A 72,089-nucleotide genomic window follows, 5' to 3' on the forward strand; every position below is an offset into this window, starting at 1 on the left:
CAAACAGTCAGATAGTCCCATTGGTAAGGAACCTTGATGGGGTGGGCCTAAATGGGTCACTCTAAACAAACATGAATTTCTATAGTGCCACAGAGGCAAAGTGTTTACAGTTATCACCAAAATTAACCTATGAATGGCTTACTTACAACTGTCTCTTCATATTAAGCTAGAAGAATGTATTAAAAAAAAAAGTTCAAAAGTTGCATACTTCAGCTTTAAGATAATTAGGTAGGGACACCAGCATCCTAGTGTTACTACTACTAAAACTACATCAATTGTTGGAATGGTTAAAAGTGCTGTATAAGCATTGAGACATTATGCTTGCGTCAGAATTATGCTGCGTTCCATTCAAAGTTGGATGTGGAATATTCCGACTTGAGATTTCCGATCTCAAACCATACATGCATTCCAATGCCTGATGCTCAGAAGATGACGTATAGGGAAACAAACCTACAATGCTCCTGTTAGTTTAGCAGTTGTTAGATTGTCAACTGAGACGTTATTTTACATGTGTATGATTATCAAAAGAGAATATAATTTACCATATTTCACACATCCATCTTTGCAAATGTTTGCTAAACAATTTTTATAAACATGTAATATGGGAACTTTCTTTATTTGCTTAAAAGTTCATGTTTATCATTACTTTTTACATCGTCTAGAGTGCTGATATTTTTGTCACACACCTGCATCACAGGCGAAATCAGAGGGGGTATTTACACTTGGTCACTTCATGTGTTTTTACAGATCGGATTGCTATCCGATTGAATAAGCACATTCCATTTACACTTGGGCACATCCATGTGTCTCCGCCAAATGTATATAAATCCAATATTAAATTCCTGTGCTATATGCAAATAAAACAGATTTTCACTAGCGATTATGCTAATGCCAGGCAGTGAATAAAGATGTGATTTATTATTTGATTCCAAGTGACTCTGTCCAGTGCGTGTGTGTGTCTGTGTATGTGTGTGTAAGCGGTGTGTATTTTGCTCCTCTGGGATTCTCGTAGGTAAGATGTGTCATGCGGGCCAGCTGCGCTTATTGTAAGTGCTTTGTTTCAGTTTCACCAGTGATCTACATTAAGTAAATGAAGAATAAAGTTCTGTCTCAGTTTCATAATTTGTTATTTATCTCGTATCTGTCTAGTATCCATCTTGGAGGGCATTTACACTTGGTCTTTTCATGATAGAAATCTGATTACCAAAAATGCAGAAAGTGACCAAGTATAAATACCCCCAGATTTGAGGAATTCCAAATTTCAAGTTGGAATTCTGACTTCAAGTGGTGTTCTATTGTACTTTTCCAGGTAGGAAGTTGGAAATTGGATTGAATGGAATGCAGCATTAGCCACCAAATTAGACTGCACCAAATCCCTTCCACCACACACCCTCCCTACAAAACCCCACCCCAAAGCCAATCCAATATAAGGAAACCCAAATGTGTACAATGACTCGAGAGAAGAAGAAAAAAAAAAAAAAAAAAACATTCACTCCCCTGACTTTTTTGCTGTTTCATGAGCCCAGGGTTGTTACACAGTAATATCTGTCTGGTAGACAGAACATCAGCACCTTAAAAAACAAAACAACGGTCATTCTATTAACCCCCTAATTATTCTGATTATATTTTGTAGTCAGAAAGTATGAAACTATGGCATTAGTAACAAGTTCTCTTTGGTCTTGAACTTAACAGCTGCTTGGCAGAAGTGCTGTGGTTTCAGACCATGACGATATAGTCTTAAGGAAAGGCAAAGACCACAGGATTTGATAGCTTTTATGTTTCATACTGTGATTGTTATTTCATGAGCTCGTCTCTCCAGGCTGGTCTTTTGTGTCAACAAGTATGTACTGTATGCGTGGTGCTGTGGCCTCTTGCAGTACTGGGTCATGAGTCAGTGTTATGACACCCAGGACTCCTCTAGAAGCACTTGTAGACATGCCTGTTCCAAAACCCTGCTCCTTGGGGCCCTGACTAACATCCTGCAGAGATAAACAAGCATGCTCAGTCTAGCAGTCCAGAGTGCTGATTCAGCAGCTCAGCTATGCAGATAAGAGCCGGCTAATCTTTGAGTGCCTGTGTTTGACATCATGTCAGTCAGGTGAGTTTGTGATGTTGTGATTGCAAAGCATTTTAATGTGCATGAGTCTGCGTGACTGAGAAGCTGATTTTTTTTTTTTTTTTTAACATGTACTTAACTACAGTATGTGTATATGTATCAAATTGAGTGCGTTGTCCAGATGTTTAACTTAAAGGGCGAGAATGATCTTAGATGTCAGCACCTTTTCTTCTTTCTTCAAACTTATTTATATTTCAAAGAACTGTTGTATGCATACAATTGTTGGATCCAACAAACATTTAACCATTAGAGTGAAAAATTGTGCTGATTAGTTATCTTGTCAGAAGCTTAAACCAGCCTTAGACGGTTTGCTGGTCTGGTCTAAGCTGGTTTAGCTGGTCTCCTAACCTGGCCAAGCTGGTCTTCAGACCAGGGGCAACAGGTAAGGAGACCAGCTAAGATGGTCAAGCAGGGATTTGTGTCTTTTAAGCATGGATATTTGTCTACAAAATGAATTTCAAGCATTTAAGCTTATGCCTTTGGATTAAAAGGTCTGTAAGATCATGAGAAACATACATTCAGTCAGCTATTTCCAAACTTTTGTTTGTCTTCAGTCCTCTGACTATACACCCCCAAAAACAATGTCTTTCTTGGTTAGCTATAAACACATACACAGACACATCTGAGCAGATACAAATAACACAGATAACAGTGGTACATAATAAGAGTCTTGTCCAGTCATAGTTTAATCTCATAGTGTTTTATGGGAAAACATTGATGGACCTACTGCAGGTGGAGACAGTAAAATCCTGCAGCATTCTAATTTTAGCCTGTATCTTTAATCATTCAACACATGAAATATGCTGACCTCATAAATGACTCTTGAATAAAGGGCATTTGGACAGACAACAAAACCAGGGACTTATTGACATCTGGGAATAAATGTAATAATTCTTCATAAGAGACAAGTCATGCAATATCTTTTGAATTCACAACCTCGTACAAATTGTTATGAGTTGTCCTAAGACTATGTTGAACAAACATGAAAATATTTAAATGGTAAATAATTTCCATTGATAGTCCTTTGGCTCATGAGAGAAACTAAGCTTTTAAAATACCATGTAAGATCTTATATAAATTACCTAATGTTTCAAAATGAATCCACCATCTGTCACCTGGGATCAGGTGATTACAAATGTCAAAATTACTTCCTTAAAGTGACCATTAAACATACACTTAGCTAACGGCCCTGTGGAAGGGTCCTTTGTGAAAGGAATAAGATGTTCACTTTCTTTTGTAGTTATCCCTATGAGTAGCGTTTCTCTTCTGGGGTGTAAAAAATGCAGTTTAGAGTTCACCCATCAATGTCTATTTTTGCATAGGTTCTATAAGACAAGCACAGCTGCTTGGACTGCAGAAACCATCTTTGTCTAATCTCTCATGGTCTTCATTTCTTTTTGGGGTCAGATCATTAAGGGTCCTTATGAGACACGCACACTCATCTTCAGTACATCATCCATAGATTTAGTTTTCTGATAAAGCAGTTCCAGAATTCATGATGAGACAGACAGAGAAGGAAAAAATAAAACAGACAAAGAAAGAGAGAGAGTAATAAAAGGAAACTCACACAGTGTGTGGCCTCAGGTGAACCTGAATCATGGTGCTGCTTGAATGGTCTTATCTTCCTGTAGGGAGTGCGGAAAGAGGAGTCATCAATATGAGCTCTGTGTATATGTCAGTGGGGGGATTCAGTCCTCTGGTCAGGTCAGAAAAAGTCCATGAAACGACAACAAAGTTGCAACAACATTCAGCTCAGGACAAATTCTGGTAGAGGAGTTGTAGTGTGTAGTACAGTATGTTATAGGAATACTACCCTACAGAGCCAAAACTGCCAGAAACTGGTTCTTGTATATAGTTTCTCATTTCTCATATGTACTGACAAAATCAAAACCTTTTGCTTTTTAGACATTGCTGTACAGTATGTACTGTAACCAATAAATTACAGTGTCCCCAAGTAGCCTATACCTAGTGCTATACAGACAGTTAAACCACATTCTAGCTTTTGATGGAGTGTAGCTTGTTGATATAGTGGTCAGTCCAGTCTTGGAAAAGGAACAGCATCTTTAGTGGCCTTGTACATAAATCTCAAGAAAACTGATATAGGGCCACATCATATGGACCAACAGACCAAACACTGCTGACACAAGATGTTTTAGAGCCAACAAATAGATGCTTTCAGGGAGTCATGCAAGCAAAGTCTTCTGACAACTCTTATGAAATATTATGACTTCAAGTAAGCCGTGGTTGTGGAGGAGTACTTCAGTATGAAAAGATGAGAAGAAAAACTTTTTACGAACAGAGCAGCACAAAAGTCTCTGTAACCTAGATCTGACTCACCACTCTTGTGGCTAAATCATTAAAGAGCTAGCCAAACATGCTAACAAATCACTTCAGCGATGTCAGGTGTTTAAAAAATGTTTACTTTGGCAGATTCAGTAACTCTTAAACAAACCTGCAGCTAGGCTACAGTACCTCCACATATTCCACGTAAAGTTTTTAACTGAAATTAAATAAGGGATAATTTATGGTTAGCGCTTTAGCCTTTCTTGTAAGGGGTTAATTTAGCATTAATGACAAGCTAACTTCACATAATCCCATATTTTACATGGTGATTTGCCAAACGAATCTTGATTTGAGTTGAAATGAGTTATGTTAGAAAAAACGTGAAGTGATACAAAAAAGAATTTAGGCCAAAACACTTATTGCCTACTCTACAATGGACACTTTTTACAGACTGTAATGATGCATAGGCTATCTGCCTAAATTCAGCAGGGTAAATGTAGCAAATGTTTCTTGTATTTTACATTATAAAATGATTTAATGTAAATGTATATCACTATACTTTGAGTTTCAGGGCAGTGGTGGTTCAGCTGTTAAGGCTCTGGGTTACTGATCAGAAGGTTGGGGGTTCAAGCCCCAGCACTGCCAAGATGCCACTGTTGGGCCCTTGAGCAAGGCCCTTGACCCTATCTGCTCCAGGGGTGTCATATCATGGCTGACCCTGACCTCAGCTTAGGTGGGATATGTGAAAAAAAAAAAGAATTTCACTGTATATGTGCAAATGTGTGATAAATAAATACAATTATTATTATTATTATATTGCCCATTAATTAAAAAATAGGGCTAGTATAAAGATCAGTATAATAATAATCTGTTATGGCTCAGAGAAAGCTGCACTACAATTGTACGCTTCGGCGATTCTAGTCAATTGTGTTTGTCTATCACTTGTGCGTCAGTCTTTATCGGATGATTTGAAAATTGACAGTGTGTAGAGACAAAAACAAGTTAGAAAAGATGTCAGTTGTCAAAGGAACCGAGTCATGACTGAAAGACACTTTTCTGTTGAGACTGTCCTGTGAAATTAGCAAAACGTCACTCAGAGACTCATTAGCCTGAAGGCTATGAGATGTAGTTAGTGACTCAAGACTTTGTGTGAGAAGAAACATCTTGTCAATAGGTTGTTTCTTTCTTTTTTGTCTGTGCTTTTGGGACACCAATCAAACCAATTGAAATGCCAGGTGAGTTTCTCCTTGGAGAGAGACAAAACACAAAGACGAAAACAAGAATAGCCCTTTTACCTCCTAAGGTTATCAGAAGCCTGTGGATCAAGTGAACAAACACTTAAAAAGGGAATCAATAGAAGATGAGAAGAAAGTCAACAAGGTGGAAACTCAGAAGGGTTAAACATACTCTCACTTCTTTCTCTTTCTTGTTTGCTGTTTGTTCTTTATTTTGGTTTGTGAGCCAGTGTTTATACTACAGACTGAGCACAATACCCTAATGTCCCATCACAGGCATGGAATGCTTTTATGATTGCCAAACACTTTGACAAGTTGAGTGACTTCTAAACTCTCTCTCTCTCTCTTCTTTTATCATTATCAGATTAACATCTGGAGAGTCAGCAATCACCATTTATTATTTACAAAGAGCTATATTTGGTTATTCATGATGTGCGTTACTTTTTGTGTGTGCTACCTGTAACAGCTGCTTACTGGACTGTCTGAACAGTTTGTCTCCATAGTCAGGCTTGTAAAAGGCAGGTGAGTTGGCTGAAAACAGTGCAAAGTGAGCACAATGCCAGGGCCCACTCATGAACTCTAGTGTATAATATACCTACCTAGAGGACAATTGACACATTTGGTGAGTCAGAGGGTGTTAAAAGACACTCACTCTAGGATGGCAGCAATTGTAACAGAAAGGTAATGCCACAAATGAAACAATAACTATTAATGTCTTTCTATTCCCTCTTGAAAAGACCAGCATAGCTGGTCACCAACATATTTTGTGTATCTTGTGTTTTATGCTGCTTACCATTTAACTCAGAAAGTTAGAAATTCCAACTTCCTTCTTGGAAAAGCACAATGTGCAGATGTACACTGTTATTCATAACCACTTACTTTTAAGAAAACACAATTCATAAATGAGTCAAAGATTAAACATAACATATTAATAAAAACTTGTTTAGCAAACATTTGCAAGTGTGTAAACATAGCAAATTATCCTCTATGTTGATAACACTGTAGAACCAATGTTAGCATTGCATATCATCATTTGTTTATATTTATTTTGCTGCTAGGGGACTTTGTTGACAATTAAACACATGCTAAGCTAACGGTAGCATTGCTAGTTTGTTTCCTTATACGTTATATTCTGGCAATAGTATGCCTTTATGGTCGGAAGTCTGAGTTATCAACTGGAAATATCCTACATCTTACTTTGAAAGAAAAACAGTATTAGTCTCCAGCATTGGAGTCTGGTGTGTTGGTATCTTCACCAAGCTTCTTAACTATCTTAACAAGCAAGACCTCAGCTGGATCAAACAGCTTCATCAACTGTTTTGCTGGTAAGCAGCGAACTTGATCACACAGAAAGTCGTTATGTTGCTACCTAATGTTCCAGTAACCTCATATCGACCCTATTTTAAATTTACCTAATGTTCCAGTAACCTCACATCGACCCTATTGATTAAATTTTTACTCCACTGACAGTTAGGTTTAGGGTTTAGGTTTGGGTTAATAAAGAGAGTTAATAAAATATGCGTTCATGTTGACTGTATTATACAATTTACAGCTAAAAATGCAACTCGGGGGCAGTGGTAGCTCAGCAGTTAAGGCTCTGGGTTACTGACCAGAAGGTCAGGGGTTCAAGCCCCAACACTGCCAAGATGCCACTGTTGGGCCCTTGAGCAAGGCACTTGACCCTATCTGTTCCAGGGGATGCCATATCATGGCTGACCCTGCACTCTGACCCCAGCCTAGCTCGGTGATATGTGAAAAAGAAGAATTTCACTGTATATGTGTGATAAATAAAGAAAATTATAATTATTATTATTTGGCCAAATTGTAGACATCTTTGCATTAATTCAGATGTGTTAACCTTTTTCCTGTAGCACTACTGCAGAAAACAAGGAAGTAATCACATTCACATTATCAATGACGAGTGTGATTCGGAGGTTGCATTTTCCCTTTAAGATTAAACTTTTACTCCACTGACAGTTAGGTTTAGGGTTTAGGTTTGGGTTAATAAAGAGAGTTAATAAAATATGCATTCATGTTGACTGTATTATACAATTTACAGCTAAAAATGCAACTTGCTTTTAGTGCACTCTGTCAACATTTTATCCAGAAAACTGTGCCATTATGTTCAGTATGGCAGTGATTTGAATGTCAGTAAGCAAAGACCAATTTTAGCTGCAAAACTTTTTAGTAGCACAATTCCTAGTGTGAACAGTCTGGCACAAGCACTAGCACTCTATCAATGGAAAAGTGATATTGGTCTACCAGCTAGAACAGAACCAAACCTGAATTAACTAGCATAAACCAGTCTGCAACAACATGTAATTCATGCTCTCTAAGCTGTTCTTCTCAGGAGAATTAACGTCCTGGTTACTTTCGTAACCTCTGTTCCCTGATGGAGGGAACTAGACATTGTGTCGATGTAGTGACACCAGGGGTCACTCTTGGGAGAGCCCAGACACCTCTGCTTTTTAGAAAAAAGGCCAATGAGAATTGGCGAGTGGAATTTGCATGCCACTCCCCTGGACATACGGGTATAAAAGGAGCTGGTATGCAACCACTCATTCAGGTTTTGTGCTGAGGAGCCGAGACCTGGTCCCGGCCATTTCAGCAGGTAGTTCAGCGTTGTGGCAAGAGGGACACAACGTCTCGTTCCCTCCATCAGGGAACGGAGGTTACAAAAGTAACCAGGACGTTCCCTATCTGTCACTCACTTGACGTTGTGTCGATGTAGTGACACTAGGGGTCCCTATACAAAACGCCACAACTAGCTGAACTGTGTTACGTGAACTGGCAGTGTGTGACGGGCAGACTGCTGTGTGCCTCGCAGTCAGCGCACCAGGCCATCACGTAACCTCCCCCAACACTCTTATAAGCATCAAACGGTCCATCAGGAACAAGTCGACTGCCCAACTATAGGGACAGGCTAGCCCAGCTGAGGCCTCTTTTCCCTCTCTTTTCTCCCCAAAAAGAGTGGAATTTGTTAACTGACTGGGAGCCATAAATGTCTGTGTTGGGGGGTGTCCCTCCCAAGGGGAAGACACCACGGAGACCACACCCCACCCAAAAAGAGGGGGGGGGGGTATTTTGAGTGGAATATGTCGCATGGCCTAACCGAGTCTTGTCGGAAGTATGTCATGTGGAGAGGTCACATGGTAGGTCCTACCCGAAGGGGGAGGAGTTTCTACAGAGCATGACGACCGGGGCAGAGGGGCATCTGCCCAAGGAAGACACAGTTTACCGCCAGGGAAACGATTTTGCGGAAGATATCACATGAGGTCGCCTTCGGGGAACCAGCACATGTGGAGCACCTACCTTAGTACATAGCGCACGTACTGGGCCGTTCAGCGAGTTTCTCAAACTCAACTGCCAGAGGGCTAAGGAGAAAAGTAATCCAGGGATCACAGTCTGTGAACACGGTTGGGAGTCAAGAGCGCACGTCTTCACCTCAAGGAAGGGGAAAGGTGTTATGCGCAAGCCAGTTTGTCCCGGAACTTACCTGCTCGTGCCTGCCAATACACGGGATGAGACCAGCTTAACCCAGAGATTGTAGAACCTCGCAAAGGTGTTGGGTGTTGTCCAGCCCGCTGCTCTGCAGATGTCTGCCAAAGAGGCGCCACTGGCCAGGGCCCAGGAGGCCGCCACACTACTGGTGGAGTGGGCTTGTAACCCCGCAGGGGGTGGCACGTCCTGAGCCTGATATGCCATCGCGATGGTATCAGTGACCAGGACCGCGACCGCAACGTTGCCATGGTCATGTTCTCGCAATGAGGACAAGACCCATCCATGAACAATGTCTCTGTGTGGGCAGCACCCAGACACGTAAGACAGCAATCATGGCCGTCAGAAGCAGAGAGATAACAACTGCAACCAGGAACAACACACAAACGGAAAGTCATCTTTAAAAAGACGTTCTGTGTGTGCCGCTCTTTTTGAAAGAAAATATACTCTTTTTGTAGTTTCTGCCGAAGCGCCCAGGGGCGTTCTCTGCACTCCACGGGTGCAGAGGGGGAGAAGCTGCTGAAATGCGCCGTAGAATCCAGCAGATGAGGTGAATGAACTTCACGGATTAATTCAGCTTCAATGAATAGAACCGCTCGGCTCCGAATAGAAAATCTGAATGAGTGGTTGCATACCAGCTCCTTATATACCCGTATGTCCAGGGGAGTGGCATGCAAATTCCACTCTGCAATTCTCATTGACCTTTTTTTCAAAAAAGCAGAGGTGTTTGGGGCTCCCAAGAGTGACCCCTAGTGTCACTACATCGACACAACATCGAGTGAGTGACAGATAGGGAACAGGGGGTTAAATTGTGAAAGAGAGATGAGAGATAGATATAGAGGAGACAGATGTGGCCTCTGCTTCAAATTATCACCATCATATTGGTTCATGTTTAAGCTAGAGACCACCTGTCAGCTATCAAAACCACAAGTTGGTTTGAACCTTTCCACAAAAACACTGTAAGCAGACCAATAAAACAAACCAAAAAACAAAACATACAGTATCTGTCCTTGTTGAAAAAAGAAAGAAAAAAAAAAAAACAAGCTTTGATATTTATCTCTACTATAGTCACCACTCCAGAAAATAGACAGTAGAAGGTACACTACCGGTCAAAAGTTATGAAACACTTCTTTTTTTTTTTACATTTTAGAATAATTGTAAAGTCATCAAAACTATGGAATAACATAAACATAAAATAAATCAAAACTGTGTTATATTTTAGCATCTTCAAAGTATTCACCCTTTGCCTAGAATTTGCAGACATGTAACTTCTTGAGGTATCACCCTGGGATGCTTTTTAAATAGTATTGAAGGAGTTCCCGTCTATGTTGGGCACTTATTGGCTGCTTTTCTTTATTATTTGGTCCAAGTCATCAATTAAAAAAAAAAAAAAAAGCTTTTTTTTATAAAATTTTAGTTTTATAATGAAATAAATTAATATGGTGGCACAATTATATTTTTGTCTACAAAACTAATTCCAAACATTTAAGCATATGCCTTCAGTTCAAAAAAATTTTAAGATCATGAGAAACATTTCAGTCAAGTGTTTCAAAAATTTTGACCAGTAGTGTATGTGCTGAAAACTCAGTGTAAACCTGTCTAAGCTTGTTTGCTGGTCTTAGTTAGTTTAAGTCAGTCTTAGATGGTTTAAGTTGGTCTACCACCCTATCCAAACTGGTCTACTTGGTTTAGATCCTGACCAGTTGAAAAGTGGCTGGCCCTGGCCAGACTAGGAGAAAAGTGGCTGGCTTGGCCAGACTGGGAGACCAGCTAAGACCAACAAGCCATCTTAGACTGTTTTAATTTATTTTATTTTTTTCAGCGGGGTAGGTATACAGACACTTGAAGCTGCACTACTGACAATTTCTTCACTTAAAATTAAGAATAATCCATTATTGAGTGAGCACATAAAAATCTGTGTTCAAAGCCATGTATGTGTTATACCCCAATCCACTACTTTAAGCCTAAAATAATAATTTTTATTTTGAGCTGTTGGGTCAGATTTGGCACAAAATCACAAGCTTACATCATGTGTCCTTGTGTGTTTACGTCATGTCCGTAAGCTCAGAAAAGAAGGACCAGCTACCGTGTCGTGTCACGATAGTGTCAGCTGTGGAAGCTTCGGCTGTCTCCAGACATCAGTCTCCGGATGGATGTTTATCTGTTAATGGAATCATGACATACTCTTTTTTGCATAATTCTATTATTTTCTCTGAGGTCCTCATAATGTTTAAGTTTATTTGCACCAAAACAGTCATAATTTAGTAATATATGGTCATTTTCTACACTGTGTCTGGCCCACGTCTGAAATGCTCGATTTACTGTGGGCCTCAGCATCTCCTTTAAACTTCAGTGTAAATGATCACTGTTATGATTGGCTAACTTTGTGCAGCCCCTCCAATACAGCCATATTTATTTGAAACTCAATCTGAAGAGAATGAACCAGCTCCACAAAAAAAAAAAAAATAAATAAATAAATAAAAATAATTAAATAAATAAATAAATAAATTACTACATTTCAGGGTTTACACAATGAACACCAAAGAGCCAACACATTGGATTCGAATATATCAAACTGTTCACTCAAGCACAGTTTCACTAATAAACTATAAATATCAAACAGTTATGACATATGAAACATTCATGAATGGAACTGGTTACTTATGGATTTGCGGGCAGGTCCAATGGTGTTTTTAACTGCCCCATCTTTCAATAACAGTTCCTTTGCAAAGCTTGAATCATATTACTACTGGTTAAAAAGAAATCCATCCTGATAAGAGTTGAAAAATCTATAATACACACTGAAATGAGCCGAATGCACATACAATCCACACTGAAATATGCTGAACACACATAATCCAATGCATATTGAAACTTAAACAACTGCATTCTTGTTTACGAGACGTTTTAGAACAGCGCTTTTCTGCAAAATTACAGAATAAGCCGTTTTCCTCAATGCATGTCAGCATGGTCAAAGTGTTGACAGAAAGATAGACATACACTCACTGAGCACTTTAATAAGAACACTATGGTCCTAATAAAGTGCTAGACGTGGTCTTCTACTGTTGTAGCCCATCCGCCTCAAGGTTCAACATTCTGAGATGCTTGTCTCTTCGCTACAATTGTACAGAGTGGCTATTTGAGTTACCTTTAGCCTTTCTGTCAGCTCAAACCAGTCTGGCCATTCTCTGTTGACCTCTCTCATCAACAAGGCGTTTCCATCAGCAGAACTGCCGCTCACTATATGTTTCTTGTTTTTGGCACCATTCTGATTAATCTCTAGAGACTGTTGTACATGAAAATCCCAGGAGATCAGCAGTTACAGAAATACTCAAACCATCCCATCTGGCAACAACAATCATGCCACGGTCAAAATAACTGAGATCACATTATTTCCTCATTCTGATGGTTGATGTGAACATTAACTGAAGCTCCTGACCCGTATCTGCTTGATTTTATGCATTGCACTGCTGCCACATGATTGGCTGATTAGATAATCACATGAATAAGTAGGTGTACAGGTGTTCCCAAAAAATTCTCAGTGAGTATATATGGAATTAAAGATATAGAAGCCTCAGCGATGTGAAATGATGTCCACACAGCAAACTATCAAGGAACTATGTTCTAACCACACAACTTTGCGATGCTGTTTTCGAATGTCCATTGGAACTATGGTTATGGGAAACACCAAATCATTGAACTATGTTTGTAATGATAGAACTTGTGACAATAGTTGGCTAATGCAACCCAGGCTGGGAGAGAAACCAGCTGAAGCTGTTTTTTTTTTTTTTTTTTAGGGAGTTAGTCCAGCAGGGGTGGTAAACACACACCTGTCATGATTCACTGTTGTTTTGCCCTGTGTTTTGCCTCTGTCATCTGTCTCTAGTCTCCCTTGCACTACATTTCCCATAATTCACTGCCCTGATCACTACCAGCTGTTCCCTATTGTTCTCACCTGTGTTTCATTTACCTTGTTTATCCCTGTGTACTGGATATATTGCCCTGATGTCTGTTTTACCTTGGTCAGTTGTTGTGTTTTCTCCGTTTCATGTACCGGTTCCTGTCGTGGTTGTAACATTTGTTCCCTGTTTGTCACTCACTCGACATTGTGTCAATGTAGTGACACTAGGGGTTTGATCTTGAGAGCCCCAATCACCTTTGCTTAAAATAGAAAAGGCCAATGAGAATTGGCGAGTGGAATTTGCATGCCACTCTCCGCCCTGGACATACGGGTATAAAAGGAGATGGCGTGCACCACTCATTCAGATTTTTTCTTCGGAGCCGAATGCATGTATTGTGTTCGTCCCATCACCTACGCTTACGCTGCTGGATTTTACGCCGCATATCAGCGGTCACCCTCGCACAGTCGAGTGTTGTGCTTCCCCTGGGCGCTTCGGCGGCCGAGTCTACAGGTGCTAAAAGAGTATATTCTAAAGAGTATATTTTCTACTAAGAGAGCTTGCACAAATGATTGGCATCTTTTTAAAGATGGCCTTTCGCCTTTGTGCTACTGGATGTGGCCGTTATCTCTCCCCTCCGGATAGCCACGAAATCTGTCTCGAGTGCTTGGGGCACCAGCATGCTGAGGCAGCTTTCGTGGAGGGGTTATGGTCCCATTGCGAGAACATCCCTATAAGAACATTGTGGTCGTGGCTCACTTCCTTCATCGTGAAGCAAGGAGCCACCGCGGCTGCTTCCCAACCCGCTCCGTCCTGCACTGAAGCTCAGGCGGCCGGATCGGCGAACGCCGCGGGCGATCTGGATGAAGATATGGGAGCGTTTCCGCCAGCACGCGTTTCCCCCAGCACGCTCATTCTACCTGGAAGAGCTGTCGAGCGATGCAGGCGGTCCGCCTCGGGGCGGATTTAATGTCTTGATCGTGGCTCGTGATGAGGATGAGTTATTGGTCGCAGCATCAGAGGGTGGGATTCTCTGGCTGTCAGTCGGCCCCCAAGAACCCCAGACGGGCTTCGAGGCGGGTAACGCTCCATGGGGAGCGGAGACTCCAACCCCACATAGTCCAGCTGATTAGAGAGCGATTCGGGGAGGCGCAGGTTGACCTGTTTGCCTCCTGAGAGTCCTCTCACTGCCCCCTTTGGTACTCCTTGTCCGAAGCTCCTCTCGGCATGGATGCCTTGGCGCACAGCTGACCTTGGGGGCTACGCAAGTATGCATTTTCTCCAGTGAGCCTCATTGCACAGACTCTGTGCAAAGTCAGGGAGAATGGGCAGCAAGTCCTGTTTATTGCGCCGTAGTGGCCCAACTGGACTTGTTTCTCAGACCTGATGCTCCTGGCAGTAGCCCCTCCCTGGCACATTCCCCTGGGGCAGGACCTTCTCACTCAGGGGCAGGGCACGCTCCGGCACCCGTGGCCAGACCTCTAGAACCTCCACGTCTGGCTCCTGGACGGAACACGGAAGACCTAGAGGACCTTCCGCCAGCAGTGGTAAATACGATCACTCAGGCCCCCTCTATGAGGCGGCTGTATGCCTTGAAGTGGAATCTCTTTGCAAACTGGTGTTCTTCCCGTGGGGAAGACCCACAGATGTGCGCGGTTGGGTCTGTACTGTCTTTCCTACAGAAAGGGCTGGAGAGATGGCAGCCTCCCTCTACCCTGAAGGTATACGTGGCTGCTATAGCAGCGTATCACAATACACTGGATGGGAGACCCTCACGACAGCACAACCTAAACACCAGGTTCATCAAAGGCACAAGGAGGTTGAATCCTCCTAGACCGTGCTGGATTCCCTCTTGGGATCTCTCTGTGGTCCTACCTGCCCTACAGAGAGCCCCCTTTGAGCCCCTGGAGCAGGCAGAGCTCAGCACTTTGTCAATGAAGATGGCCCTCCTGGTGGCGCTCACTTCCATCAAGAGGATGGGGGACCTACAGGTGCTCTCTGTCACCAGCGAATGCCTGGAGTTCGGGCCGGGACACTCTCACGTGATTTTGAGACCCTGGCCCGTTTACGTGCCCAAAGTTCCCACCACTCCCTTTCGGGACACACACACAAAACAGATTAAACACAACAGCTTCAGGAACACCGTGGCCTTTCTTGTGCCAGACTCTCACTCTCCCCTCTGCTGGTGGAATGGCTGCTTATATGCCGCTCTCCCCATGCTCACTGGAATTAGAAACAGGTGTTAAACATAACCTAGCTCAAGTGAGACCTCCTGGCAACACTGGCTCTAGGACAGACGAGGCTGGCAATGCTGGCTCTGGGACGGACGAGGCTTCAAACTCGTTGGCTGTGTGCATGACCACAGAGGTCGTTCCCAAGTCTCTACCCATGTCCACGACCACGGAGGTCGTTTCCGAGACTCTGCCCATGCTCAAAACCACAGAGATCATCCCTGAGTCTCTGCCAGCGTTCACGACCATATAGGTTGTTCCCGAGTCTCTGCCAGTGTTCACGACCACAGAGGTCATTCCTGAGTCTCTTCCAGTGTTCACAACCACAGAGGTTGTTCCCGAGTCTCTTCCCATGTTCGCGACCACGGAGGTCATTTCCCAGTAATCCAGGACTCTTTGTCTTGAGCCTCCCACGGCTCCGCCTTCTACGGCTTTGCCCCTCGACCCTGCCATGGCTCTGCCTTCTACGGATTCGCCCCTCGAGCCTCTGGACTCTTTGTCCAGCTCCATCTTGGCCCTGCCTTCCTTGGGCATCAGAAGCCGCCCATTGGTGGGTGGGGGGATGGGGGGGGGACTCCTCCTGAATTATGTCATGATTCACTTTTGTTTTGCCCTGTGTTTTGCCTCTGTCATCTGTCTCTTGTCTACCTTGCACTACATTTCCCATAATTCACTGCCCTTATCACTACCAGCTGATACCTATTGTTCTCACCTGTGTTTCATTTACCTCATTTATCCCTGTGTATATATTGCTCTGATGTTCGTTTTACCTTGGTCACTTGTTGTGTTTTCTCCGTTTCATGTACCTGTTCCTGTCATGGATGTAACGTTTGTTTCATTTCCTAATTCCTAGTTTTGCCTTGTTCCAGTGTTTACCTTGTTTTTGTACTTTGAATTATTTCTTATTAAACATCATGCTGCACCTAGATCCTGCTTTCATACGTCCTTCAAACGTTACAACACCTAACTAATAATACTAATATTATGACTGTTATGAACGCATCACTAAGGTAAGTCTACCTTTTGTTTTTCACAGAAAATACGAGGGTGGGTCATCTCTGGTGTCAACTGTCCATTAGCAGGGAGGAAAACAGACAAAGAGAAGTACAGGTGCTTGTGTGTGTTTCTCATGCATGTGCTTCTAGGCTATAGCAGGGCTATAAAAAGATAGAAGAGACTCAGAAACTGATCCCGGCTGCAGAGAGCTGACTCACCCTCTCAAATGGCAGTGGGCTTGGTCTCTCTGATAATCGAGCTGTAGGAGCTTTGTAAGGCTGTGAGAGGAACAACACGTCATTTGCATGATAAGCATTGGGGAACTTTCTGCAGGACACAAACACCCAACAAAACACCTCCTGTATGTTCTGCAACCTGACACAAGTTTGACAGGGATAAGTACGGTATTTTAAATGTAAGTGATTGTTTGTAGATTGATGTTGCGTTAAACCCTAAAGAAAACCCCTTTTTTCTCCCTAAAGAGTTAAAATAGCTTAAAGTTAGTGTCTCATTGATTTCTCAAGTGCTTTAGCCCTGAGGAAATTAAAATTGCTTTTCCATAGTATCAACTTTTTTTCTGAGATGTTTCTCCTAAAATTTGTAGAAATACAAATATACTCGAGAGAGTTGTCGACACAGAAATAATATGGAGCTTGAATGAATTTGATGAGAAATGTTTGAGATTTGAAATCTTTTTATTGCAGACTTTGTAGCCTGGCAAATCTAATCAATTTTAACATATTGATGAAACTCTAGAGAAGACACATGAGAGATGTCTGTGGTCTTTTTATGTTTATGTAAAAAACTGAGAAGCTGGAGGCAAAAGTCTCCATTTGCTTTCAATTAAATGTAATTGCTGTGTAGGCAAAACAATTGAGATATTAAAGAGATTTGTTTGTGAATTGTCTTTCCTATGAGAGTTTCTGTGTTAGATTACATTTGTGTGACTGTGTCCTATACAAATGAAGACAAACAGCTAAGAGGAAGAGGCATAAATGAGCACATGGGGACCAGGAAAAGACACAAGAGTTGCTGTTCAGTGACAATAGGCGATTTCCTCATGATTTGTTTTTCCATTGAGCCTCATGTGATTCACACTCATCAAAACAGACTGCATTAGTGCATTAGAATAAATAAGCAGGCTGTTTGTGACAACACCTACTTAATAATTGTCTCTGTTTATCATTTTAATAGACCCAGATCATTTGAGAATCCTTACTAGATCTGAGTTATGAGAGCCTGGATATTTAAGTTAGTAAAACCTTATTAGCCCCTTTTAAAACAGTGTTTACAAAGTGAAGACAACATAATATGTACACTGATGAGCCAAAACATTATGACCACCAGCCTAATATGCTGTTGGTCCTACATGTGCCGCCAAAACAGGGCTGACCCGCCAAGGCATGGACTCTATAAGACCCCTGAAGGTGTCCTGTTGTATCTGGCACCAAGACATTAGCAGCAGGTTCTTCATGTCCTGTAAGTTGCGAGGTGGAGCCTCCGTGGATCGGACTTTTTGGTCCAACACATCACACAGTTGCTCAATCTAATTGAAATCTGGGGAATTTGGAGGCCAGGGCAACACACTGAACTCTTCATCATGTTCCTCAAACCATTCCCGAACAATGTGTGCAGTGTGGCAGGGCTCATTATCCTGCTGAAAGAGGCCAGTGCCATCAGGGAATTCTATTGCCATGAAAGGGTTTATCTGGCCTGCAATGATGTTAAGGTGGGTGGCACGTGTCAAACTGATGTCCACATGACATTCCGGACCCAGAATCTCCAAGCAGAACATTGCCCAGAGCATCACACTCCCTCCACTGGCTTGTCGTCTTCCCACAGTGTATCCTGGTACCACAACTTCCCCAGGTAAATGGCTCACACGTCCACGGCCGTCCACATGATTTAAAAGAAAATGGGACACATCGGACCAGGCAACTTTCTTCCACTGCTCCAAGGTCTAGTTCCACTGCTCATTGTAGGTGCTTTTTTAAGATGTGTCTTATTTTCAGCAGAGATCCATGCTACAATACATTCCCTTTAGGGTGTAAACTGCAACAATATACTTCCCTTTCCATAGGTTGAAATGCATATTGGGTCAGGCCATGCCTGTCCATTATATATATTCTCTCTTTAGTATTTTAATCCTTATCTGACTCCACTCCCGCCATGCCCTGGGTGACTCTGATCCAGCTGTTGTTTTGGAAACCCTCACCAGCACTATGGTTTAGAGAGAATAAGAGAGAAATAGAGTGAGGGAGGGGGAGAAAGGGTGAAGCACGGAGAAAAGTAATAAAGAGGGAGTTCATTTGAGTTCAGCATTTTTGAGACACGAAGCCTCTGTGAGAAAATGAGTCAGCGTTGAAGTGAGAGTGGGATAGGGAGATAGAAAAAAGTGAGAGAGACGCAAAGAAGAGGGTGGAACAGAGAAAGTGGCATTTCTGAGGTGACAGTTCTGGTGAAGCTGATTGGCACATGCTGCTAGCAGCCACAATGCCAGTCCACACTTAGCAGGCTTGTAATTGCTCATATTAAAAGCCTTACATAGTGGAAAAGTGTTGAGGGCTGACAGCGCTCAAACTATCCTCAAGTGACCCTGTAAACAATCACTTCCTTTTACTCCTACAGACATAATACCTTATGAAAAGGTCTGAAATAGCCTAATACTACCAAAAGGTCATAAACTGAAAATATCATTGTTTAAATGAAGTAAATGAAGTCTGTCTACATATGGATTTATGGCTTCATTGTGCCTCCTAGCCTTAACTTCTGATGGCCACAGACTGCCTCCAATCTGTTCACTGATAGTCTGATGCAAATTCACCCAAAATGGTAAGTGCTGGCTGAAATCACCAGTTTGAATGTGATACAATGTGCATTACACAACTTCCACGAGTCAGGGTACACAGGTTTTTTTTATTTTTTATTTATTTTATTTTTTTTATTATCAGTCCACCAGGAAACAAAAAGTTCAGCCATGACAACTCTCGGAGTGATTTAGCATGTTAATCTGGGTGTGCAATACTGATAGGATTTGGTCTCAAAGGACTAGATCTGCTACGCTGCTGCAGCAGAGCAAGTACGAAGAGTTAATACTACTAAAAACATACACAGACATGCATGTAGATATGCTGCTGCTGCACAATTAGACATACATACAATCCCAATGTAGCAAATCTAGACAAGTGGAGATGGGGAGGTGGAGGTTTTCAGAGAAGAACTCTCACAGAGTGCTGCCATGAAACTGGCTTATCTGTAAAACTGAGCAATTTAAATATTAGACAAAGAGAGAAAATTCAGACTAACAGATTACAATTCAGCATGTCTACATGGAGGGGACACATGAGCAAAACCAAGCGAGAGAGGAAAATGTTTGTTCTTTGTGTTATTTGTAAAATGCTGAAGTTCCTCACACCTGTATGTGAATGTTACTCTGGCAGTTATCATTTATCAGTGTCATGCAGCCTGTTTTATTCAGTTGTGTGCTGAATGGGATGCCAAACAAACCATTGACGAGACCCACATCATGACCCATGAGCGTTTAAACAGGTTGATAATTTTGAGGTTTTGAGAATGAAACAACTTTGTCCACTTTGCCGCAAACATAAAAAATTTTTTTAGAATCTATAATTTCCAATTAGGTTAACATGTGGAGAATACCTCACATGGATTTACCAATGGGTTCACATATAGAATGATGCCACAGGGGAGGACCCTATCTACGGAGAGGGTACACAGCAACAGTGGCCAAGGCTGAGCAGAGCTCTGATGAGGGGAAACACAGGGTTCACCTGAGGGGAAACCGAACAGTGGAAATGCATCATACAGGATTACAGAGGGGGGAATCACCACGTATGGAGCACTGAGCCCAAGTATACGGGCTCACCTGAAAAGGGGCATACCACCAGTACCGGGCCTGGCGGCGTTACTCTGCCGAGTTCGCCACCGAATAGTGCTTAAAGAATTAAAGAGGTGTCCAGTGTTCACCAGTTATGGGGAACTGTTGTGGACAAGATAGCGCACATTATCACCTTAAAAAGGGGAAAGGCGCAATGCAAGCGATACACCCAACCGGCTGCCCGGACTACCTGTTGTCACCCCATAACAATCGGGTCGAAACCAGGTTATAGAACCTCACAAAGATATTGGGTGTAGCCCAACCCGCAGCTCTGCATATGTCTGCTAGAGAGGCACACCTCGCCAGTGCCCAGGAGGACACAACACCTCTGGTGGAGTGCGCCCGGACTCCCAAAGGGCACACCAGGTCTTATGATTCGTAAGCCAGAGAAATGGCATCCACAATCCAATGGGACAACCTTAGTTTGGAGACAGCTTTCCCCTTCTGCTGCCCTCCAAAGCAGACAAAGAGCTGCTCCGAGCATTTAAAGCTCTGCGTGCGGTCCAGACGGATGCTCAGGGCGTGAACTTGACACAGCAACGACAAGGCCGTGTCTTCCTCCTCTGAAGGGAGCGCTTGCAGGTTCACCACCTGATCCTGGAAGGGAGTGGTGGGAACTTTGGGTCTGAAGATGGCCCTCCTGATGGCACTCACTTCTATCAAGAGGGTTGGGGACCGGCAGGCATTCGCTGGTGACAGAGAGTGCCTGCAGGTCCCCAACCCTCTGATAGAAGTGAGCGCCATCAGGAGGGCCATCTTCAGCGACAAAGTGCTGAGCTCGACCTGCTCCAGGGGCTCAAAGAGGCTCTCTGTAAGGCAGGTAGGACCACAGAGAGATCCCAAGAGGGAATCCAGCACGGTCTAGGGGGATTCAATCTCCTTGTGCCTTTGAGGAACCTGGTGATCAGGTCGTGCTGCCGTGAGGGTCTCCCATCCAGTGTATCGTGATATGCTGCTATAGCAGCCACGTACACCTCCAGGGTAGAGGGAGACAGCCATCTCTCCAGCCCCTCCTGAAGGACAACACAGAACCGACTGCACACCTCTGTGGATTTTCCCCGTGGGAAGAACACCAATTTGCGAAGAGACGCCACTCCAGAGTGTACAGCCGCCTCATGGAGGGGGCTCTGGCCAGAGTGATTGTGTGTACCACCACTGGCGGAAGGCCTGCTAGTCCTCCGCGTCCTGTCCAGGAGCCAGATGTGGAGATTCCAAAGGTCTGTCCACGGGTGCCAGAGCATGCCCTGCCCCTGAGTGAGAAGGCCCTGCCTCATGGGAATGCACCAGGGATGGGCTACTGCCAGGAGCATCAGGTCTGAGAACCAAGTCCGGTTGGGCCAGTATGGCACAGCCATCAGGGCTTGTTGCCCGTCCTCCCTGACTTTGCACAACGTCTGTGCAATGAGGCTCACTGGGGGAAATGCGAACTTGCGCAGCCCCCGAGGCCAGCTGTGCACCAAGGCATCCGTGCTGAGGGGAGCCTCGGACAGGGAGTAACAAAGGGGGCAGTTAGAGGACTCTCGGGAGACAAACAGGTCCACCTGTGCCTCTCCAAATCTCTCCCATTAGCTGGACTGCACGGGAGTGTAGACTCCATTCTCCTTGGAGTATTGCCTGCCATGAGAGCGCATCCACTGCATGGTTGAGGATGACCAGGAGGTGAGTGGCTCACAGAGACTTCAACGTCTGCTGGTGTTGGAGTCGGCTGGTGAGTTGCGACATGCTTGCCCTGAATCTACTGCCAAAGCCTCCACAGGGCCAGCGATACCGCCAGCAACTCTAGGCAGATGATGTGCCATTGCAGGCAGGGCCCTGTTCAGAGCCCCGATACTGCCTGCCAGTTGCACACGGCACCCCAGCCCGAATTTGAGGCATCCGTCGTGACCACGACGCACCTCGAGACCTGCTCTAAGGGAACCCCTGCCCATAGAAATTCCAGATCTGAACAAGAGCTGAAAGTTTGGCGGCACTGTGGTGTGATAGTCACGCGCTGGGTGCCATGGCACCATGCCCACCTCAGGACTCGAGTCTGTAGCCAGTGCTGGAGTGTTTTCATATGCATCAACCCGAGGGGAAGTACCACCGCCGAGGATGCCATATGCCATAGCACAAGGTCCCTGTGCACACACAATAGATCTTACGAGTGAGCTAGGATCAGCCAGTCATTAAGATAATTGATGATGCAAATGTCCTTTTCCCTTAGCGGGGCCAGGGCCGCCTCTGCGACTTTGGTTAAGACACGAGGGGACAGGGACAGACCGAAAGGGAGGACCTTGTACTGGTAAGCTCGTCCCTCGAAGGCAAACCAAAGAAAGGGTCGAGGAATGATTGATATGTGAAAGTACGCGTCCTTCAGGTTGATGGCCGCGAACCAATCCTGATGTCGTACAGATGTTAGGATGCGCTTCTGCATCAACATCTTGAACGGAAGCCTGTGTAAGGCTCTGTTCAAGGCATGAAGATCCAGGATTGGGTGCAACCCCCCCCGGGCACGATAAAATAAGGGTTATAAAAACCCTTGTGTGACTTAGCTAAGGGTTCTATCGCTTTTAAGGGTGGCGACTTCTGCCCGAAGGACCGAGGCATCCTCGCCTCGCACCGTGGTGGAGAGGACGCCACTGAACCTGGGTGGTCATCTGGAAAACTGGATCATGTAGCCAAGCCGGATCGTCCTGATGAGCCATCACAATGGGCTGTAAAGCACTAACCAGGCTTCCATCCTCTGCGCTGACAATAGGATTTATCACGCGGCGAGGCAGAGCAGACGCCCCACTGGGAAGATCATCCGGGGTAGGCGTGCTGCCCCGCGAGCACTTCCACGACTTTGCGAGCTCCTAGTGCACTTCCAGGAAGAAAGGCACCAGGGCAGGGCACGGCCATAAATCATGTTCCGAGCACAGAAACCAATCATCCAGCCGCGAATGCTCAGGACGGAGCGGAGATTTCCACTCAAGCCCGATGTTCGCAGCCGCCCGGGCAAGCACGGCTCCCAACTCAGCATCCGCTTCATCCTGAGCTCAACCGCCCGAGAGCGGGAGCTCAGTAGACTTGTCCGCTTCTGAACAAGAGCCCACCCTCTGATGCTATGACCGATAACTCATCCTCATCGCATGCCGCCAATGAGACATTAAATCCACCCTGAAGCGGACCACCTGCCTCGCTCGTGAACTCTACCAGGCAGAATGAGCGTGCTGGGGGATGGGAGGTCCGCGGGAACTGAGCTGGCGGAGAAGCTCCCATATCCACATCCAAATTGCCCACGGCGCTTGCCGACTCAGCCGCCTGAGATTCAACGCAGGATGGACCGGGTCAGGAAGCAGCCGCGGTGGCTTTCTGCTTCATGGAGAAGAGAGCCACGACCGCAACATTCTCATGAGCAAGTTCTCACAGTGAAAACATGACCCATCCACAAAAGCTGCCTCGGCGTGCTGGCGACCCAAGCACTCGAGACAGATTTCGTGACCATCCAGTGGGGAAAGATAACAGCCACACCCAGTAGCACAAAGGCAAAAGGACATCTTTAAAAAGATGGCAATCGTTTGTGCGAGCTCTTTTAGAGAAAATATACTCCTTTAAATATACTCTTTTTTTTTTACACCTGTGGACTCAGCTGCCGAAGCGCCCAGGGGAAGCACAACACTTGACCATGCGAGGGTGACTGCTGATATGCGCCGTAAAATCCAGCAGCGATAGCAAGGTGACGGGACGAACACACACATGCGCTCGGCTCCGAAGAACAAGTCTGAATGAGTGGTGCATGCCATCTCCTTTTATACCCGTATGTCCGGGGTGGATAGTGGCATGCAAATTCCACTTGCCAATTTTCATTGGCCTTTTCTGAATAAAGAAAAGGTGACTGGGGCTCTTAAGAGTGAACCCCTAGTGTCACTACATCGACACAACGTCGAGTGAGTGACAGACAGGGAACCCTGCATTTTGTGAGCACACAAAATGCTGCATCAAAACTTACAAAAGTGTATGATTTTGCAAAAGAGTATGTCCTAATCTGCAGGCACAGCATTTTGCTGTCATTTTCAGTGACAGATCATATAAAAAAATAAAAAATAAAAATAAAAATGAGGCAATAAATGTTTTGAACATAAAAAAACAAACAAACCGGGCCTGTTTAAAACTGAAATATTACTTGATCTGATGAAGATAAAAAACACTCCATGTTTTGAATTAATGAATTTGACACTTTTAGAGCTTTTCTGACTCTACGCTCAAATCACTTTTACATAGAGAACAGGGTATTACCAGTATATTTTATTATGATTATTCAAGTGTTTTATCTTCTATTATGTTTGTATTGTAAAAGGTGATACTCATGATATGGCTGATGCGAGTGCAATGGAAGACTTTATTATTTTTATATTATATTGTATAGCCTCAGTTGATAATGCAAGTGAGCTGTAATACTAAAATAGTATGTCTATGGAGGGATGGGGAGTGGTCTCCAAAAGAGTGGACATGGAATTGGAATAGACTCACATACCTTACACGTACTGTAGGTGGGACACTCATTCATCATGTACTTTTGAGTGAGAGATAATAAAGCTGTTCAGCAGTGACGTCAATTTGTAGGCAAACCCAGAAGTCTAATTCGCCATGGGTTACCTCGCAATTTTCTTATGGGTTTTTATAATGGGGTTTTTGAACTTATGAGTTAAATAAGGTCTGTGGTAAGCATTACTTGACAATACATGGACGTTTTGATCTACAACATAAATTGCACACTTTCATACCTCAAATGTGAATTTTGAAGCTGCCGTATGTTTTTTTTAATGTATTTATGTTGTAGCGTAAATGGGCACTAAGTCACAATTCATGCACTACTAAATATTTGAGTGTTGCAACGTTAAACTTAGGCAGGAAGCAGCCACGACCCGTGCATTTTAAGTCTAGACCTTCAGTGCAATTCATGCCATTAAGAAAACACAGTTTCACAATGAATTAGACATCGTATGCATATCATACATTACGTGGCAGTCAACTAATAATACCAACTGACATTTTAAAAACATGTCCACGCATGAAAGCCAGAACCAAGGAGGTCTAATATCAAGAAAAAGCTCTCTAATAATATTTGAGATTTAAATTTTGCTTGCAATAATTTTTTTTTTAGTCCGGGTACACGGTTACTTTTCAAAACTTGTTCCGACACTGAATGCACAAGAAGCCTAATTTACACTTAGAAAACTCCTGATGTTGCAATAACAATGCATAAAGCACTTACCAATTTGCTTGAAGTGAAAATCAGTCCTCCTTTCCTGTTTAATTAATCAATCGCATGATCATGCAGAACATCTCAGGTTTTAAAATCCATAAGGATCTCTTTCTCAATGGTGATGAGGCAGTGATGACAGACGACTCGTCAGCAAGATCTCGCGCTCTTTGCTTTAAAAATACATACATCACTTAAAGCATGATTGAGTCTCTCAAGGCCAGCTAGAAGTCCTGGACTGGGACATACCCTAAAGACCACACCCACCAAGAACAAATAAATCAATCTGATTGGCTGAATCCACTAATCGCGACCACGAGGAGGTACCCCATGTGACTCTACCCTCCCTAGCAACCGGGCCAATTTGGTTGCTTAGGAGACCTGGCTGGAGTCACTCAGCACACCATGGATTCGAACTCGTGACTCCAGGGGTGCTAGTCAGCGTCAGTACTCGCTGAGTATTGAAACGTTTTTCCTTTGCTTTTTTGAAATGTTTCGCGTACAGACGACAACATTGTAAAAATGATCCCCGTTCACATGGATCCGCGAAAATGACTAAAAACGCTGTATTATGCATGCCAGGCCAGTAGTTGGCGATGTCACTTTGTAAGGAAACACTATGCGCCTGCGCACATAAGCATTCTTCCACAGAGCGGTGAATACAAACAATGAAGATGGCGAAAGCATCGAGCAATTTTGTCTGGACGGACGATGAAGTTGCTTTATTACTACAATTACTTTGCTGGAGAAGCGTCAATAAACTCAAAATCTTGAGCAGCACAAACTCAGTCCTGTAGTCCGTCATTGTAGCTTTGAATGTCTCGCCCGTTGTTTTGAAGTACTCGCGTGCATGCCTATAGACTAAACTCTCAAGATTATTCAATAAACTCTGCACATTTTCACCATCATTTCATCTCCTGCCTTCTTCTGTATTACCCCTGCTGACTCTGGGCTGGTAGGAGAGTAAGTTAACATAACAAGCTGGTGATGTTGACTGGTTTTGGATATCAGACAGAACTCTGATATATGAATATCTTCTGATGGAGAGAGAGGTCTTGTGTACACTGGATCTAACATACATTTTCACTGCCTCATGTTTTCATATTCTAAGCATATCATTGACTACTGTACATGGCATCACGTCTCTGTCTATAGGCTATATACATAAGCAGTGGGTGAATGAATTGCAGGGTAAAGGTACATCAAATAAAATTAATAAATTACATTTAAAATACAAATACATTTTTCCCATCTGAATCCATACATTAATTTCAAGATTTTCAAATTGCAGATTCTGCCTACTGTACAATGTTCACACTCCATACAAAAAACCCCAAATGAATAAATGGTTGATTATTGTTATTTGCACAGACACCAGTATTCATATTGATAATTACACATCTCAAACTGATGCCTATCAATCCATCATTCTTTATATAACACGTAATACGCGTGCGCATGACGTCATCGTTTTCACAAATTCGCGTTTTTGTATGTTTACACGGAGACGATAACGGCATCGTTTTCAAAAACTTGCACTTTGAAACCTGTTTTCAAAAGTTTGCGTTTTCAGGCCCCAAAACGCCGTTGTCGTGTAAACGAACAGCCAAAACGCATAAAAAGTTTTCCATTTTTAGTTGAAAATGTTGTCGTGTAAATGGACCCTTAGTTACAAACTAACTAGTGTTACTAAGCCCTTAGTGTGAACTTTACATCCAACTTACGTGAGACCTTACGCACAGCTGGTGCAACCCTACCCTAATGGTTTTTTCTTTGATTCATAACTTTAGGACCCGCCCCTGTTTCTCAATTTGTCTAGTTTATATTTGAAAATGAAATAACTAATTTTCGGCCCAGCCTGTGTCTTGTTATTTTCCCTCTTTAAACGTGGTTACTGGCAGAAACCAGGGATTGATGTTTTTAGCAGGCATTTCGAGGTAAAATGCGAAATGTCTCTAAACCGGATTAATTTGAACAGTTATACTAGCGTGCTGTTATATTTTATGTCTTCATAATTTATGTAGATTATGCCTTCGGGGAGCACATTTTTCAAAACATATACAATTTCTTTTTTTTTTTTAACTACATTGAGTGTGTGATAATGACTGTAACCTTGTCAGGTCCATTGCCAGAACATGCTATTGTATAGGGAACACTTTATGATCTGAGAGCAAGCGATATTTTAAAAGCAATAAACACACCAAAATATGTTAATTAAACCACCTGCTGTTTAATACATTGTGGTCAAGGGAAAAAAAAAACTGCGGTCTTTAAAACAACATTAAAAATGTACCATTCAAAACAAAAGTAAAAATGAATTTTGTTATTTGTTCATGATACATACAGACCTTATTGATAATTAAGTGAATCGAGCAAGAACGCATGATTTGCAAGAACGCAAGGTTTATATGCATGATTTGTTTTCTGTCATCATGGCAGCCAACATGAAAAATATATAGGCCTAACCACTGAATAAAGCGAAATCACACTTGCACCTGCCATATCTTGCGGTCTTGCCGACAATATCAGCATCAACTTAAAGAATTTTAGGGAGTTGGAATAAAATCCATTAGGCAATGCTTCAGAAGTTCAAGGGATATATCTTGTGAATGATTTGAGTCATCTCAGTGTAGGTTAGGTTGAGTTGATTATATCGGTTGCTGTGTAATTAGGGATGAACTCCTTTTAATGCTACCATAATTTAATAAATATCTTTTACTCCATGAAATGCATTACTTTTATTTAAAACTTGTTATGCATGTACCCTGGTGGCCAAAAGTTTGGAATAATGTACAGATCTTGCTGTTTTGGAAGGAAAATGGTACTTTAATTCACCAAAGTGGCATTCAACTGATCACAAAGTATAGTCAGGACATTACTGATGTAAAAAAACAGCACCATCACTATAAGAAAAAAGTCAGTTTTGATAAAAATCTAGACAGGCCCCATTTCCAGCAGCCATCACTCCAACACCTTATCCTTGAGTAATCATGCTAAATTGCTAATTTGATACTAGAAAATCACTTGCCATTATATCAAACACAGTTGAAAGATATTTGGTTCATTAAATGAAGCTTAACATTGTCTTTGTGTTTGTTTTTGAGTTGCCACTGTATCCAATATACTGGCATGTCTTAAGGTCAATATTAGGTCAAAAATGGCAAAAAAAGAAAGAGCTTTCTCTAGAAACTCATCAATCAATCATTGTTTTGAGGAATGAAGGCTATACAGTGCTTGAAATGACCAAAAATCTGAAGATTTCATACAAAGGTGTACACTATAGTCTTCAAAGACAAAGGACAACTGGCTCTAACAAGGACAGAAAGAGATAGGATTGGCCAGATGCTAAACTAAAGACAAGAGGATAAGTACATCAGAGTCTCTAGTTTGAGAAATAGACACCTCACATGTGGATGCAGGCCTTATGTGAAAAATTGCAAAGAAAAATCCACTTTCAAAACAGAAAAACAAAAAGAAAAGGTTAGAGTGGGCAAAGAAACACAGACATTGGACAACAGATAATTGGAAAATAGTGTTATGGATCGTAACCCCATTGAGCTTTTGTGGGATCAGATAGACTGAAAGGTGCGTGAGAAGTGCCCAACAAGACCCGCCACATCTATGACAAGTGCTACAGGAAGCGTGGGGTGAAATGTCACCTGAGTATATGAACAAGCTGACAGCTGGAATGCCAAGGATCTGCAAAGGATGCTGCGGGTGGAGGATTTTTTTATGAGAGCTCTTTGAAGTAGTTTAAGAAGTTCTGGAAAAAAAATTCAAATTGTAATAGTAATTTTTCAATTAATTAATTCATGTCCTGACTCTACATTGCGATCAGCTAAATGCCACTTTGGTGAATAAAAGTACCAATTTCTTTCCATAAGAGCAAAATCTAAACATTATTCCAAACTTTTGTATATATATATATATATAAAGATAATATTTTCTCTGCAGATACACAAAGCAAATAATGTGATTTCAGTTGGCCTTAGGTGCTGATTTAGTATTAGCTTTTCCTGCCCCACTAACAGTTTGGGTTTGGGTGAGAGAAACTGATCCTAGACCAGCATTTACAGAAAAACTGCAGAATTATTATGGATCAGCAATCTAAATTATTGGATTAAACAAGCTAGTATGAGTGAAAACTCCTGGGGATTTTTATTAATCTTCCCCTCATGCCTGACAAGCAATTTTTAAGGGCCACATTGTGTCACTTTGGAAGGCACTGCCCCCTAATGGCCACCTTTGGTGATGGCCTTGAATCTCGACCCTGTCCTTACTAAAAATAAATGGAGTCGAGGAGTTTATTCCATCGACTCTTACGTCTAGAGTTGTGAATCGGAGTCGACTCCAAAAAAGTTGGAATCGAACATCCCTATGTCCATGCAATACACACAATAACACCATAAACTAAAAACATAAAATGATGATTCAATAATGATGGGGATAAAATATACTTTATTAAACATAAAAATAATATGCTAATATGCAATATAACAATTACAAGAAGTCAATTTCAGAAGTCATAAATATAAGTAACAATGTCACAGTAACTTCCCCGACAATGTAGATACGTCGCGATCGGTTAGCACACGAGTAATATTCGATTCAAGCATGACAAGCAATATTAGCTTCAGCAACCCTACCAGACAATATATCCAAGCATTATAACAGGTAAACAGCTTCGCCAAATGGATAACAGATAAACATCCGTCCAGATTGCAGCGATGCTGTCCTGAACTGCATGAATGTGACTAAACTAAACTGAATGTAGTTTCTCCAGTCAGAACACAAGATAGCCGGTACTTCTTTCTTGTGTTTGAGGACATGATGTAATGACACAAGGATGTACGTCATAAGCCAGCAATTTTGTGCCAAATCCTACCCAACAGCTTGAAATACATATCATTTTTATATGTTTACCATAGTGCAGTTAAGGACATTGTTTTGAACACTGATTGTTTATATACTCAATCAATAATGGCAATTTGTTCATTTTTAACCAAAAAATCTTACAGAGTGCAGCTTTAATGTGGCTATGACATACTGATAGAATATTGGTCTTGCCGGACTTGATCTGCTACGCTATTACATAGACTTGCTACTGCTAAAAACATATACAGATGCATCGAGCATGTAGGACATGTTGCTGCTGCACAATTAGACAAAAATACAATCCCCAACAAAGCAGATCTATCACAAAGACTTGTGTACTGCTGCTGCTCCAAAGAGCCGTGTGCACAGAGTGTATAGTAGCTAAGTGTGCCTGGCCAGCTTTGATGAATGGCATAACACTAATTAACTAAACCTCTATGTGTGCCTGAGCCAGCTTTTCCGACTGGTTTAAACTACTAACATGACTCAAAATGTGTATCTGGGCAAGGAATGACCAGATTTTATTTAACTAATGACTTAGACTAGCTATGTGTGGATTTATTTAAACTAATGATCTAAGGTAGCTATGTGTGCTAGTGCCAGATTTGGCTAAAGCTTACCTTGTTAAAAAGGAGCTTAAAATATATGTCAAGGCAACGCGAACTCATGAGAAGTCGTACAAATTTGTATGAGTTGGTGAAATCATATGAAATTGTACAAGTTCGTTCATATGAATTTGCACAAATCCCAGACATGTAAATACCCAGATGTGTTATGCGAAAGTAAGCAAAAGTTCTGCATGAAAAAATGAAAAACTATTATGTTGGCATGACAAAGCTATTCTACAAACTTGGTTTAGGGTTTTTCCAAAAATCTCTAAACCTAGACCAAAATTTTAAAACAAAACAAAAAAATAAAGACAATAAACTCGTCCTAGAGCTTTTGAGCTAGTTCACCAAATTCGGCACAGACCTACAGACTTATCTGATTTTGCTAGCTATGTCTTTTCTGACTAATCGTACTTTTCCTGTAGCGGATAATAATAAATCCCTAAAAATCCCATTGATAGCATGTTCAGAGTCTGGAATTCATGAATTCAAACTTTAACTTTTAAAACTCACACACATTCCTGCACAAGGCCTTAAGCCCCTTTTTCTGTTCTCTCTATCTGTATTCTGGGTCTCCTAAACCTTAAACATTGAAGCTTTTCAAATTATTTTAAACTTTCTGAAAAGGCTTTGTCCAGCCAGCATCAAGATTTATCTATGTTTTTCAACAGCAGTCTATTATTATGGTATACTCTATTTCAGATTGTCCATAAATGTACAAACTAATGGAATGTGTATGTCAGTCAGTCTGTCTTCCCATCTAAGTGGGTGGTATAAGGCCAGAATAAATCTGGACCACACTTTTGGTTTGCCATTTGTCAAACATCTGGCTACATGAGACCATGTGCCTCCTAAGCACATCAAAACTCCATGACTCCTATAAAGTGCCACCACAACAGCCATATGTACCCCCCTCATCTCTGGCAAATCCTCTCATGACCCATATTTATGGAGTCAACATCCTCAGAAGCCCAATTGCCCTCTCTACAGCAAAAAAAAAAAAAAAGAAAATGATAGAGAACTGCTCCCATTCCCGCCCCACTGAGGCCTATACACACCACTCTGGATAAAGCCTGGGGTTCTGTGTCTAACACGTGCTGCTTTGGGAATGTCGCCTCTGGTAAGTTGAGGGACAGGAAGACCTTCAGTATTTGTTTTCTCAGTGGTCAGGAAGAGCGAGGAGAGAGACAGCCAAGGCAGGGGGTAATGAACACTGACCCTGAGATGAGATGGGTATGGCAGGGGGCAAAGAGGGTTTTGAGGAGGGACGGATATCCTTTTAAAAAAAGCCACCATAATGAATATGATCAGGAGTTCAAGGAATAGTTCACCAAACATATAACTTCAGTCATAATTTGCTCACCCGTATGACTTTCTTTCTTCAGTGAAACACAAAAGAAGAAATTAGGACTATTTTGGTTGCTCTTTTCCATGCAAATACAATGAATGGGGTATAAAGCTTTCAAGTGTCAGAAAGAATGGTAAAGTACCATAAAAGTATCAGAAAAGTGGTCCATACAACTTGTGTGCTATATTCCATGTTAAAAACAAGTTATGCTCAATCGACAGCATTTGCGACATAATGTTGATTAATACAGAGAAGCACTTACAATGGCAGTGAATGGGGCCCATTTTTGGAAGGTATAAATGCAGAAATGTGAAGCTTATAATTTTACAAAAGCACAGTTTTTTAAATCAAAATTTTAGGGTTTACAGTTAACTTTACACAAAAAAAGGTTGGTAAGCAATCAAAATTAAAAACAAAAATTGTTTATGTCTTGTGGCTATACTTTTAAAACAGTAAGTATTTTAACATACGGATTGGCCACATTCACTTCCATTTTAAGTGCCTCACTGTAACCCAGATTTGATTTGTTTTTTAAAGAAATGGAGGGATGATTAAGCTTAACTTGTGTTTAACCCAGAATATTCCTTTAAATTAATAATGTGAATAATGTCTTGGTTACTGGTGTAACCTCTGTTCCCTGATGGAGGGAACGAGACATCGTGTCGATGTAGTGACACTAAGGGTTCGTTCTTGAGAGCCCCAATCACCTTTGCTTTATTCAGAAAAGGCCAATGAAAATTGGTGAGTGGAATTTCACCCCGGACATACGGGTATAAAAGGAGATGGCGTGCACCACTCATTCAGAGTTGTGCTGAGGAGCCGAAAGAGTGTTCCGGCCATGTCAGCGGTCGGCTCAGCGCTGCGGCAGGAGGGACACAACGTCACGTTCCCTCCATCAGGGAACAGAGGTTACACCAGTAACCAAGATGTTCTCTGTCAGGAGTTCCTATATGAAACGCCGCCAGCACTGAACCGTGTCACGAGGTATAGAGGAGTGGACACAGGCAGGCTGCTGCATGCCTCGCAGCGAGCGCTTGACCACATCGTGACCTTCCAGCGAGTTAGGTAAGGCGTCTCCCGGGTCCCATCAAGGTTTGGAAGAGGCACTTACCCGAGGAAGCTACAGGTAGTGGCCTTTCCTGACTTTTGTATTAAGTAATTTCCCACCGAGCACCTGCTAGAATAGCGCTGGGGAAGTGCTCTTCCCTCTCCAGGAGGGAGAGCACTACAGAGACCACATCTTACCAGAGGGAGGTTAACATGTGCAGAATACCTCACATGGACTTACCGACGGGGAAGTTCACATATGGAACGATCCCACTGGGGAAGACCCTATCTACGGAGAGGGTACACAATAACAGTGGCTGAGGCAGAGCAGAGCTCTGACGAGGGGAGACACAGGGTTCACCTGAGGGGAAACCGAACAATGGAAACACATCAGACGGGATTACGAGGGGGGAATCACCGTGTATGGAGCACTGAGCCCAAGTACACAGGCTCACCTGAAAAGGGGCATACCACGAGAACTGGGCCTGGCGGCATCACTCCTCTGCTAAGTTTGCCACCGAATAGTGCTTAAGGAATTAAATAGGTGTCCAGTGTTCACCAGATACGAGGAACTGTTGTGGACAAGATAGCGCACATTATCACTTCAAGAGGGGAAAGGTGCAATGCAAGCGATACACCTGACCGGCCACCCGGCCAACCTGTTGTTACCCCGTAACACTCGGGTCGAAACCGGTTCTATGCGCAGGTTGTAGAACCTCGCAAAGGTATTGGGTGTAGCCCAAACCTCTGCTCTGCATATGTCTGCTAGAGAGGTGCCCCTTGCCAGTGCCCAGGAGGACACAACACCTCTGGTGGAGTGTGCCCGGACTCCCAAAGGGCACAGCAGGTCTTGTGATTGGTAAGCCAGAGAAATGGCATCCACAATCCAATGGGACAACCTCTGTTTGGAGACAGCTTTCCCCTTCTGCTGCCCTCCAAAGCAGACAAAGAGCTGCTCTGAGCATCTAAAGCTCTGCGTGCGGTCCAGATAGATGCACAGGGCACGAACTGGACACAGCAACGACAAGGCCGGGTCTTCCTCCTCTGAAGGGAGCACTTGCAGGTTCACCATCTGATCCTGGAAGGGAGTGGTGGGAACTTTGGGCACGTAACCGGGCCGGGGTCTCAAGTTCACTGGAGAGTGTGCCGGCCCGAACTCCAGGCATTCGCTGGTGACAGAGAGCGCCTGCAGGTCCCTCACCCTCTTGATAGAAGTGAGCGCCACCAGGAGGGCCATCTTCAGGGACAAAGTGCTGAGCTCGGCCTGCTTCAGGGGCTCAAAGGGGGCTCTCTGTAAGGCAGGTAGGACCACAGAGAGATTCCAAGAGGGAATCAGGCGTGGTCTAGGGGGATTAAATCTCCTCGCGCCTTTGAGGAACCTGGTGATCAGGTCGTGATGTCGAGAGGGTCTCCCATCCAGTGTATCATGATATGCTGCAATAGCAGCCACGTACACCTTCAGGGTAGAGGGAAACAGCCGTCTCTCCAGTCCCTCTTGTAGAAAGGAAAACACACACCCGACTGTGCATCTCCGTGGATCTTCCCCGCAGGAAGAACACCAATTCGTGAAGAGATGCCACTTCAGAGCATACAGCCACCTCGTGGAGGGGGCTCTGGCCTACCACTGCTGGCAGAAGGCCTGCTAAGTCCTCCGTGTCCCATCCAGGAGCCAGACGTGGAGATTTCAGAGATCTGGCCGTGGGTGCCGGAGCGTGCCTTGCCCGAGTGAGAAGGTCCTGCCTCAGAGGAATGCAACAGGGAGGGGCTACTGCCAGGAGCATCAGGTCTGAAAACTAGGTCAGGTTGGGCCAGTATGGCGCAACCATCAGGACTTGTTGCCCGTCCTCCCTGACTTTGCACAACATCTGTGCAATGAGGCTCACTGGGGGAAACGCATACTTGTGCAGCCCCCGAGGCCAGCTGTGCACCAAGACATCCGTGCTGACGGGAGCCTCAGACAGGGAGTACCAAAGGGGGAAGTGAGAGGACTCTCGGGAGGCGAACAGGTCCACCTGCATCTCTCCGAATCACTCCCAAATCAGGTGGACTGTGCAGGGGTGGAGTCTCCACTCTCTGTGGAGCATTACCTGCTGTGAGAGTGCGTCTGCTGCATGGTTGAGGATGCCCGGGTGAGTGGCTCGCAGAGATTTCAATGTGAGTTAAGACATGCGATGTGAGCGTACACTGCCCTGGCGGTTTATGTATGCCACAGTCACTGTGCTGTCTGTCCGGATCAACACATGCTTGCCCTGAATCAATGGCCGAAGCCTCTGCAGGTCCAGCGATACTGCCAGCAACTCTAGGCAGTTGATGTGTCATTGCAGGCGGGGCCCTCTCCAGAGCCCCGATACTGCCTGCCTATTGCACACAGCACCCCAGCCCAAATTTGAGGCACCTGTCATGACCACGACACACCTAGAGACCTGTTCTAAGAGAACCCCTGCCCATAGAAATGCCAGGTCTGACCAAGGACTGAAAGTTCGATGGCGCAGAGGCGTGATAGTCACGCGCTGGGTGCTGTGGCACCATGCCCACCTTGGGACTCGAGTCTGTAGCCAGTGCTGGAGCGGTCTCATATGCATCAACCCGAGGGGGAGTACCGCCGCCGAGGATGCCATACGCCCCAGGAGCCTCTGAAATTGTTTCACTGGGACCGCTACCTTCTGCGTGAAGGTTTTCAGTGAGGCCAACACCAACTGTGCACGCTCATTCGTAAGGCGTGCCATCAGGGTGACTGAGTCTAACTCCATACAGAGAAAAGTATTTGGTCATCTTGCAGGAACCGTACGTTTGAGATCTCCCCAGAGTGGCTCGATGATATTAAGGTCAGGAGACTGTGATGGCCACTCCAGAACCTTCACCTTTTTCTGCTGTAACCACTGGAGGGTCAACTTGGCCTTATGCTTAGGGTCATTGTCATACTGGAAATTCAAGAGCGTCCCATGCGCAGATTTTGTGCAGAAGAATGCAAATTGTCTGCCAGTATTTTCTGATAACATGCTGCATTCATCTTGCCATCAATTTTCACAAGATTCCCCGTGTCTTTAGAGCTCACACACCCCCAAAACATCAGTGAGCCACCACCATGCTTCACAGTGGGGATGGTATTCTTCTCACTATAGGCCTTGTTGACCCCTCTCCAAACATAGCGCTTATGGTTGTGACCATAAAGCTCTATTTTGGTCTTGTCACTCCAAATTACAGTGTGCCAGAAGTTGTGAGGTGTGTCAAGGTGTTGTCGGGCATATTGTAACCGGACTTTTTTGTGGCATTGGTGCAGTAAAGGCTTCTTTCTTGCAACTCGACCATGCAGCTCATTTTTGTTCAAGTATCGTCATATTGTGCTCCTTGAAACAACCACACCGTCTTTTTCCAGAGCAGCCTGTATTTCTCCTGAGGTTACCTGTGGGTTTTTCTTTGTATCCTGAACAATTCTGCTGGCAGTTGTGGCTGAAATCTTTCTTGTTCTACCTGACCTTGGCTTGGTATCAAGAGATACCCAAATTTTTCACTTCTTAATAAGTGATTGAACAGTACTGACTGACATTTTCAAGGCTTTGGATATGTTTTTATATCCTTTTCCATCTTTATAAAGTTCCAGTACATTGTTACACAGGTCTTTTGATAGTTATTTTCTGCTCCCCATGGCTCAGTATCTAGCCTGCTCAGTGCATCCATGTGATAGCTAACAAACTCATTGACTATTTATACACAGAAACTAATTGCAATTTAAAAAGCCACAGGTGTGGGGAAATTAACCTTTAATTGCCATTTAAACCTGTGTGTGTCACCTTGTGTGTCTGTAACAAGGCCAAACATTCAAGGGTATGTAAACTTTTGTTCAGGGCCATTTGGGTGATTTCTGTTATCATTATTATTTAAAAAGGAGCCAGACAACTATGTGATAATAAATGGCTTCATATGATCACTATCCTTAAATAAAAGACAGTTTTTTTGCATGATCAGTCATATTTTCAAAATCAATGCCAAAATTTCACAGTTTCTGCCAGGGTATGCAAACTTTTGAGCACAACTGTATATATATATATATATATATATATATATATATATATATATATATATATTCAATAGTGAGTTTAAAGTCTGTTCATTTATCCTATTTATCAATGCCATGTCTTTTTCAAATAATAATTTGTAAAACGGCATGTATATAAAAAACAATGTAAAAAAAAAATGTGTCATCTACATGAAGTCTTGAAGTCTGTCCCAAATGCACACTTTTACCACTCATGCACCCTCATGGACTTGCTGTCTGGCACCCCATCAGTCTGCACTCTCTTACCTCACCAGAGTCTGCACTCAGAGGAAGACCACAAGGGTGGAGGGTGCCATTTGGGACAAGGCCAAGATATTTCAGTCTGTATCTCACGCACAGCATTTGTATGACTTCAAAAGCCTTGAAACGTAGCGGTCGAGTCATACAGACCACATTTATGAAACTTTTCTGAAGCTTGAAAACTTGAGTCCCACTTTACTGTAATAAAATGGAAAAAAGCAACCAACATACTATAGTCCTTAGAATTTCTGTTTGTGTTTGACAAAAGCAAAAACGTCATTGTAACAGGGTTACTAGCTTCATGGGAAAGGAGGAGGCAGGAACCGGCTGAACAATCAAAGTAGTATTTTAATAAGAACTTAAAAAGACACAAAAACATACATGCACACATGGCAGCTGCATGTGGCTCTCTCTCTCTCCTGAACTGGTGCATTCCGCTGCACTTATCCCTGTCCTCGGCTGATTAGCCCGATTGGGGGCCGTGCATAGTCACGCCCAGCCGGGGCTCTGCCCTCCTCCTCATACAGGCTTGCAATGACATGAGGGTGAGTAAATGATGACAGACTTTCTTTAATGCTTCTGAATGTGTACATCCCACATTGTACAGTATTGCAATCTGATATTACTCAGGACAGTATTTTCAAGTTTGGTCACAACCCAGACACTGAGTAACCAAGACATTTTTTTCAGACAGATAAACTTAAGAGGGGGCAAATGCCTTGTGTGATGTATAAGCACACTCAGTTTTTGAGGTTGTTGTGAGGTGATGGTCTACGGGGCTTAGGGTTGTTCAAAAGGAGCTGTCCCTACAATATGCCTGAGGGCAAACATCTGGATCCAAATCTGAGATCTGACACTCTTCACATGGGAGAGGAATCAGGTCATCCTGACCCACGCAGGGCACAGATCCAAATAAATAAATAACTAGTACAGGTTTAAAGAGCAATGAGGCTAGAAGGCTGAATATGTCTAAATATCAGCGATATGGTTACTGAACCACTGCAAGCGATTCACCTGTGCACAGCTTGAGATAAATATGGTCTCATATCAAATCCATGGAGGCATGGATAAAGATCTGATTTCTCAGGGCTAAAGGGGACAGTACATTTCATTTCAGACCAGACTCTCTCGTAACCATGTAACTGTGTGGCATGTGACTCTTATGGTGTAGTTAGAGCATGTCTAGCTTGGTACATCACAGCCAGGCCTAATTAAGGGTCTTATTGTATTAGCCTATGTGTTGTGCTGTCCATCCTAATCAGCCCAGAGGGCATGCAATCTGATATTCTCTTTACATGTAAGGTACATCCTGTGTGCTCTGCATTTTTTAGCATCACAAAACAAAGATCAGCTCTATACAGAAACATCACAAGGGGTTATGTCAATCATCACTGTACCACGGCAGACAGCGCAGAATAATTCATACCTGCACACTGTTGTTCCACAGAGAGAATATGCACGCCTCCAGTACACACACACACACACACACACACCAACTCAGATAAGCAACAACAGCAGACAGCTGTCACTGTTACAGTTATATGGAGAATAACTTACTAACAGTAGCAACTCTAATTTTACCTCATTTTTCAGTAGTTGGACAGCTGTTTTTAAAACTGCAACTTTTTCTGTAACCAGCCACTTTTTCAACATGTCTGACAAAACGCTAAATTAAAATGTTTGGTAAATTTGTGTAGCATGCCGTAGCCTAAAATGTCCACTCTCTCTTTGACATTGGCATATCTGATTCACTTAAGTGAATTGTTCATTTGTTCAAATGAACTTGTTCAAAAAACCATTCACTCATTCGAGTCCCAGCACAAGTGAATCCCGTGTATATGCTGCATTTTATGTCTTTGTTGTTATGTTGTTTTGAAATACCAAATAATAGTATACAAAATTATAATATTTATTAAAATAACTGTACAAATTATATTTAGTCAAATCCTGCTGTTCATCACTATATTGTAGGTCATTTTTTTTTTTTTTTTTTTTTTTATTGTAGTGTTATCTAGTTTTATTTGTGGTATTCATTATATTAATCAATAATTTATTATAAAATAATTTAGCAATTAACCCTTTAAGCTCAGATGGGCCTGCCAGGATTTTGTTTTTAATTTTTATATTAATAACTACAGTTTTGACCAAAACAAATTATGCATAGTTTGAAAGCTTAGAAGCTCTACTTTACAATGCATGTAGGCATTGGAACAAAACTGAACAAGTGCTTTGAAATTTGCAAACAAATCATAAGTGTTCCGTTTTGATAATTTATTAATAATTTTGCATTGTACATATTATTGTAATCAGTAAAATCATCAAACTCATCAAATAGCCATGTGTCATATGTTGTTGGAAAGCACTCAAAGAGTAGAATGCAACCAGCCTATTTGTTTTACTCACAGACAAAATATAGTGAGTATAGGCTAAATATATGTTTTTAACATTTAAGTTCCGTGTGAAAAGGTGTTGCTCATATGCCGTGTTTTCACTTATAACTTCAAAAATAAACAGAACATAAAATATAACATAAAATCAAATCAAATCACTTTTATTGTCACACAACCATATACACAAGTGCAATAGTGTGTGAAATTCTTGGGTGCAGTTCCGAGCAACATAGTAGTCGTGACAGTGATGAGACATATACCAATTTACAATAACATCAGATTTACAACACAATTTAAAATCTAATATACACATAATTACACACAACACAATATACAAATAATAACATACAATGTACAGTATACAATACACACAATATGGAATACACATTATACAATAAAAAAGTATATATAGTATATATAGAATGTACAGTAGGTTGTATTGTACTGTATTGACATTCAGGCTGTCGGTTGATAGTAAGTTGCCAGTGTGTTGTTAAGATAAAATATAATATAATATAATATAATAATAATTTAATTTATGACAGTCCGGAGTGAGATATAAGTGTAACAAAGTGCAGTGCTGATGTATTTTGATCGTGGTAGATCAAGAGATCAAAAGTCTGATTGCTTGGGGGAAGAAGCTATCATGAAGTCGGCTGGTGCGGGTCCTGATGCTGCAATACCACCTGCCTGATGGTAGCAGTGAGAACAGCCCATGGCTCGGGTGGCTGGAGTCTCTGATGATCCTCCGAGCTTTTTTCACACACCACCTGGTATATATGTCCTGGAGGAAGGGAAGCTCACCTCCGATGATGTGTCTGGCAGCTCGCACCACCTTTTGCAGTGCTTTGCGGTTGTGGGCGGTGCTATTGCCGTACCAGGTGGAGATGCAGCCAGTCAGGATGCTCTCTACAGTGCAGGTGTAGAACCGTGTGAGGATGTAGGGGTTCATTCCAAACTTCCTCAGCCGTCTCAGGAAGAAGAGGCGCTGATGAGCCTTCTTCACAACGGCTTCAGTGTGGATGGACCATGTGAGTTCCTTAGTGATGTGGACACCCAGGAACTTGAAGCTGCTGACTCTCTCCACTGGTGCACCATTGATGGTGATGGGACTGTGTTCTCTATCTCTTCTCCTGAAGTCCACCACAAGCTCCTTTGTCTTACTGACGTTGAGGGAGAGGTTGTGCTCCTGACACCAGTGTGTCAAAGTGTGCGCCTCTTCTCTGTAGGCTGTTTCATCATTGTCAGTGATCAGACCTACCACCGTCATATCATCAGCAAACTTAATGATGGCATTGGAGCTCTGTGTTGCCACACAGTCATGTGTGTACAAGGAATACAAGAGTGGGCTAAGAACACAGCCCTGCGGGGCTCCAGTGTTGAGGGTCAGTGATGAGGAGATGTTGCTGCCCATTCTAACCACCTTGCGTCTGCTTGACAGGATGTCCAGGATCAAGCTGCACAGCGAGCTGTTAAGCCCAGAGCCCGGAGTTTCTCATCAAGCTTGGAGGGCACTATGGTGTTGAATGCTGAGCTGTAGTCTACAAACAACATTCTCACATAAGTGTTCTTTTTTTCCAGGTGGGAGAGAGCAGTGTGTAGTGTAGATGCAATGGCATCATCAGTGGAGCGGTTGTTGCGGTAAGCAAACTGCAGTGGGTCTAGTGAGGGAGGCAGCACAGAGCAGATGTAATCTCTGATTAGTCTCTCAAAGCATTTGCTGATGATGGGGGTCAGAGCAACAGGACACCAGTCATTTAAGCAAGTTATTTTGGATTGCTTTGGAACAGGCACAAATGTGGACATTTTAAAGCATGTGGGGACTACAGACAAAGAGAGGGAAAGGTTGAAAATGTCCGTAAAAACACCAGCCAGTTGGTTCGCGCACGCTCTGATGACACGGCCCAGAATGCCGTCTGGACCCACGGCTTTGCGGATATTCACCCGTCGGAAGGATCGGGTTACATCCGCTACAGAGACGGAGTGTGATTTAACCTCTGTAGCTTCGGCTGCGAGAGCTCTCTCCGCAAGGGTGGTGTTATTTCCCTCAAAATGAGCATAAAATGTATTTATCTCCTCCGGGAGAGAGACAGCGGTGTTCACGGTGGAGTTTTTATTCCCTTTAAAGTCTGTGATGATGTTAATTCCCTGCCACATGCTTCTAGAGTTGGTGGTGTTAAACTGTCCTTCAGTCTTGTTCCTGTACTGACGATTTGCTGCTCTGATAGTTTTTCGGAGGGCATAACTGGCTTGTTTATGCTTCTCCGCGTTCCCGGAATTAAAAGCGGAGGTCCGCTCATCAAGTGCCATGCGAACATTGCTATTAATCCAAGGTTTCTGATTCGGATAGATCCGTATTGTTCTGGTCAGAACGACGTCCTCTACGCACTTTCTGATGAAACACGTTACGCTATCAGCGTAAAGCTTGATGTCATCATCAGAGGCAGACCGGAACATCTCCTAGTCCGTGTGATCAAAACAGTCTTGTAGCGTAGAGTCTGATTGGTCCGACCAGCACTGGATCGTTCTGAGGGTGGGTGCTTCCTGTTTCAGTTTCTGCCTGTAAGCGGGCAGAAGCAGAATGGAAGAGTGGTCCGATTTGCCAAATGGTGGGCGGGGGAGGGATTTGTAGCCATCCCAGAAGGGAGAGTAGCAATGGTCCAAAACCCGGTCCCCTCGTGTGTTAAAACTGATGTGTTGGTGGTATTTTGGTGCAATTGATTTAAAATTGGCTTTGTTAAAGTCCCCGGTCACAATGAGCGCGGCCTCAGGGTGCGTGGTATCCTGCTTGCTTATACTGCCATACAGTTTTTTGAGTGCCCGGTCTGTAGCGGGATGTACACAACAGTGATAATGACTGCTGTGAATTCTCTCAGTAGCCAGAATGGTCGACACAGAAGCATGAGAAATTCCACATCAGGAGAGCAGAAAGACTTGATAGAATATACGTTCCTCTGATCACACCAGGATTTGTTGATCATAAAACATACACCACCACCTCTGCTTTTACCTGAGAGGTCTTTCGCTCTATCCGCTCGGTGCACGGATAACCCCGCGGGTTCAATGGCTGAATCTGGAATCTCAGCAGACATCCAAGTTTCTGTAAGGCAGATAATGCAGCAGTCCCTCGTCTCTCATTGGAAAGAGATCCGCGCTCTCAGCTCACAGAGCTTGTTGTCCAGAGACTGAACATTTGCCAGTAGAATAATGGGTAGCGGGGGTCGATTTGCGTGACGTCTTACTCTGATGAGAACGCCGGCTCTGTTTTCCCTATTCCTCCTGTGTTTCTGTGGCCGGGCTGCCCAGACAAAGGGCTCCGCTGGTGTGTTTGTAAACAGCGGGTCGGCATTGAGGAATTTGAAGTCCAGTTTACGGTGTGTAATTGCTGAACAAATTTCCAAAAGTTTTTTTTTTTTTTTGCTGTCGTAGACAATTAGGCAGACAACATCCAATACAAAAAAACATAAGAATTGTAAACAAAACAAACAAGCTGATGTCGGAGCACGCAACACAGCAGCCATACTCGGCGCCATCTTGAGTCCATACTACCATACCATTACTTAGAGGAGGCAGTTACCTTTCAAATGAGCACAAACAGTGTGGAGTCGCACAGTGGTAGTTCTCATCAGTCTCCCACTCTGCTGCCATCTGGTGTCTGATGTAGGTATGACAGTACCCTCTTCTCTACAGATGCCTCCAGGTGGCCCAGGACAGTCCAGGTGCTCCTGATGTAAGTCTCAAATGAGAGCGGGGTTCATTCTGTGGCAGGATGGGACCCAGCAGCATTCCTCAGGCCCATAGCCCTCCCAATCGACCAGGTACTGGACTCTCCAGCCTACCTGGCGGGAGTCTATCAGTCTCTGGACAATGTAAGCTGGACCGCCTGCAACAAAGCGAGAGGGAGGAGGCAGCAACACAGGGAGCGACCAAGGAGAGGTAAGAATAGGTTTTAAAAGGGAAACATGGAATACCAGACTCACCGGAATGTCTTGGGGAGCCTCAGCTGGTATGCCACCATGTTGACCCTTCTCACTACTGTAAAGGGGCCAGTGTAGCAAGGGGTGAACTTGCTGGAGTCTGTGCACAGAGAGAGACTTCAAGTAGACAGCCACATTCGCTGTCCTGGCCTGAATGAAGTTGTGGGTATCCTACTCCGGTTGGCATGGCGCTGGTGTCGCTGGGAAGCCCGTTTGAGTGTCACCCTGGCTCTCCTCCAAGACCTCTTACACCTGGCTATGGCTGCCTGTGCATAAGGGACCACCACCTCCGGTTGCTGGGAAGGGAAGAATGGCGGCTCAAAACCATATTGGACCTGGAAGGGGGGCATGCCTGTAGAGGAGCATCACAGCTGGTTAGCTTTTGGCTCCAGGTGCTAGGGTTGTCAGAGACCATGCATGGCATATACTTCTCTAACTCCTGATTGACGTGTTCTGTCTGGCCATTTGAATGGGGATGTTACCCAGAGGAAAGACTAACAGACGTGTTAAACAAGTTCCAGAATGCCTTCCAGTAACGAGAAGCAAACTGTGGTCCCCGATCAGACACAATATCAGCAGGAATACCATGGTAACTGACAAATTCTCTCAAGATATGGTGGCAGTGTCTTTAGAGAAGGGGAGCTTAGACAAAGGTACAAAATGGGCTGCCTTGGAGAAACTGTCTACAATTACTAAAATGACGTGTTACCAGAGGAGGGTGGGAGACCCATTACAAAGTCCAGAGATGTGAGACCAAGGACAGAAAGGAATGGGCAATGGTAGGAGAGACCCAGCTGGGGACAGATTGGAGGACTTCTGAGTGGAACAGGTGGTGCACACTCGGACATATCCCTCGATCTCACTTCTCATCTGAGGCCACCAAAACTGCCTGCTGATGTACTCAATCATCCTGTTCACTCCTGGGTGTCCCACAACAGGTGAGTCATGCCCCCCACTGCAACACCTCCTCCGAGTGGCTGTAGGAACATATAGGTGCCCTGGGGGATCATTGCCTGGGTCTGGATCAGTTTGTTGAGCCCTTTGGATGGTGTCTTCCAAGGCCAGACCCAAGCCGATGACACGGCTTGGGGAGATTATGTTCTCAGGAAGAGGGTCTGTAATGGAAATGTCATGCTGCCAAGAGAGGGCATCAGCCTTGGTATTCTTAGATCCAGGATGGTATGTGATAATAAAGTTAAATCTGTTAAAAAACAGGGCCCACCTTGCCTGTCGGGGGTTCAGTCATTTGGTCTGATGCAAGTACTGTAAGTTTTTGTGATCAGTCAGGACTTGGAACATGTGGATTGCTCCTTCCAGCCAGTGCCTCCACTCCTCCAATGTGAGCTTGACTGCCAGGAGTTCCCGGTCACCAGCATCATAGTTGCGCTCTGTGGGAGAGAGTTTTCTGAAGAAAAAGGCACAGGGGTGAGTTTTCCCATCAGACAGTTTCCTCAGAGATAAGACTGCTCCCACCCCAGTGTTAGATGCATCCACATCCACCACAAAAGGCTGGCATGAATATGGGTGGGACAAGATGGGGACTGTGGTGAACTGAGTCTTCAAAACTTCAAAGGCCTGTTGAGCTTCTGAGGTCCACTTAATGCAATTCGGAGAGCTTTTGGACAGGGTTGTAATGGGGGCTGCAATAGAACTAAATCCATGAAAAAATCTATGATAAAAGTTTGCAAATCTCATAAATTGTTGTACCTGTTTCAGCACTGTGGGGTTCTGCCAGTCCATGATGGCTTTTACTTTGTCTGGGTCCATGGCAACCCCTTCTGATGTTATGAAAAAACCCAGAAAGGAAGTATGGAAGCATGGACACATGGAACTGGCACTTCTCCAGTTTCACATAGAGCTGATTCTTAAGTAGGCAGAGAAGTACTTGACGAACATGCTGGATGTGTTCCTGCTGGTTCTGGAAAAGATGAGGATGTCATCGAGGTACACAAACACCGACCGGTTGATCATTTCTCTTAGTACATCATTCACCAGGGCCTGAAAAACAGCACGACAGTTGGATAATCCAGAAGGCATTACCAAGTACTCATAGTGGCCACTAGGTGTACTAAATGCCGTCTTCCATTCGTCCCCTTCCCTGATGCGCACCAGATGGTATGCGTTGCACAGGTCGAGCTTGGAGAAAATGGTTGCTCCTCTAAGCAGGTAGAATGCAAAGGACATGAGAGGTAGGGGATACATATTATTGATGGTCTCTTTGAGAGCTCTGTAATCAATAAAAGGGTGCAACCCTCCATTTTTCATGGGCACAAAAAAAATCAGCTGAGACTGGTGAGGTTGAGGACCTAATTAGTCCATTCTATAGCACTTCTCCTATGTATTCTTCCATAGCCCTTGTTTCTTGAAGAGAAAGGGGATACAAAAAGCTTCAGGGAGGCAACACTCCTGGTAACATTTATATGGCACAGACGTTTGGGCTATGTGGTGGTAGGGCTGTAGCTTTCTTCTTGCAAAAGACATCACACAGATCATGATAGGCCACAGGAACTTGGGAGAGATCTAATTCAGGACGAGATGATTCAGTCTTAGGCTCTGAGAGAGAGAGGTCATTAATTAAGAACAGGCCATGAGGATATCAGACTTCTCTGTCTAACATGTCTTTGAACGTTGGGAGCTCCAACTTATTAGTTGAATATTAGGCCAATCGAAATGTGGGTTATGGGTGCAAAGCCAAGGATAACCTATCCTCACTAACCTCACTTTGGGTGAGTCAACGAAACAAAACCGCACAAGTTCACAATGGACTACCACCCTTAAGCTCACTGATTTGGTTACCCATTCAATCTTGCCATTGCCTAGGGGATGACCATCTAAAGCTTGAATGCACAGAGGATAGGGACTCATCTCCATGGGCATATTCAGCTTCTTGGCGAGCGAGAGGTCAAACAAGTTCTCCTCTGCCACCGAATCTACCAGTGCAGACAATGGGATGAGTTCTGGACCATTCCCTTCCCAGGACACAGAGACTTTCAGGATCATATGTGATTGGGGTGGCAAGGAATGTGCTGCTCTGTTCACTAGTACACTCCATCTACCTAGAGAGCGTTGGCTTTTACCAGGAGCTTGGAACAACTGGTGCGATGGTGACCACTTCCTCCGCAGTACAGACATCTTCCTTCATGCTGGCGGTGTTCCCTCTCTGCTGGAGAGAGGCGTGACTAATCCAGCTGCATGGGCTGCTCACTGTCAGATGGTCAGGTGTGGGAGACAAAGCTGGAAGATGGAGAGGGGATAAGCGATAACGAGGGAGGTCAGACCAGTTGTCTTTCTCGTTTCAGTTCCCAGATTTGATGATCTGTGAGGATGGCTGAAAAAACAAGGTCCTCCAGTGAATCTCCCCACTCACGGCCTGTCAAATAATCTTTAGCAGCCTCACTGAGTCCATTGTAAAAGGCAGTGTGCAGTGCCTCATTGTTCCATTTACTCTCCGCTGCCAGTGTACGGAATTCAATCACATCTGTGACCGACCTTGTTCCTTGTTTGAAGTTCATTAGCCATCGAGTCACCTCCCTTCCACTGACAGGATGGTCAAATACTTGGCAAAGGGAGGAGGTGAACATCTTCACCCCATCACAGACTGGAGACTGCTGTCCCAGAGTACTGTTGCCCAGGAAAGAGTGCGTCCAGACAACAGTGAGATAATAAAGGCCACACGTGACTTCTAGGTTGGGAACAGCGAAGCCTGCATCTCTAGAATTAAGGAGCACTGGGTCAGGAATCCTCTGCATGCCTCCGGGGATGCTTTTCGCAGGCATTGCTTGTAGCCTCGTCTGGATGTCTTGCAGCGTGACGGAGAGCTGCTGAACTGCTGCGCTCAGCTGGTTCAGTTGCTCCTGCTGTACTCCCAACAATACTCCTTGATTTCTCAGGGCAGCCCTCAGTTCCTCCTCTGCTGCTGAGCTCATTGTTGACTTGAGCTTGCTGTCATACACAGGAGATGAGTACAATCGCCAGCAGAAGTGTAACTGAGGTCACTTTATTCAACGTAAAAATAAAACAGAAAACACCACGAGGGGTGAAAACAGGGCAAACAAAAGAGAACTAAGGTACACACTCCACGAGTGGAAAACAGGACCAAGTACAACAACAAAGTCCTTTTAAATCTCCAACTTCAAGGAGCAAACAGAAATAGTCCACAAGAAAAGTCCAAAATCAAGACTCACTCAGAATAATCTTCAGTACATGAAAATCAAGCTCAAGTAATGAGTTCAGTTTGGCAAGGGTTTAAATAGTCTGCGGTAATCAGTCTCAGGTGAATCTACTGATATAATGATGACTGTTCAGGGCGGATTGTGTTACGGAATCATTAGGGAAAATGAGAGGAAGTGGAACATGCTTTTACATCAATGAAAATTGGTATACAGATGTAACAGCTTTGAAGAAGATGTGCTGTCCTAATTTAGAAGTGCTCATCATCAACTGTAAGCCTTTCTACTCGCGGTGTGAGTTTTCCACGTTTATTCTGGTGAGTATGTACATCCAGCCACAAGCATGCATGAACAGCAGCATTGCAACAGCTGGCTGATCACATCACAGACACAGAGCAACAACACCCGGAATCTCTTATCATTATTCTTGGAGATTTTAATAAATCTAACCTCACCCGTGAACTGCCAAAACACATCACATTCCCCACCAGAGAAAGAAATATACTGGACCATTGCTACACCATTGTAAGGGATGCATATCGCTCTGTCCCTCAAGCAGGTTTAGGACTCTCTGATCACTGTCTGGTTCATCTTCTCCCGACCTACAAGCAGACGCTAAAATCAGATAAGCCTGTTTTAAGGTCTGTAAAGAGATGGACTAATAAAGCAGAGCTGGAACTACAAGCCTGCTTTGAATGCACTGATTGGAGTGTTTTTGAAGTTGCAGCCACAGACCTGGACGAGCTCACAGATACTGTGACGTCATACATCAGTTTCTGTGAGAATATGTGCATCCCCATTAGGATATTTTTATCATTCAATAACGATAAACCATGGTTTACAGGAAAACTCAGACAGCTTTGTCATGCCAAAGAGGATGCATACAGAAGTGGGGATAAAATATTGTACAACCAGGCCAGAAACACACTGAAGGAAATCAGAGTGGCTAAAAGAAGCTACTCTGACAAGCTGAAAAGCCCGTTTTCAGCCAACGATCCTGCGTCTGTGTGGAAAGGCCTGAAAAGCATTACCAAGTATAAGACTCCTCCCCCTCACACTGTAGAGAATCAACAAATGGCTGATGAACTGAATGTGTTTTCCTGCAGGTTTAAAAAACACCGTCTCACACCCCTCCCCCGCTTTGATCTTCACTTCACACACACACCAACACCTCCTGGAACACCCCTCCTCCCCCCTCCTGATAATCAATCTGCACTTATGGTCTGTGAGGAGGATGTGTGCCGGGTCTTCCAGGAACAAAAGACTAGGAAAGCTTCAAGCCCATACGGTGTCTCACCTGCCAGTCTGAAAGTCTGCACTGACTAACTGAGCCCTATCTTCACAAAGATCTTCAATAGATCACTGGAGCAGTGTAAAGTTCCCTGCTGCTTCAAACACTCCAACATCATTCTGGTCCTGAACAGCACTGTGGCAGCAGTGGAGTCATTCAGGTTCCTGGGCTCTGCCATCTCTCAGGACCTGAAGTGGGACACCCACATAGACTCCATTGTGAAGAAGGCTCAGCAGAGGTTGTACTTCCTTCGCCAGCTAAAGAAGTTCAACCTGCCACTGGAGCTGATGACAACTCAGCCATCATTGAGTCTGTCCTGTGTACATCTATAACTGTCTGGTTTTGTTCAGCCACCAAATCAGACAGATTGAAACTACACTGGACAGTCAGGATTGCTGAGAGGATTATTGGTGCCCACCTGCCCACCCTCCAAGACCTGTACGTCTCCAGAGTGAGGAAACGTGCAGGTAGAATCACTCTGGGCCCCACACACCCTGCCCACTCCCTTTTTGAACCTTTGCCCTCTGGCCGGTGCTACAGAGCACTCAGAGCTAGGACAACCAGGCACAAGAACAGTTTATACCCTCAGGCCATTTACCACATGAACAATTAAACTGCCTTCATGACTCCTATAGTGCAATAATGTAAAAATATTTCATGTACATATGTAAATTCACTCATATTTAATTCAATAACTGTACATACCCCTACCTTTTACATATATTACCACTTGCACATGTACATACACCATTCTATGTTATATGTCCTATTTGTTTGTATGTCTATTTATACTCTTACCTTGTTTTATAATCTGTGTCTCACTGTAATGTTCTGTGTGCACTTGCTTGTTTCTCCTATCACCAAAAAATAAAAAATAAAAAATAAAATTTTTTCGTGATGTTTCAGCTTTTTCTTAGGCTGAGAGTCTCTAATTTTGGGTATGCCACTGAAACTGGAAATCTTTAAAAATACTCTTAGAGCTTAAAGGGTTAAGGAATAATTAATAATAGTATAACAGTTATTAAGTAGTAATTAATAATAGTTGAAATATTGTAATTAATTAATAGGGTAACACTTTACAATAAGATTACATTTGTTAACATCAGTTGGAATTAACTAACAATGAACAGCATTTATTAATCTTGGTTAATACAGTAATACATTTTTTAAATGAAAAGTTGTATATGTCAACATTAGTTAATGTACTATGTACTAACAAGAAACTAACAATTAACAATTGTATTTTTATTAACTAACATTAACACAGATTAATAAATACTGTAAAAATATATTGTTCATTGTAACTTCATGATACCATGATACCATTAGCTAACATTATTGAATGGAAACTTATTGTAAAGTGTTACCATTAATAGTAGTGGTCGACCGATATATCACAGAGGCTGATAAATCGGACGATATTCAGAATTTAATTATCGGAGCACATGAGAGCAACTTCAAAGTAAAAGCACTTCACGTGCACTATGAGTAAATGTCTTATTCACTATGCACTGTATGTGCAATTGGTTTGATCTGGTATTTTTAAGAAAATGCAATTGCTAACGTGGAAATGCCATCCATGGTTGCTGGACTACTATGTGTACTGTTATTTCCTTCTTCCTAATATATTAACAATTTCTTCATGTGCAAATAAATTACAAACGTTTTATGACTAAGAAATCAGAAGAAACTGCTATCTACCATTTTGAATACAATATTATTTTATATTTTATATTATTATGTTAAAGTTTAGTTTGAAATTTAGTAAATATAGTGCTAATAAGAGTTTATTCATTTTTTATCAATTTTATGTTTATGTTATTTACTTTAAAATTATTAAATTGTGTGATATATCGACATTATATCGGCCTATCGGCCACCCTGCTCTCTGAATATCGGCATCAGCCATTAAAAAACCCATATCGGTCAATCACTAATTAATAGTAATTCATCTGCATGCTGTTACCCTAATTTAGATAATTGTTTTTGTGCCAGATAAATGCTGCTCTGATTGCAATAAATAATATAAATAAATAAATATAAAACTAAAATAACTAAAATAAAACATTAAAACTAAAGTAAAGAAACCACTTGATCTGTTTAAACATATTTAAACAAATATTTCCACACTCCAATGTAGTTAGCTACTTTTTGGTAATAGCTTATAGTGGAGCTGACCATGTTTTTCAAATGGTAACTTTACTTGATTGCCATTTAAATACAGTACTAACTGTGAGTAGTTTGTAGCATGACAAGGTACAGTTTTAAAGTACCTTCTCCAACACTGTTTATCTTTTTCATCAGCCATATTGTTCAGGTCTTCTTAAAAACATACAAACAAACACAAATTCTAGAAAGTTCAGTCTGACTTCAGAGTTTTTAAACTCTGTGTGTTTCTTCTAAAGTGTTTCTTTACCTCTGTAAGGGTTAATGAAAAGGGAGGTGACAGAGGTACAGGGAGCAATGAGTATGCAAACCACAGGAATTTGTGGACAATACAACACTGCCCTTGAGCAACGACATCCGTAGTAGCAAGGTTCATATGTGACAAACATCACATAGTTTTAGTGAATACTTATTTAACTGTGTTAACACTAGGAATTTGTACTTTGTTTGTAAAGTTCAGTCCTGGGGATAACAAATGGAGGTAGAGCATGGGTAAAATTGAAAGTAGGGCAAATAAACAGTGTTGCAGCAATAACATGTCTCATTACATCACATTCAAACATAATGTCATTTAAGGTTGCGCCGGTATCCTGTTTATGTTTTCATGCAGCTCTTGTCTGTAGCGGTATGAAGCTACTGGCTTATGCCAAGATTTTCCATTCAAATGTCAAACGCAAAAGCGTCATTCCTGTTTCTGGCATTTGTCATGTCACATTCAGCAAATATAGAAGGCGAAATATGTTGTGTCCAAAGAAAACAGCCATTACTCCAAGAGACACAGATGCATGGAAAAGACTGGGGGAGATGGATAGGAAAATCAGCCTGCACTACATTTGAGCTAATATAAATTAATAGCTACTGGTACAGGTCTCACTGGAGTTATCAATTGGACTGAGCTAGTTTCTCTGGGGGTAACAGACATAAAGAGAAAGAGGCTGGAAGTCTGGCACCAGCCACTGTCTGTCAGCTCAGACAGAGTGAGTTATGCTTCCAAGACATTCTTTGCCTACAGCTATCCTTTATTAGAGATTATAATGGGGTTGTTAGATGCAGAAATGACTTGTCTTGAGCAGCTACTATTTGTGTAAAGGAAGCCAGAGTGACAATTAAAATGATTAATATGTGGCAGACCTTGAGAATCATATGACCAGGATATAAATACAGATAGGGGGACAAAAAAGAAGAAGAAAAAAAAGATAGAGAGAGAGACCAAAATACATAAGAGAGGAGAACAAGAGAGGGAATGATAGAGAGCGGATGAGTGGAGGCAGTCTTTACATATATCTGCACCAGTGTTGGGAAGTAACTAATTTAAAGTAGGGACACTATTAACTTAAAGGGATAGTTCACCCAAAAATGAAAATTCTCTCATTATTTACTTACCCTCATGCAATCCCAGATGTGTATTACTTTCTTTTTTCTGCTGAACACAAACAAATATTTTTAGGAGAAAATTTCAGCTTTGTAGGTCGTATGGACAATGCAAATGAATGGGTACCAAGACCCATATTTACAGAGTCAACACCCTCAGAAGCCCATTTGACCTCTCTCCAGCTAAAAAAAAATAATAGAAAACTCCCCCCAGTCCCTCCCCACTGAGGCCTGTACACACCACTCTGGATAAAGCCTGGGGTTCTGTGTCTAATGTATGCTGACTAGGGAATGTCACCTCTGGTAAGTCAAGGGACCACAAAGCTCCTAAAAGCATACAAAGGCAGTATAAAAGTAATCCATAAGACTCTAGTGGTTTGATCCATGTCTTCAGAAGTGCTATTATAGGGGTGGGTGAGTAACAGATCAATCTTTAAGTCCTTTTTACTATAAATTTTCCTCCCTGCCCAGTAGGTGGTGATATGAATGAAGAATGTGAATCACCAAAAACAAAAGAAGATGAATGTGAAAATGAAGATTGAAGGACTTAAATATGGATCTGTTTCTCACCCACATTTTTCATATCGCTTCTGAAGACATGGATTAAACCACTAGAGTCTTATGTTTTTTTTTTTTGTTTGTTTGTTTTTTTTTTTTTTTTAAAGGGCAGCTTAACTGCAGTTTAACTACTCTACAGTAAAGTATGAGTAGCTTGCAGCTTTAAATGTTGTACATGTACAATGACAATAAAGAGCTTGACTTAAAGTAACTTACCAAACCCTGGTCCACAGACATCAGTTTCATGGGTTCACAATATATGACAAGGCCTGGATTTGATTGTCATCTGTGACAAACTATGTGTGTGTCATTCTCTATTTCTATCTCCCATTCAAACAATGGCGCTTTGATGAGGAGCAGTCACTCTCTGAAATTCCCTTTGAGTAAAGCCAAATGCACTGTGGTGACAATTAGCCACGCATCTCACATGAGGAAATCAGCAGGGCTAATCTTAAACCCATCTCATGTCTCAATGGGCATGACCTCAAAGCAAAGATCTCTCTCCTGGGGCATTTACTGTAAGTCAAAGCAATCAGAACTGCCAAAATGATTACAGAAACACATAAAATGACTCAACCACAATGGCATGGAAGACAACAGTCTGATGTCTGAAACAGGGCCATGGAGGGGATTGTGGGCCAGTGGGTTGAAAAAACGAGAAGGTAATGACTAAAAGACTTCATCCATTTCAAGTGCAGATAGTTCGCTACATTTCTGCCCGGAACTACAGTATGTGGAGAATTTGTTTCTGATGGGGCACTTATATGTGGCTCTTTGTGTTGGCTGGCTGCTTGCCAGTATTTCCTATGGTAATGCTGACAAAATCAATTTTGATGACGTTATGTGCAGTATTTGAATTAATCTTGTTATTTGATAAACGTATTAAGAGCTAACATTAGCATTTTTAGCATTTCCGATTTGACATCAGGAGAGATAGACAAAACACACCTTATAAATCATTTAAAAGTGTCTTGTATGTCTTAACATGTATTGTTTGTTTTTTTTTACTTTGAGTCCATAGATGTTTCAAAAGATATTTCATTAAAGCATCCTGGTGGAAGATTGACACCTGACTTTTATTTTCTTCTTCACATTAAAGGTGTTTTTCCCTTTAAATTTTGTGGTGTTTTTTATATTTGCTGGTGGATTTGTGTTTTCAAATAAGCAGATCTAAAAAAAAATTTTGGTCTTTATTTCACTGGTGCAAAAGGTTAAGGATCACCTTAGTGCATGTGTATTAAATTATTTGTTAATGCAGCATAATGTCATGACTTTACTTAGAGGGGCACATCATCACTAACTAGAGCTGTCAGAATTAACACGTTAATGCATGTGATTAATTAAAAAGGTTTAACGCATACATTTTTCTTAATCGTGATTAGCGCATTTACATTAATATGGCATAAACAGTTGTGTGAGCCTTTGTAATGTGTCCGCCCAGACTCATTACACTGACGCACACTTTACAAACACACGGGGTGAATTCCAATCGAAAGTGATCATCCCAATGCCCTACTCACTACAAAGGACAGAGCTCTTGATGTGGGTACTCTGAAATGAGCATGGCATTACAGTTTGAATGTACCCTTCACTAAAATTCTTGTGAAAGGGCTCTTTGTGAAAAAAAAAAAAAAAAAAAATGACTTTCTTACTTTTGTTTGGAGCTATCCTTCGAGTGGCGTCCCCTTACCCAAGTGCCCTTCAAGGGTGCAAAAATGCTGTTTAGAAAACGCCCACAGCACCAGAGCCCTTCTACCAAGATGAACATACAAGCATGGCATGAAAGAGCATAATGCTGTGGTCCCATTGACATTCTATAGGCGGTACTGTCATAATACACTCCTATGATACAGCCATGGAGGTTGTTCTAGGGGGCAGTGGTGGCTTGGTGGTTAAGGCTCTGGGTTACTGACCAGCAGGTGAAGGGTTCAAGCCCCACCACCATCATGATGCCACTGTTGGCCCCTTGAGCAAGGCCCTTGACCCCATCTGCTCCAGGGGTGCTGTATCATGGCTGACTCTGTGGTCTGACCCCAGCTTAGCTGGGATATGTGAAAACTAGGGGCAGTGGTTGCTTGGTGGTTAAGGCTCTAGGTTACTGACCAGCAGGTTAGGGGTTCAAGCCCCACCACCACCATGATGCCACCATTGGCCCCTTGACCCCATCTGTTCCAGGGGTGTTGTATCATGGCTGACCCTGTACTCTGACCCCAGCTTAGCTGGGATATGCAAAAACATTGGACTCAAGATGGCACTGAGGATGGCTGTTGCATTGCAAGCTCTGCACAACATTGCAGTTTTTTGTTTGTTGTGTTTACAGTTCTTATGTTTTTTGTCTTGGATGTTGTCTGCCTTATTGTATACGATAGACAAACAATTTTGGACATTGGTTCTGCAATTGCACACCAAAAACCAAACTTCCAATTCCTCAATGCCGACCCGCTGTTTACAAACATGCCAGCGGAGCCCTTTGTCTGGGCTGCCTGGCCGCGGAAACGCAGAAAGAAAAGGGGAAATAGAGCCGGCGTTCTCATCAGAGTAAAACGTCACACAGATCGACCCCCACTACCCAGTATTCTACTGGCAAATATTCAGTCTCTGGACAACAAGCTCTGCAAGCTGAGAGCGTGGATCTCTTTCCAACGAGAGACGAGGGACTGCTGCATTATCTGACTTATGGAAACTTGGATGCTTCTGTGTCAACCATTCTGGCTACCGAGGGAATTCACAGCGGTCATTATCACTGCTGTGTACATCCTCCCACTGCTTTCAGGCAGAAACTGAAACAGGAAGCACCCACCCTCAGAATGATCCAGAGCTGGTCGGACCAATCAGATTCTATGCTACAAGACTGTTTTGATCACGAGAACTGGGAGATGTTCCAGTCCACCTCTGATGACGACATAGAGATTTACGCCGATAGCGTAACGTGTTTCATCAGAAAATGTGTAGAGAACATTGTTCCGAACAAAACATGGATCTACCACAACCACAAACCATGGATTAACAGCGATGTTTGTGTGGCACTTAATGCTCGGACCTCCGCTTTTAATTCCGGGAACACGCAGGAGCATAAACAAGCCAGTTATGCCCTCCGAAAAACTATCAGAGCAGCAAAACGCCAGTACAGGGACAAGATTAAAGGACAGTTCAACACCACCGACTCTAGAAGCATGTGGCAGGGAATTAATATCATTACAGACAACAAAGGGAATAAAAACTCCGCCATGAACACTGCTGCCTCTCACCTGGATGAGCTAAATAGTTTTCATGCTCTTTTCGAGGGAAATAACACCGCCCTCATGGAGAGAGCTCTCGCAGCCGAAACTACAGAGATTAGTTCACTCTCCGTCTCTGTAGCAGATGTAACCCGATCCTTCTGATGGGTGAATATCCATAAAGCCGCAGGTCCAGACAGCATTCCGGGCAGCGTCATCAGAGCGTGCGCGAACCAACTGGCTGGTGTTTTTATGGATATTTTCAACCTTTCCCTCTCCTTGTCTGTAGTACACAAATGCTTCAACATGTCCACCATTGTGCCTGTACCAAAGCAATCCAAAATCACATGCTTAAATGACTGGCGTCCTGTTGCTGTGACCCCCATCATCAGCAAATGCTTTGAGAGGCTAATCAGAGATTACATCTGCTCTGTGCTGCCTGTCTCATTGGACCCATTGCAGTTTGCTTACTGCAACAACCACTCCACTGATGATGCCAATGCATCTACACTACACACTGCTCTCTCCCACCTGGAAAAAAGGAACACCTGTGTGAGAATGCTGTTTGTAGAATACAGCTCAGCATTCAACACCTTAGTACCCTCCAAGCTTTATGTGAAACTCCGGGCTCTGGGTTTATATAGCTCGCTGTGCAGCTGGATCCTGGACTTCCTGTCAAGCAGACGCCAGGTGGTTAGAATGGGCAGCAACATCTCCTCATCACTGACCCTCAACACTGGAGCCCCGCAGGGCTGTGTTCTTAGCACACTCATGTATTCCTTGTACACACATGACTGTGTGGTAACACACAGCTCCAATGCCATCAAGTTTGCTGATAATACAATGGTGGTAGGTCTGATCACTGACAATGATGAGGAGATGCATACTCTGACACACTGGTGTCAGGAGCACAACCTCTCCCTCAACGTCAGCAAGACCAAGGAGCTTGTGGTGGACTTCAGGAGAGAAGACAGAGAACACAGCCCCATCACCATCAATGGAGCACCAGTGGAGAGAGTCAGCAGCTTCAAGTTCCTCGGTGTCCACATCACTGAGGAACTCACATGGTCCGTCCACACTGAGGCTGTTGTGAAGAAGGCTCATCAGCACCTCTTCTTCCTGAGATGGCTGAAGAAGTTTGGAATGAACCACCACATCCTCACACATTTCTACACCAGGACTGTAGAGAGCATCCTGACTGGCTGCATCACTGCCTGGTACGGCAGTAGCACCACCCACAACCGCAAAGCACTGCAAAGGGTGGTGCAAACTGCCAGACACATCATCGGAGGTGAGCTTCCCTTCCTCCAGGACATATATACCAGGCGGTGTGTGAAAAAAGCTCGGAGGATCATCAGAGACTCCAGCCACCCGAGCCAGGGGCTGCTCTCACTGCTACCATCAGGCAGGCGGTATCACAGCATCAGGACCTGCACCAGCTCCATGACAGCTTCTTCCCCCAAACAATCAGACTTTTGAACTCTTGATCTCTCACAATCAATATACATCAGCACTGCACTTTATTAATCTTATTATCTCACGAATATGACGGACTGTCATAAATTATATTCTCTATTAACAACACACTGGCAACTGACTATCAACCGAAAGCCTGAATATCAATACAGTACAATACAGCCTACTGTATATTTTATATATACTTTATATACTATTTGTATTGTATGTGTATTCTATATTATGTGTATGTGTATTCTATATTGTGTGTATTGTATACTGTACATTGTATATTATTATTGTGTTGTGTAATTATGTGTATATTAGATATGTAAATTGTGTTGTGTAAATCTAATGTTTATTGTAAACTGGTATATGTCTCATCACTATCATGACTGCTATGTTGCTCGGAACTGCACCCAAGACTTTCACCCACTGTTGCACTTATGTATATGGTTGTGTGACAATAAAAGTGATTTGATTTGAAACAAGCCCAGATGGGACTTGTAAGGTGCATTTTAATTACCACAGAAGCAAGTCAAGTCTTAACTATCACCAAAACGCAGAATGAGACGTTTTTGTCTGGAAACGCTTTTCATGGTGTGTTCAAAGCTTGATGCTGATGCGAATCATGAACACAACTTCACAATTGCTGTAACAAAGCAGATAGCCACAGTCTACCGGCAGATTAATATTGTGGAGAATGAGAATTTAAGAGATGTAATGCCCATTGCTATGAATAAGCAACCCATGGGGAAACTAGTTCTTTCATTTAGTCAACCTCCCACTTACACTTTGGTAAACATTTAATGTTACTCGAATTGGTGCTATTTTAGTTCATTTCATGTGGAAGGCTTTGTTTTTAAAATGTTAATAAAGCATTATATTGTTACATATTGTTTTGTTTTCTTTCCTAAGATGGAAATAAATACATTTTGACAAGAAAATAAGTATATACACTGCTGGCCAAAAGTTTGGAATAATGTACAGATTTTGCTCTTATTGAAAGAAATTGGTACTTTTATTTAACAAAGTGGCATTCAACTGATCACAATGTACAGTCAGGACATTAATAACATGAAAAATTACTATTACAATATGAAAAAAAAAAACTTCAATGAGTTCTCATCAAAAAATCCTCCACGTGCAGCAATGACAGCTTTGCAGATCCTTGGCATTCTAGCTGTCAGTTTGTCCAGATACTCAGGTGACATTTCACCCCACGCTTCCTGTAGCACTTGCCATAGATGTGGCTGTCTTGTCGGGTACGTCTCACACACCTTACAGTCTAGCTCTGTGCTTCTTTGCCCACTCTAACATTTTCTTTTTGTTTTTCTGTTTCAAAAGTGGCTTTTTCTTTGCAATTCTGCCCATAAGGCCTGCACCCCTGAGTCTTCTCTTTACTGTTGTATATGAAACTGGTGTTGAGCGGGTAGAATTCAATGAAGCTGTCAGCTGAGGATATGTGAGGCATCTATTTCTCAAACTAGAGACTGTGATGTACTTATCCTCTTGTTTAGTTGTACATCTGGCCTTCCACATCTCTTTCTGTCCTTGTTAGAGCCAGTTGTCCTTTGTATTTGAAGACTGTAGTGTACACCTTTGTATGAAATCTTAAGTTTTTTGGCAGTTTCAAGCATTGTATAGCCTTCATTCCTCAAAACAATAATTGACTGACGAGTTTCTAGAGAAAGCTCTTTCTTTTTTGCCATTTTTGACCTAATATTGACCTTAAGACAAGCCAGTCTATTGCATACTGTGGCAACTTAAAAACAAACACAAATACAGCTTCATTTAACAAACCAAATAGCTTTCAGCTGTGTTTGATATAATGGCATGTGATTTTCTAGTACCAAATTATCAATTTAGCATGATTACTCAAGGATAAGGTGTTGGAGTGATGGCTGTTGGAAATGGGGCCTGTCTAGATTTGATAAAAACTGACTTTTTTCAAATAGTGATGGTGCCATTTTTTACATCAGTAATGTCCTGACTATACTTTGTGATTAGTTGAGTGCCACTTTGGTCAATTAAAGTACCAATTTCCTTCCGGAACTGCAAAATCTGTACATTATTCCAAACTTTTGGCCACCAGTGTATAGTGTCAAATTTCAGAACTCTCAAAATCTGCGATTAAACGTGATTAACTGCAAAATCATGTGATTAATTACAATTAAAAAATTAAATCAACTGACACAAATTGTTTCGCATCATTTGGTTTGTTATGCGGTAAAAGCTGAGATGCAGACATAGCCTGTGTATGGATGATGAGTGAACTGAGTGGTAGCACCCACAGTGCTAGGGTGAGTATGAAGGGAAAGGAATGGAGAATCACGCAGAACGGGTTGAGATCAATTATTATTATTAAGAATAATTATTGGTGGCAATCATTAAAGGAATAGTTCACCCAAAATTGAAAATTATTTCATAATTTACTCACCCTCATGCCATTCCAGATGTGTATGACTTTTCTTCTGCAGAACACAAACAAAGATTTTTAGAATAATAACTCAGCTCTGTAGGTCCATTAAATGGTGAATGGTGACCAGAAATCTGAAGCTCCAAAAGCACATAAATGCAGCATAAAAGTAATCCTTACAGCTCCAGTGGTTTAATCCATGTCTTCTAAAGTTGTCCAATCGGTTTTCTGAAATCAGAACAAAATATAACTCCTTTTTCACAATAAATTTCCTTGGCCATCATGATTTCAAACTCGATTACACTTCCTTTCACTATCTAGCACTCTGTGCATGCATCAAGCACTATAAAGAGTAATCAAGTTTGAAATCATGATTGTGCCTAGAGATTGCAATGGAAAGATGTACAGTGAAAAATGAGTTACATTTTTATTTATTCTCACCCAAAACCAATAGCATCACTTCAGAAGACATGGATTAAACCACTGGAGTCATACAGATTACTTTTATGCTGTTCAACAATTTGGTCACCATTCACTTTCATTGTGCATTGTATGGGCCTACAGAGATGAGATGTTCTTCTAAAAATATTTGTTTGTGTTCTGCAGATGAAACAAAGTCATACACATCTGGAATGGCATGAGGGTAAGTAAGTGATGGGAGAACTATTACTTTAATGTGCTCAACATTTGATAAGGTTGATCCATGTAAATTATGCAGAATAATCCTGCTTCATCCAGTGATGTTTGTGGTGAACCTGAAGACATCATTAAATTATGCACATTTAATTCAAGGTTGAAGTACTTCACATTCTTTCCTATAAAGCCTGTTTGATTTAGTTTATTTCCTAATGTTAATTAATGCATTAACTATCAAACATGTACTAACATGTATTTAAGGTGACTGTAATTAATGCATGAATTCATATGACTGATGTTGTTGTTAATGTTAGCTCTTCATTGGCTCCTGATTAGTCCATTGCTTAACTCATCATTAATTTATGCAGAAGTATTAATTCAGGTATTAATTCATGATTTTTCATGTACTGTTATTATTATACCAACTTGAGCAACACAGCAAAGTCATGACAGCCAAGCCAACCTCACAAAAGTAATCAAGTATCCCTTACAAAAACGTGCGCAGGCACACACAAGCACGCACACAAGCACACACACAGCAGAAGCAGGCCATAATGAAAGCTGTGTTAGAAAGCCGAGAAGGCTCTTAGGAGATCAGTGTTTCTATGTTTTTTTTAAAGGATAGGCAGACCAGAGATCACTGACTGATTGTTCACGAGTGAGTCTGCTGTTTTGAAACACACTTGTGGAGCTCCTGAACATGGCCCAACATTCACCTCTGAAAAGTTGTTTAAATGTTTTAGATATGTCTCATCTCATATCGGCTCATCTCAGTTTGTCCCTCCTCTTCTCGTCTCTTCTCAAGTCATCTCAATTTGTCTAATTTCTCCACATCACATCTACTATCAATTTGCCTTGGTTTTTCACATCTCTTCTTGCCTTGCTTCAGTTTGTTTAATCTCATCTCTGGTGGTTGAGGAGATTCTCCCTATACTATGTAAAGTGCTTTGAGTGCCTAGAAAAGCGCTATATAAATGTAAGGAATTATTATCTCTTCACATCTCATCTAGTCTCGATTTGTCTCATCTCATCTTGTCTCGTCTCAATTTCTCATCTCTTCTCCCATCTTCTCACCTCTCACATTAGATATGGGGTAAAACACCAAAACTAGACAATACAACATATCAGTCAAATTTAACTTTGTTCTAAGTAGCAGTTTTCTTTGAGTCCCCCCCCCCCCCCCCCCAAAAAATAAAAAAGGAATAGATTTTTAGTGGTGGCTGCCTATGTAAAACTAGCCACCACAATGTTTGTATGTCAGTGTTTTTTTTTTTTTTCAATATTTCTGTCTTATGTCTGATCGCTAAGTAATATCAAACTTCTCCTCAGCAAGCCACATGATTTGAGGTATTATTCATGTCCGTAGCACAAATGCGAAATGCGAGTCTCTGTGTGATATCATTTTCAACATTCATCACCAGTTTAAAACAGCTGTCAACTTCAGAACTCTGAGATTTCATTCTAGCTAAAAGGTCACAGTAAACTCTCTCTCATATTGATCCAAGGTTAAGATGTTTACCTTTTGGCTGGGTCCTACTTTTATGGGTTACCTCACTTTAGAAGAATGAGAGCATTTTCCTTTCTGAATAATGTGGATTATGTGTGTATGCGTGTGTGTGTGTGTGTGTGCGTGTGTGTGTGTGTGTGTGTGTGTAAACAGCACATGCTGGGCTGGAAATGACCGGTATTGTGGCAGGCAGAGATGGGGGCCGTGTAATACAGATCGGTGTGGTGTTGTGGCCTCCTGCAGGAGCTGACGGGAGGAAACAGCTGTAGGAGCCAGAGGGAAACCGAGGCATACCAATATACTCAGTGCTTCCTGGAGAACAGTATGCCTGTTCCAAAACAACAGCCACCTCTCCTCTCCTCTCCTCTGTCCACCAGTGCAATCTTTTCTTCAGTATCCTTCTTTTCTTTTCTCTTCTCTTCTCTTCTCACTTTGTCTAATCTCTTCTTGTCTCTTCTCATCTCATTTAGTTTCAGTTTGTTGTGTTATGTCTCATCTCTTCTCATCCTACATTGTCTCATTTTTTCTTGTCTCGTCTCATCTAAATTTTGGATAGATTTGTAGATTTGTTTCATTTCTTTTAGACCCAGTTTGTCTCATCTTGTCTCAGTTTGTCTCTTTTCATCTCTTCACATCTCATGTAGTCACAAGTTCTTATCTAGTCTCAATTTGTTTCTCTTCTCTTCTTGTCTCTTTTCTTTTCTTCTCTAGTCTTCTCACTGTGTCTCATCTCTTCACATATAATCTCATTTGAATTTTCGTCGATCGATTTTAATCTCTTCTTATCTACTGTAGTCTAAATTTGTTGTGATTTGTCTAAATCTTCTAATCTCTTCTCATCTCATCTCATATCTTCTCATTTTGCCTCAGTTTGTCTTTCTTTTCTTCTTGTCTCTTCTCTTCTAAATTTGTCTAATCTCTTCACATCTCATCTAGTCTTGTCCTATCTTCTCAAATTGTCACATTTCATCTTGTCTCAATTAGTCTCACCTTGTCTTGTTTCATCTCTTCTTGTCTTATTTCATATCTTCTCACAATTTGTTGCATTATGTCACATATCTTCTCATCTCACCTTGTCTCATTTCTTATATCTAAAGTTTGGATTGATTTGTCTGCTGTTCTCTTCTCAATTTGTCTCATCTCATTTATTCTCGTCTCATTACAGTGTGTCTCTTGTCTCTTCTCTTTTCTTGTCTTCTCAATTTCTCTCGTCACTTCACATCTCATATAGTCTCGATTTGTATCATCTCTTCTTGTCTCATCTCAATTTGTCTCTTGTAATTTTGTCTCTTCTAACTATGTCTCATCTATTCATGTCTCTTCTTATCTCATTTAGTCTCAGTTTGTCACTTTATGTTTCATCTCTTCTTGTCCTACCTTTTCTCATTATTTCTTATCTCATCTCAACTCAATTGTGCATAGATTTGTCTCCTGTTCTTTTCTCAATTTGTTTAATTTCTTTTTGATTCAATTTGTCACAATTTGTCTCATCTTGTCTCAATTTGTCTCTTTTTTATCTCTTCACATCTCATCTTGTCACTGTTTCTCGTCTAGTCTAAATTAGTTTCTCTTCTCATCACTATTTTTTTCTTCTCTAGTCTTCTCAATGTGCCTCATCTCTTCACATCTCATCTAGTATCGATTTGCCTCGATTGATTTCATCTATTTTCTCTTCTAGTCTAAATATGTCGCAATTTGTATGATCTTGTCATTTCTCATTTATTTTTGTCTCATCTCAAATCTTCTCATTTTGCCTTTCTTTTCTTCTTGTCTCTTCTCTTCTCAATTTGTCTCATCTAATTTCTTCTTATCTCATTGCAGTTTGTCTCTTGTCTCTTCTCTTCTCAGTTTGTCTTGTCCGTTCACATATCATCTAGTCGCTATTTGTATCTCTTCTTGTCTCATTTCAATTAGTCTCTTCTTGTCATTTTTGTCTCTCCTAACTTTGTCTCATCTATTCATGTCTCTTCTCATCTCATTTAGTCTCAATTTGTCAAGTTATGTCACATCTTTTCTCATCCTACCTTTTCTCATTATTTCTTGTCTCATCCCTTCTCAACTTTACATAGATTTGTCTCCTGTTCTTTTCTCAATTAGTTTAATTTCTTTTAGACTCAATCAGTTTAATTTCTTTTAGACTCAATTTGTCACAGTTTGTCTCATCTTGTCTTAATTTGTCTCTTTTTTATCTCTTCACTGTTTCTCATCTAGTCTCAATATATTTCTCTTCACATCACTTCTCGTCTCATTTCTTTTCTTCTCTAGTCTTCTCATCTTCTCATTTTGTCTTTTGTTTCTTCTTGTCTCTTCTCTTCTCAATTTGTCTCATCTCTTCACATCTCATCTAGTTTCAATCTGTCTAATATCTGTCTCAATTAGTCTCACCGTGTCTTGTTTCATCTCTTCTTGTTTCATCTCATATCTTCTCATCTTATCTCTTCATTTAGTCTCAATTTGTTGCTTAATGTCACATCTTTTCTCGTCTCACCTTGTCTCATTTTTATATCAATGTTTGGATCGATTTGCCTGCTGTTCTCTTCTCAATTTGTCTCACCTCATTTCTTCTTGTCTCATCTCTGTTTGTCTCTTATCTCTTATTAGCTCTTCTCTTTTCTTCTCTTCTCAATTTGTCTTGTCACTTCACATCTCTTCTAGTCTCGATCCCAATTTGCCTCTTCTTCATACCATTTCTGTCTCTTCTAACTTTGTCTTATATCGTGTCTCTTCTCATCTCATTTAGTCTCAATTTGTCACATTATGTCTCATCTCTTCTCGTCTCATTTCTTCTTTTCTTGTCTTATCTCATTTTTTGATCGATTTGTCTTATTTCTCCTGTTCTCTTCTCAGTTTGTCTCTTCTAATCTCTTCACATCTCATCTGGTCACAGATTGTCTAAATTTGCATGTCATCTCTTCTCGTCTCATCTCTTCTCGTCTCAGTTTGTCTCTCTTTTCTCATATCTTCTCAAGTCTTCTCGATTTGTATAATTTCTTCACATCACATCTACCATCAATTTGCTTTGATCTGCACATCCCTTCTTGCCTTGTCTCAATTTGTCTCATCTCTTCACATCTCGTCTAGTCTCGATTTGCCTCACTTCTTCTAGTCGGAATTTCTTGTCTCTTCTTGTGTCTTCTCACCTCTCCTCTGATCTTAAATCCCACTTAACTGCCCCAACAGTGCTTGTTTATCTTTTCTCTCACTGCAATGCATACATATAGAGGGAGGGAGGGAGGGAGATGGAGGTCAGTGAATTTGTCTGAGCTGATGTTGCTGTTATAACTGTTTCCCTCACAGCAACATTGAGGATGCACATAAGGTGTCTGCTTTCAAAACATGTCCTGTATAAGGTTCAAAGGTCAAAATGATTTGTCTGGGTGTGGAGGTGTGAGAGGGGGCCAGCACAGACCTACACCATGCTCTTTCCTTAAATTGTTGTCATCAGAAAACACTGTAAATTTCATACCTTCATACCAGGAACACTCAACAAAGGAACAAAGTGGAGATTGCAAATATGAAATATAAAAAGCTGGAACCATTTACTAAAGTTCTCTATGCTTTTATGACCGACATCTGTTTAGAATTTTATTTTTTATTTTTTTCTCCCCTTTTCTCCCCAGTTTAGCATGCCCAATTCCCAATGCGCTCTAAGTCCTTGTGGTGGTGACTCGCCTAAATCCGGGTGGTGGAGGACGAATCTCAGTTTCCTCCGTGTCTGAGAGCACCAGTCCATGCATCTTATCACGTGGCTTGTTGAGCGCATTACTGCGGAGACGTAGTGTGTGTAGAGGCTTCACGCTATCCTCCACGGCATCCACGCACAACTCACCACGTGCCCAACCAAGAGTGAGAACCACATTATAGCGACCATGAGGAGGTTAACCCAATGTGACTCTACCCACCCTAGCAACCAGGCCAACTGTTTGCTTAGGAAGCCTGACTGGAGTCACTTAGCACGCCCTGGATTTGATCTTGCGACTCCAGGTGTGGTAGTCAGTGTCTTTACTTGCTGAGCTACCCAGTCCCCCAGTAGAATTTGTGTTTAAGAAAAGCTTAAATAAACAAATACCCATACCCACATTACTGTACAACTGAAATCACTTCAACATCTAAGATTTCAGACAGGCTACCACGACTTGCAGATGAATAGGCCCCAGTGGACCCCTCCTCATCTTGCCACTCATCTGCATCATGTCTTTAGCATCAGATAGCTGGAACTCTAAACTTCTTAAATGCCAGTTAGAACTGGCATGGTTTGGCATTAGACTGTTTGTCCGTAAATTGTTCCTCAGAGAGGTGGAAGATGGCATGGCTGGGAAGTGTGGCATGGTGCAATGTGGCATGGCAGTCCCTACCCACTACCTCTAGGGACGGTGATATGCCACGTAGATGCAGCAGACTAAATCAAATCACCACCAGATTACGCTTCATTTATTTCCCACAAGCAGGGGACCAAACCCCGCACCTCTTCTGCCTCATGAACCTCTGTCTATCAAAAGTAGTGCCAGGCCCTCCTTAATGAAAAAGACAGATAAAACTTGCCTAAACTGGTTGGCTGTTCTTATCTCACAGCCTTGTCTCTATTTGTCTCTTTACTTATTAATTTGTCTCATCTCTTCAAATCTAATGCAGTCTCAATTTGTCTGATCTTTCCTTAATTTGTCTCATCTTGTCTCATTCCAATTTTGTCTCGATTTGTCTAATTAGATCTGTTCGCTTCTCAATTTGTCCCATTTCTTCTCATTTCATTTATTCTCAATTTGTCTCATCTTTTTTCAATTTGTCTCATAATCTTGCCTCAATTTCTCTGTGCTCAATTTGTCTCATCTCAGTTTTGCATCGATTTGTGTAATTTTTCTCAATTTGTTACACCTTTTCTTATTTAGCCTCAATTTGTCTCATCTCATCTCAATTTGTCTCATTTCTTTACATCTCTAGTCTCCATTTGTTTCATCTTATCTAAATTTGTCTCATCTCTTATCTCAGTTTGGTTTCGATTTTGTCTAATTTCTTCTGTTCTCTTCTTAATTTGCTTCATCTCTTCTCATCTATCCAGATCTCATAAATTTGTCTCATAGTGTCTCAATTTGTCTCATTTAATCTCAGTGTATCTCATCTCTTTGCATCTCATCTAGCCTCAATTTGACCTCATTTGTCTAATCTCGTCTCATTCCAATTTTGTCTCAATTTGTCTAATTAGTTCTGTTCGCTTCTCAATTTGTCCCATTTCTTCTCATCTCATTTATTCTCAATTTGTCTCATCTTTTTTCAATTTGTCTCATAATCTTGCCTCAATTTCTCTCTGCTCAATTTGTCTCATCTCATCTCAGTTTTGCATCGATTTGTGTAATTCTTCTCAATTTGTTACACCTTTTCTTATTTAGCCTCAGTTTGTCTCATCTCAATTAGTCTCATTTCTATACATCTCTAGTCTCCATTTCTCTCATCTTATCTCAATTTGTCTCATCTCTTCACATCTCAGTTTGGTTTTGATTTCTCTAATTTCTTCTGTTCTTTTCTTAAATTGCCTCATCTCTTCTCATCTATTCAGATCTCATATATTTGTCTCATATTGTCTCAATTTGTCTCATTTAATCTCAGTGTATCTCATCTCTTCACATCATCTAGTCTCCATTTGCCTTCATTTGTCTCATCTCATCTCAATTTGCCTCTTCTCAATTTATGTAATCTCTTCACATCTCATCTAGCCTCCATTTGTCCTCATTTGTTTCATCTCTTCTTATTTCAATTGGTTTCTTCTTTTCTCTTCTCACTTTGTTTAATCTCTTCTCATCTCCTCTGCTGTAGCCTTGATTAGTCTCATCTCATCTTAATTTGTCTCTTTACTTCTCAGTTGGCCTAATCTCTTCTCATCTTTTCACATCTCATCTAGTCTCAATTTGCCTTAATTTTATCTCATCTCTTCTTGCCTCATCTCAGTTTGTCAGTTTGCCTTAGCAACTCTCCCAGCCTTGACAGCTGGTTAGCAAAACCAACTGAGCATCCACTTGGTCAGGCTGGGAGACCACCTATAACCAGCTAAGACCAGCTTAAACCAGCAAACCAGCTTAGCCTGATTTAAGATTTCTTTTTTTTTTTTTTTTTCATACTTAATTCATAACTGTCTCATCATCCTAAGAGAGAAACTTATCAAGTCAGATCAGAGGACACAAGTGAGGCAACAATGAATCTGTTGTGGGAAAGACCTCCAATGATCTGTGTGTTTTGGAATGGCCATTCTCTTTGAATTCATTTATGGACATTTTATTTAAATTCTTGGATCATATTGTATTTACATCATTCCAGCTATAGAAAGAAACTTATTCCTAAGGTGAAACCCAGGTCACTTCCCCTTAATAAAATACAACATAAGTGAAATATGCTAGGGAAGCAAACCATTCACATAAGCCTGAATATAAATAAGGTTTTTAAATGGATGTTTCACCCCTTCCTCTTCTGTAGAGCACAACAGGCAGAATGTTAAGCATTGACAGCCTCAGTCACCATTCTCTTGCATTGCATGGAAAAATTAATCAATTAAAATGAATTGTAACTGAGGCTAACATTCTGCCAAAGCAAGTTTAGAAAAACATGAGGATGAGTAAATGCTGACAGAATTTTCATTTTTGTGTGAACTATTTCCTTAAGTAGGAAATGCACTGATGGAACTCCCAGAGATGGCCACTGTTTTGTGTGTAATAAAGTGCGAGGATATGGGCAGTGTGGAGAAGTGGATAAAGGAGCTTTGTTTAGTGCAGACTTTACCTTGGTGCTGTTGGTGGTGATACAGTTGACTCTCCTCCATAAGCCTACATTCCCCAACTCTGTACAGTCAACATGGAAAACACATTGTTGCCGCGGGCAACCAAGCCGGTGACTTGGTGGGTGTTTTTTATTCATGGATGACTGAAAGTGACTCATCTCTCTCCCACAATTTCCACTCCCTCTTCTCCACCTACAGGATGCAAATTTGGACTGATCACTGTAAATCCAGCTGCAACAGAGTGTCATTCCCATTTAAAAAACAGAATAAACATAAACATAACCAATGTCACAGTTGAAATTCTGCATACACTCACATAAACACAAAGATATCAAAGATAAATTTCAATTCTGTAGCAAATTTAACGGATAATAAAGTGTAAACTTAACTAAATCAGAATCTAAGGCCACATCCACACTAATCTGTTTTTGTTTGAAAACTCAGTTTTCAGTTTCCTAACTTCATCGTTTTCCAAAGTATGCAGTAATAGAGAGCGTTTTCGAAAAAGACTTTCCGGTGAAGAAAACTCTGTTCTAATGTGGATGAAAGGCTTAAACATAGTGTAATTAATGTGTTTATAAACAAAAGCGTATTAGTGTGGACATGGCCTAACTGAATCAGAATTTAATCGAACTGAATCAAAACGAATCAAGACAATGTGAATGTACTGTAAATGGGGAAATCAGTGCCCTACAAATCCTAATATTCATACCTGGACTCATTCGCAATGTGAATCCAAAGCTTCTGTGGAACCAGTCTTGATGTAAAGGCTTGATTACACTGACTTTTTCAAACACAGTGAAGCTTCATGTGCATTGTGTGAAAAAGCATGAGTCAAAGAACATTTATGTATACCTGATATATGGCCTCTTTATGCATTGATTTATGGTTCAGCGAGCTGAAATCCTTGGCCACAAGCAGATAGAAGTAGACGCCTAATAACAGGCCCATTAAGACATAAAACTCAGTGCTCATGTCATTCACCCACTCAGAGCTCTGCCAGAGGATGTTAAGACCTGTCACAACATATGAGTACTCAGAAAACCTGTCATATGTCTGATGGGCTTTTACCAATTCCCTTTGAAATGGTATATGTAACATTTCGATGTTTGAAGTTAGTGCTTCACAAGTTTCCATTTTTTAAGATTGGCCTGTTCTATGGTGTATACGGTCTCATCTATACTTTACCGCCCTTCTGACCCAGGGCATGGCATCAGATGGTTGAATGAGCTTTTAGGTCAGTGAGAATCTGTGAGAGGAAAATTGGGGATGACAACACACACACACAGGCTTTTTAAGTAATGTGTCACTGGCCATGACTCCCTTAGGCCCAGTTGTATGATTAATTCCTTGATAAATATTTCAGCCCATCTACTCTCTTCACTTATGATCAATGTAAACACACTCCTTCAATGTAAACACACTCCATTTTGCTTCAGAACCCAGATTTTACCCACCACAGCACATAAATTGTTTATTATTCGCATATCCTTAGAATAAAACATTTAAATTAATTAAAATTACCATGCACTACATAGACCCAACAATATTTAAAATTATTAATATGGCAGATAGGTTGCATAGGAAAACAATTTTGTAAATGCATAAACAGAAGTGTGTTTACCACATTTTTAGTTTGAGTGTTTCGTTTCTAAATGTCAATTAAATCGTGATGGTTTCATGCTCTCAGCAGCCAATAATTCAAAACACTGTGGTTGGGACAAACAATGTTTATCTTTGTTGCATGTGGAAGCGTTTTCCTGTCCTTCTGAAAAGTTGATAAATCGATTTATTTTACTATCCTACTTATACACATTTTTATGGTTAGTTTGATTTTATTATTTGCATTTAGCATTGTTTTTAGGTCATGTAAGTATCAACTTAAGTATCTAAAGTACAAGTAAATCGCAACAATTACAGCACAGCTAATTATACACATGAGAACTTAACTGAGTGCTGTTGCTGTGCTGGAGTCTAAATTAGGAGGATTAAACTCAACAACTGCTCTGAGCAATATAGTGAGCGAGTGAATGTACTACTCATCTGGTGCAAAAAATAAAACAAAAAAAAACAATATGAATTAATAATGCATTCAAGTCATGTCAGAATGATCATATTTACAAGATGCAAATGAACGGCACCACAAATTCGTAATTTCCAGTGGGATTTTCTTGGAGTACGATTTTCTGAGTTGGGAATGTGTCAGAATCATGGCAAGAATCAATCAAACTGGTATAAGGCATACTGTAACTGTTTTACTAGTGGATTTGACTGTACGGTTCCGACTGTAAGCATTTTTTGTACTATTGATGAAGAATAAAGCTTGCCAGAATAAAATACTCATTTAGCCAGTTTATATAAGGTATAGGCTTGTGCAACAACACTACATTTCCATCATTACATGCTGTCACACAAGAATGATAAAATACACACCTTTTATGCAGCTTTGCTCTTTATTTTGTTGCATTGGTGCTAAAAAAGCTTCCTGCCTTTATCATCAAAAAGAGAGAAAGAAATAGAAACAGGCCCATTCATTCTTACTAAAATCACTTGAACGTACATTACATCCTAATTACAACTTCTGACCATGTAAGTACAAACTTCGCATTAGGAC

The sequence above is a fragment of the Myxocyprinus asiaticus genome, chromosome 34 (genome assembly GCF_019703515.2).
Source record: "Myxocyprinus asiaticus isolate MX2 ecotype Aquarium Trade chromosome 34, UBuf_Myxa_2, whole genome shotgun sequence".
In the NCBI taxonomy this organism is placed as follows: Eukaryota; Metazoa; Chordata; class Actinopteri; order Cypriniformes; family Catostomidae; genus Myxocyprinus; species Myxocyprinus asiaticus.